The sequence below is a fragment of the Sorex araneus genome, chromosome 3 (assembly GCF_027595985.1).
Source record: "Sorex araneus isolate mSorAra2 chromosome 3, mSorAra2.pri, whole genome shotgun sequence".
Lineage (NCBI taxonomy): Eukaryota > Metazoa > Chordata > Mammalia > Eulipotyphla > Soricidae > Sorex > Sorex araneus.
In genome coordinates this window covers 88,703,490-88,773,181 of record NC_073304.1, presented here as the reverse complement: position 1 = coordinate 88,773,181, position 69,692 = coordinate 88,703,490, and the positions used below count along the sequence as shown (strand labels likewise).

The 69,692-nt window shown below is 46.8% G+C and overlaps 4 protein-coding genes across 4 annotated transcripts in view; 2 read left to right on the top strand and 2 right to left on the bottom strand.

The window, feature by feature from the left end:
• The window catches only part of PDIA3 (protein disulfide isomerase family A member 3), a 22,917-nt gene extending 15,574 nt beyond the window's left edge, over positions 1-7,343 (bottom strand). The window contains exon 1 of the mRNA XM_004609615.3: positions 7,028-7,343. Coding sequence (XP_004609672.2) covers positions 7,028-7,194 — 167 coding nt within the window. The 5' untranslated portion in view covers positions 7,195-7,343. The remainder of the gene's footprint in view (positions 1-7,027) is intronic.
• A 164-nt stretch (positions 7,344-7,507) lies between these two features.
• On the top strand, positions 7,508-34,096 carry CATSPER2 (cation channel sperm associated 2). Its single transcript, XM_055132733.1, has 13 exons — positions 7,508-7,605; positions 8,196-8,354; positions 9,175-9,348; positions 9,729-9,797; positions 17,445-17,617; positions 19,209-19,364; positions 19,832-19,956; positions 22,264-22,442; positions 22,652-22,751; positions 25,708-25,764; positions 31,046-31,242; positions 33,425-33,592; positions 33,977-34,096. The coding sequence occupies exons 2-13, from the start codon at positions 8,198-8,200 to the stop codon at positions 34,006-34,008; spliced, it is 1,587 nt and encodes a 528-aa protein (XP_054988708.1). The 5' UTR covers positions 7,508-7,605; positions 8,196-8,197; the 3' UTR covers positions 34,009-34,096.
• A 4,886-nt stretch (positions 34,097-38,982) lies between these two features.
• On the top strand, positions 38,983-61,815 carry STRC (stereocilin). Its single transcript, XM_004609790.2, has 29 exons — positions 38,983-39,040; positions 39,805-40,590; positions 40,682-40,706; positions 41,734-42,988; positions 44,075-44,137; positions 44,229-44,339; positions 44,541-44,707; positions 44,882-45,068; positions 45,216-45,331; positions 45,580-45,712; positions 46,081-46,263; positions 46,491-46,529; positions 46,712-46,879; positions 47,111-47,176; positions 47,862-47,990; positions 48,288-48,346; positions 49,849-49,972; positions 50,071-50,183; positions 54,677-54,812; positions 55,120-55,316; positions 55,498-55,588; positions 55,771-55,927; positions 57,130-57,299; positions 58,165-58,320; positions 60,541-60,683; positions 60,865-61,013; positions 61,228-61,325; positions 61,414-61,561; positions 61,730-61,815. Exons 1-29 carry the CDS (start codon positions 38,983-38,985, stop codon positions 61,813-61,815), a joined length of 5,313 nt encoding a protein of 1,770 aa, XP_004609847.2.
• Positions 61,816-62,085: 270 nt separating this feature from the next.
• On the bottom strand, positions 62,086-69,374 carry LOC101540387 (creatine kinase U-type, mitochondrial). Its single transcript, XM_004609614.3, has 10 exons — positions 69,140-69,374; positions 67,995-68,282; positions 67,159-67,357; positions 66,861-66,956; positions 66,272-66,493; positions 65,726-65,811; positions 65,495-65,618; positions 63,246-63,380; positions 62,911-63,036; positions 62,086-62,334 (listed from the first exon to the last, which is right to left on the bottom strand). Exons 2-10 carry the CDS (start codon positions 68,141-68,143, stop codon positions 62,218-62,220), a joined length of 1,254 nt encoding a protein of 417 aa, XP_004609671.1. The 5' UTR covers positions 68,144-68,282; positions 69,140-69,374; the 3' UTR covers positions 62,086-62,217.
• Between the last annotated feature and the right edge of the window lie 318 nt (positions 69,375-69,692).

The window sequence follows — 69,692 nt, the reverse complement described above, 5'->3', positions numbered from 1 at the left end:
GTTTGGGTGCCACCATGTGTTTTGGGGCCCTCCGCAGTGGTGCTCTGGGGCTACTCCTGGCTCTATGCTCAGCAGTTACTTCTGGTGGTGGTTGGGGAAACTCATGCCAAACAAGCGCCTTATTCCCTGTATCTACTCTCTGGCTCAATTTTCTTTAGAATCTCTCAGAAGGTAACGATACAATTTCTAGCCTGAGGTTGACTCTATAGGACTAGCTTCGTCCAGAGCAAAATGTTTCCCAATTATAAGAACTACGAAAAGGTCCAAGAGATAGTTCGAGGTATGGAGCACACATTTTACAAGCACAAAGCCTGAGTTTGATCCCTAGGACCACAGGGTCCCCTGGGCACCAACACTGTAGTAGTCTAAGCACTGCTAGGTGTGGTCCCCAAACCAAAAGTGCAACTAAGTCCTAGAATGGGACTCAAGCCCTTTTGACCCTTTAATGATAAGATGAAACAATGATAGTAATAAGGCCAATTTTGATAGCTCTCCCCAAAGGCAGTTACATCTTTTTCTTTTGGAATCAAGCACTGCAGTTTTTTGGTATTTTGTTTTGTTTAGAGTCAGGGCAGGATAGTAGTGTTTGGACTACCCCCAGCAATGTTCAGGCTTTACTCATGTAGGATGTCAGGGATCATCCTGGTGGTGGTCGGGGGACCATATGGGATGCCGGGGATCAAACCTGGGTCACCAAGTGCCTTACCCACTGTACTCTAGTCCCCGCACTGTAGTTCTTATATAGTGACTGAACCCTTGAAAGATCCCTGGCCAGGTGGAAGCAGTAGTACAACAGGTAGGGTGTTTGCCTTGCATGCGGTTGACCCAGGTTCAATCCTGGCATCCCATATGGTCCCCCCTGAGAACCACCAAGAGCAATTCCTGAGTGCAGAGCCAGAAGTGACCCCCCCCCCAGCATTGCTGGATGTGACCCCCCAAAAAGAGATAAAGATCCCAGGCCTGATATTTACTCTTTTTTTTTTAATGGCTTTGGGGCCACACCTAGCAGTGCCATGGTTTACCATGGGCTCTGCATTCAAGGGACAACTACATGGGATGCTGGGTATAATGTGCTTAGCTTGCATGCAGGCGACAAATATGGGTCGCCTGCATGCAAGCTAAGCACATTATACACAGTATTATCTCTCTCCATCTCCTGATAATAAGCTCTTCATCAAGAGGTCAGAGTGATAGTAGAGTGGGTAGAGTGCATTGCACATGGCTAATGAAGTGATCCCTGGCACCGCACCCCCGACAATTCTCCATCAAGTACATTTTCTCTATTCCTTCTTTTAGGAGAAACACTGTGCATCCTACATGGCATCCTACATGGTACCAGGGATTCAAATTGAGGCCAGTCACATGCAAGGAAACAGTACTTTCTCTTTGGTCCCTTCTCCATTTTTTTGATTCTTTTACCAGAAACCCAAGAAGCTCAGATGATACTTGTTTAATACACTCTGGCACCTATCTTCTAAAACTGAATATGGGATTCAAAAAAAAAAAATCCTCATGGTCCCCCGTGCACCACCAGGAGTGATCCCTGAGCTCAAAACCAGAAGACCTGGCTGTAGCCCTGAATCAAAACCAAAAACTAAAATAAAGGTATTGTGAGTGGGGAAAGTTTTAAGCATGATCGAGTAATTTTTGAAGGTTTTCTTCTTTTCCAGTTGAGTTTTAACACAAGAACATTGGAATAATATATTTAAGATGGTGGCCTGATTTTTAGCAAACCAACCACATGTTTCACCTGGCTGTAAGAACGAAGACAAAAAATGCCACATGGAGTTATTTTCCCAGAGAACGATCAGAAACACCTGCTGCCTCCAGACCTAACAGTCCCATGGGTTAACTGTATAAGCAGCTGCAGCAGTGGGGGGAAACTTTGTGTTTTTTGTTTTGGGGCACACCCAGCAATGCTCAGGGGTTACTCCTGGCTCTGTGCTCAGGAACCATTCCTGGTGGTGCTAGGGGGACCATACGGGATGCCTGGGATCAAACCCAGATTGGCTGTGTGCAAGCAAATGCCCTACCTGCTATACTCTCACTCCAGCTACCCCGGGAGCTGGTGCTATCATCAACAGTTAGCACCAGCTGTCTAATATCTCTTGGAAAACCAACAGGTTGCTAAAGAATCGTTTGCGAGATGGTGAATTCTAAGACTTCCCACAGATATTAAAATATAAATAAAAAAAATAAGACCAAAGAAATAACTCAATGGCTAGAGCACATGCTCTGCACATAGGACCCAAATTTGACCCTTGGCACCACAGTTCCTAAGGACAGAACCAGGCACCAAAAGCCAAAAAAAAAAAAAAAAAAAAAAAAAAAAAGGGGAAAAGGACAAAAGGGAAAGAACCGACAGGTTCAGTTCAGCTGCAGTGTACTTGTCTTGCAAGTATAAGGCCTGGGTTCAAGTCTCGCATCACAAAAATAAAAAATTAAGAGAATACAGGAGGGCATTTTAGAGCCTAGGTTTTTTACTTATATAGTGTATAAACATATATACACAAAATATATTTTGTGTGTGTAATTCCACACCCAGTAAGTCCAGCTGCTCAGGCCTTACTTACTACAGGCTCTACATTCGGGGATCACTCTTGGTAAGCTAGGGTGACCATATGGGGTGCAAGATCAAATCCAGGTTAACCACATGCAAAGTTAAGTGCTCTACCCACTATATTGTCCAAGAGCCCAGATTCTTAAACTGTGGGTGGTGACCCTATATGGGGTTGGGTAAAGGATATGGAAGCCAGAGAAATATTGGCAATAGTAAAAAGGTTTCTGAACACACAACAACCAACATTTAATTTAAAATCAAACATAACAGCAGCACTTTTCCACACTGTTTCTCAGGCATAAAGGGGTGGTAAGTGAAAAGTTAAAAAAGCTCTGTTTTAGATGTGGATCACTTAGATATAGATCATTACTATTAGTAATGATTCATTCAGAGAACTGTGAAGCATTATATATATATATATATATATTTTTCTTTTTGGGTCACACCTGGCGATGCACAGGGGTTACTCCTGGCGGTGCTCAGGGGACCATATGGGATGCTGGGAATCGAACCCGGGTCGGCCACGTGCAAGGCAAACAAACGCCCTACCTGCTGTGCTATCACCCCAGCCCCTGTTTTGTTTTGTTTTTGTTTACTAATATTTTATCACTCAACAATATATACGACTGAAAAGAAAAGAGGAAAACAGAAAAATAAAGCCATCTGGGACCTAAGAGATAGCAGAACAGCTTGTTTGCTCACATGTGGCCAAGCTGGGATACATCTCCAGCAAGGACAGGAGTGATCTCTGAGCACAAAGCTCTGAGTAAGCCCTGAGCACCACTGGGTGTGCCCCCCTCCCCCAAAAAGAATAAAGCCATCTGGGGTCAGAGAGATAGTACAGTGCGGAAGACCCTGCACAATGTCAAACTTGGTTTCATCCCCAGCACTATATATGGTCCACTGAAGCCCCACCAGGAATCTGAGCACAAAGCCACGTGGACCACAAACAAAGTAAAAAATGTATGGCTTTACTGACACCTCAGGCAGTCACCTATCCATGCATCCTGAGCACTGCTTAGAAGCCCCCATCCAAAAAGTAAAAAAGCGCCTCAATAATCTTAAAACAACTCAAAAGAGAATTGCATAGTTATGCTAAATAAGTAGGTTTTGATCCAGATGCATATAAATAATATCTATCCATGGAGCATTAAAAAAAAAAAATCATGCACCACACAGCCTGGGGAGATATCTCAAGGGACTGTAGCACATGCTTTGCATGAAGGAGCTCCAAACTCATCCCTGGTACCACATAATATCCCATGTCCCAAAAACAAAACCCCACAAAAATTTAAACACTGCATGTCTGAGTCCAATAGTGAGTCTTACTATAAAAGAAGTCCCAGTAACAAGAGCACAGGAGTTTGTGTGTCTGAGTAGCAAGGCTGGGATGAAACTCAATTATAATACTGGTAGTATCTATATGATCATCAAAGGCAGAGAGAGAATGTATCATTAATGGAGTACCAGTGAGGCTGGAGTAAAGTTTTCCAAATTCACCAGGTTCTCTATCTGAGTCTGAGGATGATCATTAAGATTAAGCACTTTTTATCATGTTAAGTGAAATGAGTCAGTAAGAGAGGGACAGGCATAGGAAGATTGCACTCATCTGTGGAACTTAAAGTAACAGAATGGGAGACTAACACCCAAGAGTAATAGAGATAAGGACCAGGAAAGAGGTCTGCTCCATGGCTTGGAATCCGGCCTCACATGCTGGAGGAAAAGGCAGCTAAGATAGAGAAGGGAACACCAAGTAAAGGATGTTGGGAGGACCCGCTTGAGTTGAAAGATGCATGCCAAAAGTAGACTACAGACCGAACATGAAGGCCGCTCAATACCTCTATCGCAAACCACAATATCCAAAAAGAGAGAGGGAGCAAAAGGGAATGCCCCGCCACAGAGGCGGGGCGGGGTGGAGGTGGTGGGTGGGATGCTGGAACCACTGGTGGTGGAAAATGGGCACTGGTGGAAGGATGGGTACTCAATCGCTGTATGACTGAAACGCAAGCACAAAAGTTTGTAAGCCTGTAAGTGTACCTCACAATGATTCACTTAAAAAAAAAAAGAGGGGCTGGAGTGATAGCATAGTGGGCAGGGTGTTTGCCTCGCACGCGGCAGACCCGGGTTCGAATCCCAGCATCCCATATGGTCCCCTGAGCACCGCCAGGAGTAATTCCTGAGTGCAGAGCCAGGAGTAACCCCTGTGCATCGCCAGGTGTGACCCAAAAACAAAACAAAACAAAACAAAAAGATTAAGCACTTTTCTCTCACCCATATGTAAATAACCCTATTAACCAAGAAGTTAATAATGAAGCTTAACATATATTAATCTAACAATTATTTCATGCCTATAATGTGCCAATGCTATTTTAGTTCGTAGTAGAAAAACTGATAGTTTTTTTCCTCCTACAGGAATATACCAAACTAGCAGGAGTGATAGTAACATTAGGTCCCAGTATAAGGAAAGCACCAGTCACTTGTCCTGAAGAAATTTTTGAGCATTTGTGTTGAAGAGATAATTGGGGGGAAAATATATAGGATAAATATATTAAACTGTCCCTAGTCCTTTTCCATATTCTAGAATATTGTATCAAATATTATTTAAGACTTCTTTCCTAGAAGTATAAAAGGGCAGAATACAAATCTACAAACATCTAAATGTTGAGGACTTAAAGTTTAACAATTATCAATAAAATTTCAGAAATTACAAACATTTTGATAGTTTGACAAAGTTTATGAATAAAATCTTGTTTCCCTGGAGAAAATTCTCCAGAGAAGCACTTTAATCCTTACAAATTACAAAGATGATTAATTCCATAATGAAAATAAAAGTCTACAAAGTCAACTGCAAAGTAATCTTTCACTTTCTGTTGCAAAATGAAAGAGAAAAAAATACCCTGAAGCCAATGAGGAAAAATACCTGCTCCTGACCTGCACAAAAAGAACATTAAGAGTCAGAAAACAGTCCCAACTGAGGCATTAATAAAAATAGCTGAATGAGTAGAAATAAGGACTTTTCCAACCGAACTCCAGATCCTTGATTCCAAATTACTCACTCAGAAAACTGATCCTTCCTGCTAGCATTGTGAAGAATAGCCTTACCTTCTAGACCAATTAAAAGCAGACAGCACAGCAGAGATCCACCCAATTTGGGGGATAGTTTGGTGCATGCTGGGATACGTCGTATTTTTAAGGAAGCAGAGGCAACAAATTTAAAGTAGGAAAACACATCAATAGAAAAAAAAACATACATCTCCATAGTTATTCCGCAGTGATATGCCCTCAAATCTAACACCAAGATTGTACCTTTGGTAAGATTTGTTTCTAAGAGAATGTAGACCACCTACGAGGCCAAGAATGCCCTAGACACAAAATCTGGAAACAATTTGTTGCCTTCCGTTTGCAGCAGTCATCACTGCAGGATTTCTAATGTAACCCTCTACAAGTCAGATGAACCTTTAACAGCGTGGAAGCCCACTGAAGTGAGAAAGTAACAGTAACTCCATTTTACTGAAACTTTGAATACAAAATGGTTTTAAATTAAGGGTCATCAAGGCAAGAGAAAATTAAGCTCTGTAATTACCATGGATACACAGAGCTATCCCAAGGTTAAGAGTAAGAAACTTTGGTTTACTGGGCAAGCTATTCCCCCAACCCAGGTTGCTACTTCTAGTTCTAGCCTAAGGAATTTACACACCCTCATTTAGTTAAATCGCCCTAAAGCATTCCTACGATATTGGTTGCTTTCTCAGTGGAGTCTTGGGGGAGGGGGCCGCATTTTTAAAGAATTCCTAAACGTGACAATGCAGACAGATTCCGACGTTATTATTCTTGTTCAAATGTTCTTTTTATAGGGTTCTGCTAGTGCTTGAAAAATCAGTAGAGGGAAAAGTGCAACATGCGATGGACAATACAACTGCATGCTTCAAGAAAGCACTTATGCCTAACTCTGCAGCCACCGGGTGACCTTGGCTAGAAACCAATGGTTTCAAGGCGTGGGACCAGAAGAAAGGAAGTATGCCCTGGTGGCCCAGGGTCCCCCGCACTTGGGGGAAAACGTTGGCTTGGAAAAAGGCCTTGGGATGCCTCTCGCGTAGAATGGAGAACATTAACACTGACTCACCGAGAAACTAATGATACCAATAGAACGGAGGTGGGGTGGGGGTGGGGTGGTTAAACCCTCTGTGCAAATAAAAAGTGCCGCAACAGCACGGATGTAAAGGATGTGGCCCTGCGGGAGGGAGGCCTCCAGCTTTTCCTACTCGGGCCTCGCTCCCGGGAAACCAGCACCGACTTTTGCGCTCAAACCAAGGCTTCCCGGGGGTGGATTTATTCCCCGGCCGCAGCGGAGCCCTTGGAACGGTGGCGGGCGCCGGCGCTGCGCAGGCCCAACCGTTCCGGGGCCTTCGCCCCCGGCCCGGCCCAACCCGACCCTCCCTCCCCCGCCCTGGCTTCAGTGGGCCTCACCAGGGAGCGAAAAACTCGACCAGCATGAGGCCCGCGGAGCCCGTGTCCGAGACGCGACTCTCGAAGTTGTCGTCCGTGAGTTCCAGCACGTCGGAAGCAGCAACGAGGCGGGCCGCGGCGAAAAGCAGGGCCACGCCGGGGAACAGCGCTAGGCGGCGGAGGCGCATGGCGGCGAGGTGCGGTGGGGTAGGGGCGGCCAGGAGGGTCGGGGCTCGGCGGGGACTGCAGAAGCCGGGCCAGCGACCACGCAACCCACGGCCTGCGCTCGCGCGTCTGGCCCAGGCGGACCTGCAGCCGGAGGTGCCCGCCCCCAGGGCTCGGGCCGCAGTGTGGCAGCCGCCCATTGGCTGCACGGCGCCTGCGTCGCGGGGGGCGGGACCAAGTGGTAACCGACGAGTGGCCGAGAGCGCGGGGCGGGACCAAGGCCGAGAGCCGGAACTGGGGAGCGGGCGGGGCGAAGCGGGGCGGAGCTGGGAATGAGGCTCGGCGAGGCTGGGGGTCGACTCGTGCTGCGTGGCTAGAGGCGAGCTCGGGGGGCGCCAGACTCGGTGGCCGAGTGAAGTTGGGCCGAGAGCGCAGTTAAGAGAACCTGAGCCGAAGTGAGGCCAAAGAAGCGGAAGTTGAGAGAAGGAGCCAGCATCCCGGAGAGCGTTGTTGTTGGGGTGGACACCCTTAAGATGGGATTCGTTGGGGTTTTGGGGTTTTTTTGTTGTTGTTTTGGGTCGGGGGTTGGCTGTTGTATTTTTGTTCATTTTCCTTTTAAAATTTGCTCTGTCTTTTGAAGGCAACCCTAGCCCTCCCACCCGCTGACCTGACTGCATTGACTGTTGCCTTTTGTCCAGCCCATGGACTGTTGTCCTTGTAACTGTAGCTTTTCATTAGAAGTTTGCCACACAAGGATGCTGGTCCCTTATCGACTGTGCAATATCGCCCCATTTGTTTCAAAAATCTTGGGTTTAGGCTTAAGATTTGCCGTACTTGTGGCCGATCTAATCCAATTCCCCGGCACCACCCCAAACATCGCTGAGTGAGGCGCAACACCCACCCCCAAATATTGGATTTTGATACAATGTGTTTGTTTTAAGGCCAAAGAGAGTGAAGGAAATTAACCTGTGGAGTGAGTAATTTTAAGAATAAACTGATGCTTCTTTTTCCTTTTCTTTAACAGACATGGCCACTCACTACCAAACAGAACAAAAAGCGGACCAATATCATCTGTTGCGAGCTGAGGCCATTCGATCACGTCTCATTGATACTTTCTCTCTCATTGAGCATCTGCAAGGCTTAAGCCAAGCTGTGCCACGTCACACTGTCCGAGAGATACTTGGTTAGCTGCCTATTTCTTCCTAGGATAAATTTAAGATACCTTGGCAGGTCTGGAGATACAGTACTGAGTTTGCCTAATCCCCTGTAACACTTCGTATAATGGTCTCCCCAGCCACTTAGGAATTAGAAATTCCTAAGCACAGTTGTGTGCAGCCCAAACACTCCCCTAACCCCCCAAAAGACTCACCTGTACACCTTCAAAGGAAGTCAGTTTTAAGAGTGGAAAATTTGGGGAAGATTGGTTTATTTATTGCTTGGGGGTGACAACAAACTTGGTACATCAAAGGTTTTACAGTAGAATTCTGGGGCCCAACCAATAATATAGAAGGTAGGGCAATTGCCTTGCATGTAGCCAATCTGGGTTTGATCCCCAGCAAATCTGGGGCAACATATTTGGCCCCCCAAGACTACCAGAAGTAAATGCAGAGCTAGGAGTAAGCCCAGAGCAGTGCCAGGTGTCACCCAAAAAACAAAAAATTTTAATCTAGGAGATAGAACCCATGTCACTCACTTTTCAATCTAGGATAGGTACCAGCTGACTTAGAAATTTCTGCGGACACTTAATACTTTTTCAAGTGTTAAGTGGTCATACCTGCTGCCTTTATTCTTGGGCATGGACAGTTTGGGTCATAAGCAATGCAGTTTGTCAATCGAAGCTAATATTGGAGTGATAAAAATAGTTGCAAGACAAGAAGCCCCTACACTAGAACCCTTTTAAGCAACCATTATCCCTACCCCCAGCCCTATCTGTCTTTCATACTTACCCATCCCCAGACTTCTCTTTATGTGTATCCATGAGCCTTTTAACATTTTTGTTGTAGATCCTTCTCGTCAGAAGAAAATTATGCTGGGAGATCAACATCAACTTGTGCGATTCTCCATAAGACCTCATCATGTGGAGCGGATTTCATATAGCCGGCGACTTTTGAGCAGGCTTAAAGTTCGCTGCAGTAAACGGGCTTCTCTTTCCTTGTGGGCTGGATGGGTCCTTGAGTGTATCCTTTCATGCATCCATTTTCTTTTTCCCATTTTTTGGGGGGAGGGACCCACACTCAGCAGTGCTCAGGGGTTTACTCCTGGTTCTGCATTCAGAAATCACTCCTGGTGGTGCTGAAGGGACCATATGGGATGCTGGGGATCGAACCCGAGTCAGGCACTTGCAATCACCTTACTCTCTATCCTATTTTCCTGGGCCCGTGTGCCATTCTTTTCATCCCATGCTTTTACTATATCTCTCCCGTCATTATCTGCCAACTAATACACTTTTTCCCTCCTCAGTTCCATTTTCTTTTACATTTTCACTGATTCTTGTTCTTATTGTTTAAGTTGCATAAATCATGAAAGAATTCTTTGTTTCCTTAAGAGGAGAAAACAGCTCCTCCCTTCACAAACTTCATTGTCTTCCTCATTTTTTTGAATACGATTGTACTGATGGCTGAAATAGGTGAGAAATGATATTAAATGTAAGTAGAAAGTAGGTTGGACTCATTTTTCCCCTTTAACTTGATTATTCTGTTTTACACTGTCTTGAATTATGATATGGACATCTATATTAAGTCACTGAGAATATAATTTATGGAACTGCTGAAACCTCAAAGCATACGGAGGGCTCTTGAAACTCTGGTAGATAAAAGGTAGCTGGCTTTTAGAGATCAGGTTTAATTAGACTCACAAGGAACTGGAAATGGAGAGACCAGTCATATTTCTACTGTTAGTCAAATACTTGTTTGAATTAACCTTCTCTATTAGAGGTCCTAGTACCTATCAGAGATGCCTATGCAGTTTTTATTTTTATAAATATGTTTAGAAAGATTAAGAATAATATGTACAGTTAGGTACAACTAATATACTAAATAAGGCCAGGGATGTAGCTCAGAGGTAGAGCATATACTTTACAAATATTAGAGCCTGGGTCTCAGCCCTAACACCCTCACCCCTCCCTACCAAAAAAAGAATAAGAAATTATCCAGAAAAATGACTTAAAAAGTAAGTGACTTGGGGCCAGAGCAATAGTACACCAGGTAGGACATTTGCCTTGCATGCAGCCAACCTGGGTTCAGTCACTGGCATCCATATAGTCTCTTAAGTTCTGCCAGAAATGGAGAGCCAGGAGTAACCCCTGAACATTGCCAGGGCCCCAAAACAAAAAATAAAGAATAAATGACTATAAAACAAATTATATAAAGTGTATTGAAAACAAAAGCTTGGAGCTGGAGCAAGAGTACAGCAGGTAGGGCATTTGCCTTGCACGCGGCTGACCCAGGTTTGATCCCCAGCATCCCATATGGTACCCTGAACACTGCCAGGAGTGATTCCTGAGTGCATAAGCCAGGAGTAACCCCTGTGCATCACAGGGTGTGACCCAAAAAGAAAAAAAAAACACAAAAAAAACCAAAAGCTTGTCTGAAGAGTCCACAAGCTCATTTCCTGTCTCAGACTTCTTAGAAACAGTGAAAGAATGGTAGTTCCCTCTAGTTCTGTCTTCAGTATTTTGAGGCAGTTACCCTTTAAATGCAGTCCTTTAGGGGCTAGAGAGATAGTATAGCAAGTAAGGTACTTGCCTTGCAAGCAGCTGACCTGGGTTTGATTCCCAGCATCCCATATGGTCCCCCAAGCACTGCCAGGAATGATTCTTGAGTGCAGAGCCAGGAGAAAGTCCTGAGCATCACCATGTATGGCACAGAAACAAAATATTGCAGTTTTTGATTATAGTCAGATCAGTCTTAGATATAATATTAAAAGTATTTTTAATACACAACAATATATTATTACACTCAGTGATACTCAGGGTGAACTCCTGGCTCTGCTCTCAGAGATCACTCTTGATGGGGCTCAAGTGACTGTGGGGTGCCAGGGATCAAATGTAGATCGACTGCACACAAGGCAAGTGCCCTACCCACTTTACTATCTCTCCAGCCCCCAAAATAGTAAGTACTTTTGGCAAATATAAAGTAATCATTTGGGAGAGAAAATAATTTTTCCTTTAAAGTTTGGGTCAGCGGAGCCAGAGTAATAGAACAGCAGGTAGGGTGTTTGCCTTACATCCACCTAACCCAGATTCAATCCTTGGCATCTCATATGTTTCCCTGAGCACCTCCAGAGGTAACCCCTGAGCATTGCCAGATGTGACACAAAAAGAAAAAAAAACAACTTGGGTTAGAGATAGTACAGGGGTTAAGGCCCTTGTTTCACATGCAGCCAACTCGTGTTTGATCCCCAGCACTCCGTATGATCCCTGGAGCCCCATCAGGAGTGAGCCTGAGCAAAGAGCCAGGCACAAGCCAAGAATATCACATATCACTGGGTGTGGCCCCAAAACTAAACAAAACAAAAGTTCATATGATGCCTGAATGAGATTTACATCATAATAGGATCTACTGAGAAGATGAAGGCCACCAAAATTTTGAACCTTTAACAAAAAGTTGAAAATTAAATAATTGGAAACAATAAAACTAGCTGTTTAATAATAAAAGCTATTGAGTTATATCCATTCTAATATTTGCTACTTATAGTCTTGAGGTAAATGCTATTTTCATCACTTTACAGATGCAAAACATCTAGAAACTGACAGCCTAATTTCAAACAGGTTATCTGGTATGCGGGTTCCAGGACTAAATCTCCATGCTGCATGGCGGCAGAGGCATCAGGATGTTCCCTCCCTGGCTCCCCGATCTCTCATTGGCCTGGGTGTCACGTCTACAATGTGCCTCTGGGTGCCATCTTAGTGCACCAACAGCCGTGGGCCAGAAACATCCAATTGAATCCCAAAATGGATTAGTGCCCTACAAGAAATGTCTCTGGAACCCAACCATTTACAATCTAGGATTACAGAAGAGTGTGGCTGTGGCACCCAAGATATTCAAAATGAGCAATGAACAATAAATGATCTAGCATCTGCCCCCAGCAGGCGGGCTTGAATGGTGGTTGGAAAATTTGAGCAAAACAATGCCCAAAAGAAGAGAGAATATTGGGAAAATTGCCTCCCATGGAGGCAGGGTGAGGATTGGGATTCAAGGTGGGGAGGGATATACTGGGGACACTGGTGATGGAAGGTGTGCACTGGTGGAGGGATGGGTGTTCAATCATTGTACAACTGAGTCTCAAACATATAAGCTTTGTAACTGAATCTCATGGTGATTCAATTTAAAAAAAGAAGAAAAAAGTAATATGTAGTTCATGCTCAATTCAATCTGTTTAACCAATAGTTGGCTAAATAGCAGTACTCCTACATTAAAAAAAAGATTATCTGGTCCTTATGCCTACTTTCAATTTTGATTTTTAGTTACTACATCAAACTCCCCCCAGCCCATAACTGAACTAGAAAAAGATAGGTAACATTATAAAGTGGGTGTTTTTTCTGTTCAAATAGACCAAAAATTTGACAGTGTATATTGAAAAGATAAGAGTGTCTCTAGAGGGGGCTGGAATGATAGTACAGTGGGTAGGGCATTTGCCTTGCACTTGGCCAACCCAGGTTCAATCTCCGGCATCCTATATGGTCCCCCAAGTACCGCACCAATATTTCCTGAGTGCAGAGCCAGGAGTAACCCCTGGACATTGCTGGGTGTGACCCAAAAAGCAAAACAAAAACAGTGTCTCTAGAATCTATATGCTAGATGTAGATGAAAACAATAAAATAAGACGACGATGTAGGTACAGACAGTATAGCACTCCTTATGTTCTTAGGATTTTACAAGGCTGTTAAAAAACAGTCTTATTTTCATATTATTTTGCTGTAATCTCACTTTTAAAGCTAAGTGCTTATCTTTCACAATGGAATTGCAAGCACTATTTGAACCTATGAATACAAGTTATAATTTCCCAACATTAGCTATTGTCTTCAGGGAACATACATGCAAATTGCAGAGTATTACACTTTTCACTAACATTGGACTTTTTCTTGATGCCAGTGGTAACTTACCTTATATTTTATGGGGTGATCTATTGTTGTTGTTGTTTTTCTAGACTAGGAAGTAACAATAAATGACAGTTCTACCTTGCTTGATTGGGCTGTAGTGATAGCACAGCGGTTGGGCGTTCGCCTTTCACGCAGCCGACCCGAGTTCAATTCCTCCACCCCTCTCGGAGTGCCCAGCAAGCTACCGAGAGTATGGAGCCCACACGGCAGAGCCTGGCAAGCTACCCGTGCGTATTGGATATGCCAAAAAACAGTAACAATAAGTCTCTCTATGAGAGACGTTACTGGTGCCCGCTCGAACAAATCGATGAGCAACGGGATGACAGTGACAGTGACCTTGCTTGATCAAACTGCGAACTTTCTGTCCCCAAGAGAAGAATGCTCAAGCATAAGATCTTTACTTTTTCTTTCTTGTGGGGGTGGAGGGAGGGGAGCACCCAGTGATGCTGCTCATGGGTTATTCCTGGCTCTGCCTTCAGGGATCATCCTGGCAGGTCTCAGGGGACAATATAGGGCTCCAGGGATCAAACACCAGTCAGTTGCATATGAGGCAACCTCCCCACTGTACTATCTCTCCAGCCCCTGATCTTCACTATATATGTGCTATACTCACCAAGATTCCTGGGTAGATTTTACTTGGATTCTCTGTTTCCACTAAGATCTCTTTGCCTTGCTTTTACTAGAAGAATTAGGGATTTTTAAAGAGATGTTGGGGAAAGAACCCAGGACTTCATGAATGTGGAGCTTGCGCTCAACCAGTGAGCTACATCCCAGACTCCAGGAATTCCAAGAATTTGGATCAGGGAGACAGTTCAAGTGGTAAGGCACATGCTTAACAACTACAAAGCCTTCAGTTCTGGCTGGCGCCGCCCCACTACAGTGCCCCCCCGCGGTGCGGCCAATTCCAAGTATTTTTAAGGTTATCTTTTCAGGGTCAGGGTGATAGCATAGAGGGCTAGACTCCATGGTTTATATGCTGAAGGCCTAGTTCAATCTAGAGCAATGCATGGTCCTCAGAGCACTGCCAGGAGAGGCTCAGAGCAGTAAGTGGAAAGTAACCCTTGAGCATCTACAGGTGTAGGTTCCCAAAACAAAACCCCAAAAGTTACCTTTCAATTTCCAGATAGTACATACACATTTTTGTCAATTAATTTAGAATTGGAAGCAATTGATTTTGAACATTTTGTTCTGGTAAGACAATTTCTGCTTTGTTAATTTACATGGATTTAGCTCCTATAAAAGCATCCCTTCCCCCTAAGAGTGAAAATGCTTTTTCTTCCACAATTTGGGCTCACCAAATTTTTTTTATATATGCTCTTTTTTTCTTCTTTTTTTCTTTTTGGTCATACCTGGCAATGCTCAGAGGTTATGCCTGGCTCTGTGCTCTGAATTACTCCTGACAGTGCTTGGGGGACCATATGGGAGGCCAGGGGATCAAACCCAGGTAAGCCACTAACAAGGTTAACGCCGTACCCGTTGTGCTATCATTCTAATCCCAATATACTCTCCTCTAAGACCTTCCTTTCAGACTGCTTTATCATTATCTTCAAACCCTGTTTTTCTTTTTCTTTTTTTGGGGGGGGATGGTAGAGAGATCATACCAGTAGTAATCTGGGGCTGCTCCTGGATCTGTGTTCAGGGGTCATTCCTGACCATGCTTGGATGATCACAGGTACCAAAGGTCGAACTCAGGCCTTCCATATACAAAGCATGTGCTCCAGCTCCTCAAGCTATCTCTATGGCCCAAAGACCTGCTTTAAAGGCCAAACTAAATAAAAATTACAGTACTCTATTTTCCAGCTGTAAATGTGGTCCTCAGTTCCTTTTACTAATATAACCTCATTCTTCTTAGATCCCAGACTACTTTTTATTGAAAAAAAATATTGAATTTTATTGCTTTTGTTTATGGGTTTGTTAGGGGGCCACACCTGGCACTGCTCAGTGCTTGCTCCTAAGGCTGTGCTCAGGGATCACTTCTACTGATGCTTGAGGAACCATGTGCAGTTCCCGGGATTAAAATGGGATTGGCCACGTGCAAGGCAATAACCTTAATCTCTGTACTATCTCTATAGCCCCTGAATTTTATTGAATCTAAGTTGTCATCTATAGTAAAATTCTCCTTTTATATACAGCTAAGAAAGAAAAATCATCTGTTAAACTGGTACATTTCATTGATTTTTAACAATGATCCTGAGTGAGAGAGAGCTTAATGGGCTGGAGTACATGCTTTACATGCAGGAGACCAGATTTGATTCCCACCACTGCATAATTTCTTGAGCACTTCCAGGAGTGACCCCTGTGCATAGAGCCAGGAATAAGCCCAAAGTACTACTGGGTGTGGCCCCCAAACAAAAATCTAACAAAATTTAGTTGTTTTTTGCAAGTTATTTTTGGTTTTTTTTTTTTTGGGGGGGGGACAGGTTGGGCCACACTGGCTGTGCTCAGGGCTTATTCCTGACTCTGTGCTCAGGGATCACTCCTGACTCTGTTCTGGGGACCATATGAGGCACTGGAATCAAACCAGGGTTGGCTGCATTCAAGGCAATCCTCTTATAACCCTTATATTATCTCCGTAATCCAAGCACACAATTCTTTAAAAATAACAATAAATAAGAGAAGTGAAAGATAAAAGCATTGAGTTAAATTTTAAAAATACATTTTGTAGAGGCTGGAGTGATAGTACAGATGGTAAGGCACTTATCTTGCAAGTCCTGACCTGGTTTTGATCCCCAGCATCCATATGGTTCCCTGAGCACCACCAGGAGTGATTTCTGATTGCACAGCCAGGAGTAAACCCTGAGCATCATTGGGAGCGTGCCTCCCCCCAAGAAAAAAAAAAAAGCTAATATATAAATAACAAAAATGTTGGGGTGGGGCACACCTGGTGATGCTCAAGGCTTACTCCTGGCTTCTGGTGTGCTCAGGGGACCATGTGGAGTACTGGGGATGAAACCCAGGTCAGCCATATTCAAAGCAAATGCCCTACCCACTGTATTAACTCTCAGGCCCTAAATAACAACAAATTTAATAGAGCTCAAGAGAGGAAGTAAATATTTTGTTTGAAGACCAAAGTCATTTTAAGGCAGAGAAGAAAAAACTTTAAAAGCTAACAACCAAGTAATTTCTTATTATAGCTTAGTATATTCCATGAGCTCGACTTCTTGTTTAATATATATCTTTAAGACACATCATATATCATGGACCTATATTTTTACTTTATTGTTATTTTTTTTGGTCTTTTTAGGTCACATCCAGTGATGCTCAGGGGGTACTCCTTGCTCTGAACTCAGGGATTACTCCTGGTTGTGCTCAGGGGACCATATGGGATGCCGGGAATGGAACCCAGGTCGGCCCTGTGCAAGACAAAAGCCCTACCTGGTGTATTATTGCTTCTGCCCCCAAGGACCTGTATTTTTATTCTATTCTCAAAGTCTATTACTTTCTTATAATTTGGGACAGAGATAGTAATATAATTTTTTTTTCTTTTTGTCCTGGCTCTGCACTCAGGAATTACTCCTGGCAGTGCTTAGGGGACCATATGGGATGCTGGGGATTGAACCCAGGCCGGCCGCGTGCAAGGCAAACACCCTCCCCGATCCAGCTCTTTTTTTTTTTTTGGTAGGGGGGCACACCCAACAATGCTCAGGGTTTACTCCTGACTCTGTGCTCAGAAACCACTCCTGGTTGGGATTGGGGGACCATATGCGGTTCCGAGGATTGAACCTGTGATTGAACCTGTGACAGCTTCATGCAAAGCAAAGGCCTTGCCTGCTATATTATGGCTCCAGACACCTTTAGTAGTACAGGAAGCAAGGCTGGTGGTGGGTAAGAGCAATCCAGTGATGACTCTGACTCCAGAGTGCAAAGGCAGCCTGAGATGAGTCACGATTTGCTCAACCCTGTCCTATCCTATATACATAGGATGAAAGTGTTAAGAGGAGACACTAAAGAATAGGACAAAGTGTTTTTGTTTCTGTTTTGTCAGTGCCAGGAATAGAACCCAGGGCCTCACACACACAATATTATTCTCTACCTCTGAGCTTCAGCAGCAGCCCGGAAACTCCAAGTGGAATAGCAGTGGGCACAATTGTGGTTTACAGTGGTTTCTGATTAGTCTGTCATTTGTTTTCCTACTCCCTTAAACTTAGTTAATCCTTTACTCTGCTCTCACAGAACTGCTGGAAGACCCCGATGAAGCATTGTGGCAAGTCAAACTGGCTCTGGAGTCAGCATCTTGGTTCATCTTGCTTGCTTTCCTTTTGGAGATCATTATTATGTGGACGTTCAGCTTTACCCTCTTCTGGAAGAATACCTGGAATGTCTTTGACTTTGTTGTCACTGTGTTGGTAAGGATAGATATCCTAAGGGTTAGTTTAGTGGATTGAGGAATGTGCCCTCAAATAATAAGAAAAGTTAATATAAGCTTTAGATCACAGGAAGAAACAAAAGAAATGTGCCTAACTTTCCCATTTTGATTTTTTTGGTTTTAACTTAAAAGTTAATTGTGGGCCTGGCATGTGGCTCAGCAGCTAAGCATTTACCCTGCAGGCATTGCATGCATGAGACATGGGTTCCATCTCTGGCATTGCAAACAAAAAAAGAATAGAGTATTATGGGCTGGAGACATAGATCAGTGGACTTCTGCGCATGCTTTGCCTATAAGAAGTTGGAGTTTGATCCCTGACACTGCATATTTCCTGCGTACTGCCAGGCGTAACAGTGTGCCAGGTGCAGAGCCTGAGTACAGCTGAGAGTAGACTCTGCCCACTGCCAGGTATGGCTAGAGTGAGGAAAAGTTAGTTAATTCTTTGTTGTTAGTTTGTTTTTTGTCTTTTTGAGTCACACCAGGCAATGCTCAAGGGTTACTCTTGGTTCTGCACTCAGGAATTATTCCTGGCAGTGCGTGGAGCCATATGGGATCCCGGGAATCTAACCTGGGTCAGCCTCGTGCAAGGTGAACACTCTACCTGCTGTACTGTTGCTCCAGCCCCTAAAGCCAATTAATCTTGCAAGAATTGTTGATACTAATGCCATGGAAGACTCTAACCACAGCATTGACTACCAACAATAATTCCTACCAGTTTCTCGGCACTTACAAGGTGCCAGGCATGTTCTAAGTGTTTCATACATGTTTTCTCATTTGAGCTCCAGAGCAGTCCAATAAGCATTGTATTTATTACCCCTTCTTTTTACTTTTCCCCCTTTGGTTTTGGGGCCACACCTGCTGTGCTTAGGGCTAACTCATGGCTCTGTGTCAAGAATCACTCCTTGGTAGGCTAGGGGTACCGGGGTACTGGGGAATTTTGAGTTGGCCTTATGCAAGGCAAGTGCCCTACCCACTGTACTAACTCCCTGGCCCTATTTATCACTTCTTATATCTGAGCAAGGAGTTTATGTAACTTATAGAAAGCCTGGATATGCTTTTCACCCAGTGGGGAAGCCTGTGCTCACCCTTAAATATCTCTCTCTCTCTCTCCCTCCTTCCCTTGCCCCCCTCTCTCTCCCTCCCTCCCTTTCTCTCTCTCTCTCTCTTTCCTACCATTTCTCATAAGAACATTTCTTTCAATAAACCATTTCTTCACCAAAAGAAAAAAAGAAAAGAAGAAGTTTGAATAGGAAACAATTTCCATAGAAAGCTTACTAGGATATAAGCCCCATGAAAGTAGATAGAGGGGCCTGGAGCAATAGGACAGCAGGCAAGGTGCTTGCTTCGCACACAGCTGATGCAGGTTAGATCCCTAGCACCCCATAGGGTCCTCTCAATTCCACCAGGAAAGATCCCTGAGCACAGAGCAAGGAATAAGCCTTGAGCACTGCCAGATGTGGTTTCACTTCTCCCCCCCAAAAAGAAGGAACTATGAAGAAAATAAAAACAGTGTGGGTTTCTTTGGAGTATCTTTTACTCTCTCTTACTCACAAACTGTGTATTTCCCCCAGGCTGTGCTTCCTGAGGTGATTGTGTTTGAAGAGGTAACAGGTCAGCCTGTGTGGCTGCAGTTGCTGAGGATCTGCCGGGTGCTAAGGTCCCTCAAGTTCCTTGCAAAGTTCCCTCAAATTCGAGTCATTATTTTGGCCCTTGTCCGGGCCCTTAAGGTGATTTGATTTTTACTGCTAACTGGGTAGACAAAGTAGGTAAATGTGGGGGTTTGATATAAAGCAAGAGTAGGTGGGTGAGGGCAGGAGCGATAGCACAGCGGGTAGGGCATTTGCCTTGCACGCGGCCGACCCGGGTTCGATCCCCGGCATCTCATATGGTCCCCCAAGCACTGCCAGGAGTAGTTCCTGAGTGCAGAGCCAGGAGTAATCCCCTGAGCATCACTGGGTGTGACCCAAAAAGCAAAAAAAAAAAAAAAAGAAGAAAAGAAAAAGTAGGTGGGTGAGAGAAAGCAGTAAGAAGCTCTCTAAAATGTGATTGCATAAGGACATATCAAGGACAAACTTATATGGTCTATAGATCTAGGCTCAGGAAGATGTGAGCGTTTGGTGGGGGTTAACCTGATGGGCTAGACTGGGGCGTCAGCTTAGTTTGGCCCTTCTCTGACTTCTGGTCATGCCTCTAGAGCATGACCTTCCTCTTGATGTTGCTACTCATGTTCTTCTACATTTTTGCTGTGGCTGGCGTCTACGTCTTCGAGAATTACACCCGTTCAACTCTTACGAACCTGAAGTATCACACTTATTTCTCGTAAGCAGGGTTTGGGGAAACCTGGATGAGGGAGAGAAATTGGGCAAGAGACTAGGAAGCTAGTTCAATGGCTAGTAATACAAAAATAGTATATTGTAAGAAACTGAAATATAACACAAAAGCGAGGAAAGAGAAAACAAAATAAGTGGTTTTAAGCCCTGATTTTGAAGATAGGCAACTTTTTTTTTTTTTTTTTTGCCTTTTGCCTTTTGGGTCACAATCAGCAATGTTCAGGCCTTAATCCTGGCTCTCCACTCAGGAATTACTCCTGGTGGTGATCAGGGATATGGGATGCTGAGAATTGAAACTGGTTTGGCCAAGTGCAAGGCAAATTACCTACCTGCGGTCCTATTGCTGCAGCCTTGAGGATAGGCAACTATTACAGGTTTGCTCTGGGATTTACAAATTCAAACACACCCTCTTTGACTGTGTTTAAGTAGCAGGATTCTAGTAATTAAGATTTATTCTATACATAAATTACCTCTTTTGAAAAATTAGAATACTTGTAGTACTAACTTGTAAGAATGTGAGAGGAAATAAGTTAATGGATATTAGCATTGAGCACAGATTTTTAACACATTCTAAGTGATAAAATCTTTTTTTTAAATTCATTTTTAATTTTATTGAATCACTGTGAGATAGTTATAAGCTTTCGTGTTTGGGTTATAATCACACAATGATCAAACACCCATCCCTCCACTGTTTCATGTATACACAAGGAAAATACACTCTATAATTTCTTTTTTTTTAATTGAAGCACTGTGAGACCCTGAAAGCTGTTCATGATTAGGTTTCAGTCATACAGTGTTCCAATACCCATCCCTCCACGAGTGTACATTTTCCAGCACCGACCCTATTTTCCTTCCCATCACCCCCTACTCCACTCCCAGCTGGCGACACTCTATAGTCTCTTATAAAATAACTAGTAAGGGGCTGGAGTGATAGCACAGCAGGTAGGGCGTTTGCCTTGCACTCGGCCAACCCGGGTTCGATTCCCAGCATCCCATATGGTCTCCTGAGCACCGCCAGGAGTGATTCCTGAGTGCATGAGCCAGGAGTAACCCCTGAGCATCGCCGGGTGTGACCCAAAAAAGCAAAAAAAAAATAAATAAATAACAAGTAAGAAGTGGATGTAGGAGATGTAGAGGGGAAAGTCCTTTAAAAGGTCCTTTTGTTCAGTAACCTTCACTTTAGAACATCAAAGAGAAACCATTTTCCCTCATTCTAAGTGATCAGTAAATGTTATCATAACTGTCAAGTGTGTCATTGGTTTTACCCCAATCTCTATACAGGGATTATACCTGTACATTAATTCAAAAATAAAACCATTGGTAGTGGGATTGGTGTTTGAATATTAAATGTAATAAAATATTGTGAACTAATAAAATAAAAAAAATTTAAGAATTTGGGGCTGGAGCAATAGCATAGCGGGGAAGGCATTTGCCATGCACGAGGCCAACCCAGGTTTGAATCCCAGCATCCCATATGGTCCCCTGAGCACTGACAGGGGGATTCCTGAGTGCAAAGCCAGGAGTAACCCCTGTGCATCGCCGGGTGTGACCCCAAAAGAAAAAAATTTAAAAATTAAAAAAACAAACCCTAATAAGTTCTTTGTCTACATTACACTGACTACTGAGCTAGAACCCAAATTTGAAAGCACCTCAGTTCTCTTCAACTAACGTTTTTTGTTTATTTTTATTATTGTGGGGCCAGAGAAAGTACAGTGCTTGCCCTGGATGCAGTGAATCCAGTTTGCCTCCAGCACCACACATTGTCTCCTGAGTACTGCTGGGAATAAGCCCTGATCACTGCCAGGTGTGGCCCCTAAAACAAACAAACATAGTTGGTGACTCATTTTTTTTCCAATTTAGTCACTACCTATGTAGTGCTGATTTTGGGTGGAATAGTAGGAGATATTCATAGATTTTTATCATAGAACCAAATAAAACCAACCTAAAATTGAAGAATGATTAGCTGAAAAAATGAATATTGTAGAAAAGGATTCCAAATCAGAAGAAATTACAAAGAAATATTTTTATATTACTTTAAGTGTAAGAATGGGGCTGGAACGATAGCACAACGGGTAGGGCGTTTGCTTTGCATGCGGCCAACCCGGGTTTGATTCCCAGCATCCCATAGGGTCCCCCAAGCACCGCCAGGAGCAATTTCTGAGTGCAGACCCAGGAGTAACCCCTGTGCATTGCCGGGTGTGACCCAATAGGGGAAAAAAAAAAGAATTAGAATGCTATTGTTTCTGAGAGGTTCAGATCTCTTCTCTCCATAGACATACTTCCTTTTTCTTTATAGGAATGTGCTGAACTCGCTAGTGACAGTGTTCATTCTTTTCACTTTGGATCATTGGTATGCATTTCTTCAAGATACCTGGAAAGTCCCTGAAGTCAGCCGCTTTTTCTCCAGCATCTATGTCATCCTTTGGTTATTACTTGGTTCCATTATCTTTCGAAATATCATTGTGGCAATGATGGGTAAGCATCTATAGAAGAGGCGAGAGTTGGTGGGAGGGATGACTGCAAAGAAATGAGTGTGAAAGCTAAGATTGCTGATTATGGATAGAGAGATTTAGCAGGGAAGTTTGGGGCTTGAATGGATATTTCACTTGGTTTCTCCCCACCCAAGCCATCTCCTCAGGTCTAGTCATCACCATCTCCTAACTCCTAATGGCCCTTTGGGGCAGTTACTAACTTCCAGAATATCAGGAATGAGCTGAACGAGGAGATGGAACATCTGGAGGTCCAACAGAAAGCTGACTTATTCAAGCAGCAGATTATTCAGAGGTCAGATGCCCAAGTTCTAACCCAACTTTAGTTCTCTTGCATTCCCTGGCCACATTTCCAGTTTTATTTTTAAAATTTTAATTATTTTATTTTATTTTATGAATGGGGTAATATCAGTTTACAGCATTGTATGTTTCAGGAATGCTTTTTCACACCTTTTCAAAAGCAAGTTGTCAAAGTTCCCCCCATCAAAGTGCAGAAATCTCCACCACCATCCACTGAGCCCCTCCCCACCCTCCCCCCACATTGCCCGCCCCCCTCCTCTTTCCTGCCCACCATTCCCCCTCCGCCCTGCCACTATTGTCACCTCCAGCAGCCTCAGCTCCAAGGTTTGAATTCAAGGGTTGGTTTGGATTGGTTTTACCTGTTCTGTTGCCTTGTTTCTGTATAGTTTGCGTGATATAAAGGAAAATACTTGAATTTTGGGTATTGGCCTTTCTATTTTCTTTGGCCCCTGAGCACTGCCAGGTACAGTTCCCCCTGCCACCGCCAATAAATGTCTTCTCTCTCATACTGTATCTCTGGCACTAATAAAGTTTTTAGCTGTGTTGCTCCCTGAGAGTCACACCTCAACTTGTGGTGCTCACACACTTGACCACGTTGCTGAGTTTTATACTCATTTAGTCATGACGTTTGCCTGGGCTAACAGTCTTAGTTGAGGCATACAACTAATGGTGCTGGCGCTCACAGGGCGTTGCTGCAGAGCTCCGGACATGCTATTCAGAGGTTTCACTTCCTGGCTGTTGCTCACATATCTTTTTAGTTGTGATGCTTATCAGGGCTCACACCCTTTTTTGTGGCGCCTTACACATGAGAATGTGGGTGCACCTGCAAATTACCCATGTCTCTGGGGATCACAACTGAGCCACTAGGCTCACACAGCAGAATCCCCAGAATCATGCGTGGTGCATATGGGATACTGGAGATTTGATCACTCGACCATATGCTTACAAAGCAGTCATTGTAAACCCCTTACGCTGTGGGATTTGAGTCCCCAGAGACATCGATGAAGCCACTATCATGAATTGTTCTGCATGTTTCCTCTATATATAGTTTCACATCTTACAGCCAAGTCTTTTACCCATTTTGAATTATTTTTTATATATGGTGTGAGATAGTGTCCTAGTTTCTTTTTTTCTTTTTTTTGCTTTTTGGGTCACACCCAGTGATGCTCAGGGGTTACTCCTGGCTTTGCACTCAGGAATTACTCCTGGCGATGCTTGGGGGACCATATGGGATGCCGGGGATCGAACCTGGGTCGGGCGCGTGCAAGGCAAATGCCCTACCCGCTGTGCTATCGCTCCGGCCCCAGTGTCCTAGTTTCATTCTTTTGCAAGTGTGTCCAGTTTTCCAGCACCATTTGATATTTTCACTTTTCCATTGTATATCTTGACTCCTTTGTCATAAATTAAATGACCATATATGTATGAATTTATTTCTAGGTCCCAATTCTATTCCATTGATTCATGTGTCTGTTCTTATTTCAACATCATACTGCTTTTATCACTATGGTTTTGTAGTATAGTTTAAAGTCAGAGAATATGCTGTCTCACCCTTTTTCCTTCCCTCGTAATTGCTTTAATTATTCAAGGTCTTTGTGGTTCCATATGAATTTCAGTGATGTCTATTTTATTTTCTTGAAGAATTTTGATAAAATTGTGTTGAATCTGTAAATTACGTTGGATGGGATGGTCATCTTTTTAAAATTATTATTACCAAATCACTGTGAGATACAGTTACAAAGCTTTCCTGATTGAGTTTCAGTCATACAATGACCGAAAACCCATCCCTCCATCAGTGTACATTTCCTACCACTGATGTGTCCCCAGTACTTCTCCTGTAACCCCCACCCCACCCCCTGCCTCTATGGCAGATAGTTTCCTTCTTTCTCTCTCTACTTTTGGGCATTATGGTTTGCAATACAGATATTAAAAGGCCGTCATGTTTGGGCCTTTATCTGCTTTCAGCACACATCTCCCATCCTGAATGATCCCTCCAACCATCATTGACTTAGTGATCCTTTCTCTATCCCAGCTGCCTTCTCTCCCAGCTCTTGAGGCAGGCTTAGGATGGTCATCTTAACAATGTATTTCTGGACCAGAGAGATAGAAAAAGCACAGTAGGCCACTTGCCTTGCATGTGGCCCACCTAGTTTGATCCCTGACATCCAATCTGGTCCCCAAGCTTGTCAGGAATAGTTCCTGAGTACAGAGTCAGGAGTAACTCCTGAGCATTGCCAGTCATGGCCCCCAAACAAAACAAAACAAAACAAAACCCCCAAAACAATGTTACTTTTTCTAATCTATAGGTATGGAATATCTTTATTTTAAAAATATTTTGAAGGGGCTGGAGAGACAGTACAGCGAGTAAGGAGCTTGCCTTGTATGTGTCTAACTCGGTTCATTTCCCAGCACCTCATATGGTCCCCTGATCCCTGCCAGCAGTGATCCCCGAGTGCAGAGTCAGGAGTAAGCCCTGAGCACAGCTAAGTGAGGCCCCCAAACCAAAAATTTAAAATTAAAAAATGAAAATAGTTTGGGTTATTATTGTTGGGGCCACTGCCTGCAGTGCTCACATCCACCAGTGGGTCTTGGGTGGTGATGGTTGGAAAGGGGGTTGATGTAATGCTAGTGCTGGGAATTATACCTGGGCCTCACACATGCAAGGCCTCTCAAGCCTATTGTTGCCCTCTTTTCACTTGGGGAATGGTATTTCCTATTTCAGCTCCTTAATATTGACCCCACTATCCCCTTTAATTAATTTATTTTGAGGGTTTAGTATCATCAGTCTAGTTCTTTATCCTTTGTTAGAGTTTCCCCACTGTTTTCACCCTTTCACCACAGTTTGTTCTTCTACTCCGTTTTCTTAATTTTCTGATATTTCTTTCCCTCTTCTTACCTCACTACTGCTTCAATGTAAGTAACTATCTTTATGCTTTTCATTTTTTGCTTTACAGGAGACAAAATCTGATCCCTGATGGGCTGAGATCAATTACCAGCAAATTGGATACCAGGTTTGGACTGTTAATATGTGAACTAGGGTGGACATACATGAAGAAGAGGGTAGAAAACTAAAGATAATTCATTCAGTAGTTTTTACACTGAGTTAAATGGTGTGTATGTGTGTGTGTGTTTTCCTAATCCCCCGGGGACTGTAAACTTGACCTTATTTGGAAAAAAGGGCCTGGAATAAAGTTAAATATTTTTTTCCTCCAGTGAATCAGGGTAGTTTTTATTTAACTTACTTAGGAAGATGTGAGGGCAGAGAAAGAGAAGTAGTACATGTTCAAAAGAGGAGGACATGGGCTTCTCCAGAATAGATACAGCAAAAAGAGATACATCTTCTCACAAGCAAGTATGTGTTCATAGGAGAACTTGGGCTTGAAGAGCCAGTTAAGGATCTTGAGATGTGATCATCCTAGAGTATCCACATGTCCTTTTAAAGGACAGAAGAGAAGATTTAGAGTTTGAAAACTGGAGAAGGCTATGTGAAGATGGAGATAAGATAGGAGTAGTGCAGTCAGAGCCAAAGGCAGCTCATGAACATATGCTCACTGCCAGAAGCTCGAAGAAACCCAGAACCTTCTAGAGCTCCAAGAGGCCATACATTGCTACTGACACTGTGATTTCAGACTCTGGCTTACAGAACTCTTAAGAAAATAAATTTCTCTTATTTTATGCTTCCAAGTTTGTGATCACTTGTTAGAATAATCACAGAAAACTAATATAAATACTGTCTCTGAAACAGATGCTGGTCTAGATCTTAAATGTTCTAGCAATGAATAAAAGAGACAGAAACCCAGGTCTCATGTAGCTTATGTACTTATAAGGGGAAAGCGAAGGACATTTAAAATAATATGATAACATATAATAGACATTATGGAAAAGAAGATTGAGTAAGTTCAAATGTATTATAGAGTAGGGAGGGATTGCAAATGGGTTGCAATTTTAAACACGGTATTCAGGATGGCCTCATTATAAAGACAACATATGAGCTAAAGGGACTAGAGGTTAACAGAGGTTAAGGTACTTGCCTTGCATACTAGTGACCTTGGTATGACCATTGGTGATGCATATGGTCCTCTGAGCACCGCTAGCAGTGACCTCCTGGAACTTATAGGTGTGGCCCAAACCCCACTCCCAAAGGGATTTGAAGAATGTGAGTGGATTTCTTTGTGAATATCTGCAGAAAGTGTTTCTAACAGTCAACAGAGAAGCTAGTATAAAGGTAGTGAGACAGAAGCATTTATATTGTATTTGAGAGGCAGCAAGGAAACCATTATGACTAGAGCAAAGTGAGCTGGGAGAAGACAGATAGGAAATGAGGTCAGAGTGATAGTGGTAACCTGATCTGGTACTTCTGTGACGGCCATTCTAGAGACTTAGGCTCTAACTCTGGGTGAAATGGAGAGCAGAACAGAGAAGTGACATGAAGTGACTTTCATTTAAGAAGAATTACTCTAAGGCCAGTGAGGTGACTCTGTAGCGAAGCATATATCTCACACACTTGTTTGAGGCCTTGAATTTTATTTCCAGTACACATCACACACACACACACACGGATTGCTCTGGGTGCTGTGTAGATGACAGACTGTAGATGAGTAAGGGAAGAAGCAGAGAGAAATGATCAGGCTACGCTGCTATCCAGACAAAACAAGATAGTGATTCATGCCTGAGTGGTACCAGCAATACAGTGGGGGATTTTATATATATATATATATATATATATATATATATGTATATATATATATACACACACATACATATTATATCTTTATATCTGTATCACTGTCATCGCGTTGCTCATAGATTTGCTTGAGCGGGCACCAGTAACATCTCCATTATGAGACTTGTTGCTTTTTGTTGTTGTTGTTGTTTTGCTTTTTGTGTCATACCCAGCAATGCTCAGGGTTTATTCCTGGCTTTGCACTCAGGAATTTTTCCTGGTGGTGCTAGGGGATGCCAGGGATCGAACCCGGGTCTGCCACATGCAAGGTAAACGCCCTACCCACTGTACTATTGCTCTAGCCCCCTCCATTGTGAGACTTGTTTTTGCTGTTTTTGGCATAGTGAATATGCCACGGATAGCTGGCCAGGCTCTGCTGTGCGGGCAGGATACTCTCGGTAGCCTGCCGGGCTCTCCAAGAGGGGTGGAGAAATCGAACCCAGTTTGGCTGCGTGCAAGGCAAACACCCTGCCTGCTGTGCTATTGCTCCAGCCCATGTATTATATATATATATATATATATATACATATATTATATATATGTATATCAACTGACTTTCTTTTCCTTTCTTTTGATCTTTGGGCCATTTCAGTGGTGCTTATGGAACCATGCAGTACTGTGGAGTCCTGTATCCAAAGCATGTACCCAATCCACTAAACTGTTTAAGCTCGAGGCTGGAGCAATAGCACAGTGGGTAGGGCATTTGCCTTGCATGCGGCCGACCCAGGTTCGATTCCCAGCATTCCATATGGTCCCCCGAGCACAGCCAGGAGTAATTCCTGAGTGCATGAGCCAGGAGTAGCCCCTGTGCATCGCCGGGTGTGACCCAAAATCCAAAAAAAAAAAAAAAAAAAAAAAAAGGGGCTGGAGCGATAGCACAGCGGGTAGGGCGTTTGCCTTGCACGCGGCCGACCCGGGTTCGAATCCCAGCATCCCATATGGTCCCCTGAGCACCGCCAGGAGTAATTCCTGAGTGTAGAGCCAGGAGTAACCCCTGTGCATCGCCGGGTGTGACCCAAAAAGCAAAAAAAAAAAAAAAAAAAAAACTGTTTCAGCTCACTGAGCCATCTCTTTGCCCAATAGTGGAATGATTTTCAGCAATAAATGTATGAAAATTTGCAATTCACAACAAAATGGAAAGAACTTAATCGGAAGAAAATGATATGCAAAGTAAAGGCTTTCTTGATAAATTGGGTACATGTTTTGGATGACTCCACAACAGTAAGGGAAATATATTAATTAAAAAAATTAATTAAGTGGATGGGCATGAAAAGTTTCATGCTGAGTGAAATGAGTCAGAAAGAGAGAGACAGACATAGAAAGATTGCACTCATCTATGGTATATAGAATAACAGAGTGGGAGACTAACACCCAAGAACTGTAGAAATAAGTACCAGGAGGTTGACTCCATGGCTTCGAGGCTGGCCTCACGTTCCGGGGAAAGGTCAACTCAGAGAAGCGATCACCAACTACATTGTAGTCGAAGGCCATGTGGGGGAAGGGAGTTGCGGGCTGAATGAGGGCTAGAGACTGAGCACAGCGGCCACTCAACACCTTTATTGCAAACCACAACAGCTAATTAGAGAGAGAAAACAGAAGGGAATGCCTTGCCACAGTGGCAGGGTGGGGTGGGGGGGAGATGGGATTGGGGAGGGTGGGAGGGACACTGGGTTTACGGGTGGTGGAGAATGGGCACTGGTGAAGGGATGGGTTCCAAACTTTGTATGAGGGAAGTATAAGCACAAAAGTGTATAAATCTGTAACTGTAAAAAAAAAAAAAAAAAAAGAATATAAAATAAGTTAATTAACAAAAATAGGATGGGAGAAAAGGAGAAACAATACATTAGTTTACTTGGTTTGATAGAATACATATAGTATAAAATATAAATAATTTAAATATTTTTTAATCCTTTGAAATACATTTAAAAGTATTTCATTAGACATCTAATGTAAAAAAGTATCTTGTTCTAAATGAAATTGATGAATAAAAACACATGAAAATTAAAAAAAAATTAATTAAAAAAACAGTAAGGGAAATAAAACAATTGGGTTTACATTAAATGTGAAAAACTTTGTATAGCAAAGAAAATATAAACAGGCTGAACAGGCAACCTACTCTAGAGGTCCAGGTTCAATCTCTGGCACCACCTTCTCCCTAAGCACCACCAGTTGTCACCCCCAAACAAAAACAAACAAGATCAGAGTGGTAGTACAGGAGTTAGGGCACTTTGCTTGGATGTGACTGGCCCCAGTAAGGGGTTAATATCTAGGGTTCACCAAGAAGTCATGCATCTTGGACTGGAGAGATAGTGCAAGTGGGTAGGGTGCTTGCCTTGCATGTTCCTGACCTGGGTTCAATTCCCTGGCATCCCAGGTGGTCCCTTGAGCATGCTAGAAGTGACTCGAGTGCAGAACCAGTTGTAATCCCTGAGTACTTCCAGGTGTGGCCCCAAGACAACACAACAACAATAAACAAAACAGATTTCACGCAATGTAATGACAATAACAACCAAAAGCACCAATCAGAAAAGGGCAGAATATTTTAATAAGAATACTTATAGCTGTGAACAGAATATGAAAAATGCTCATTAACAGTGATCATGCAGGAAATGCATTTAAGACCACAATGAGCTAACACCTGTAAGAATAACTAACACCTGTAAGAATAACTTACTTCAGTAACAGCAGTAATAACAAGTGCTGAGAGGTTGTGGAGAAAAACGACCTCATGCACTGTTGGTGAGAATGCAAACTAGGGCAGTCATTTGGGGAAATGTGTAGAGTTTCCTCAAGAAATTAAAGATATGGGACCAGAGCCATAGTACAGTGGGTGAGATACTTGCTTTACACATGACCAACCCAAATGCAATCCTTGGCACAGTATACACTATCTTCCTCTCTCCCTCCCCTCTCCCTCATCAAAAATAAATCTTTCAGAGGCTGGAGAGACAGTTCAGCAGTAGGGCACTTGCATTGCACTCAGCCAACCCAGGTTTGATCCTCGGCTTCCCATATGATCCCATGAACCTCGCCAGGAGTGATCTCTGAACACAGAGCTAGGAGTAAGCCTGAGCACTACAGAATGTGGCCCACCCTCCAAAAAGTCCAGTAGACATTTAGGTGGTGATGAATTGAAAACATTTGTATCTTCAAATCTGAATTGAGGAGTAAATTCTGAATGACAGGTTTCAGTTTGCGTGCAGGCAGGCATTTAAACTCAGAGATGAGTCCATCAAAGGATGACTGTAGCTGGGAAAGATTAGCAGACCTAAACTGAGATGGAACTGAGAGAAAGGCAAAAGCTAGAGTTATATTGCAATTGACACAGGACCACAGAGTGGGGAGTGGCAGTTTGGAAAAATAACTAGGATTATGGAATGTGGAAGTCTCAGTAAAACAGCCCAAAAGTTGTATGGGAGCAAGGGATGATTGAGGAGTTTGCTCAGACTTTGCAAGTAGTTTGGTTTGTATTGTCTTCAGTCTCAGTTCTGGGGGATGATGAGTAAAGGAAGAACTAGTTATAACTTGTAATTGCAGTTGAAGCAATCAGATTTCCCTTTCATTCATAGAACCAGTCAACAAGAGGGGACTTTATCCGTAGCAGAGGGGAAAATGTACACAGACAGTGACAATAAAGATAGTTCCAGTTCTATGTCAGCCTCAAAAGAAATCAAGCAAAATGGAAAAAGGTCTGCATCTTCAACTGTCTCAGGATCTTTCCGTTCTGCCACTTCCTATGATGACTCCATACAATTTGACACTCCTGGTAAGCAGAGGTTTTATTTTACTTGTTTGTTTATTTTGGGGGGTTTGGGTCATACCCAGTGATCTTTAGGGGTTACTCCTGACTCTGCACTCAGGAATTACTTCTGGTGGTGTTCTGGGGGTCGAACCTTGGTCAAGAGCATCCAAGGCAAATACCTCACCTGCTGTACTATCTCTTTAGTCCCAGTTTTGTTCTACTTGAATGCAAACAGACTTCTCTTTATAAGCTATCGCAGTCAAATCCAGGACCTCACATATGCAGCCAGATGCGGTACCACTGAGCCACATCCCTGTCTAAGAATAAATCAGTCTTTATTCTTCAGATTATAGAATTTTTTCAAACTTCTATTATTGAGGTAATATGGTTCACAGTAATCTTCATATTTATGCTTTTAGTGTACAAAAGCTACTAAAATACCAAATCCCCCCAACACTGAAAAAAAAATACGTATCTATTTCCCACTCTGATTTTCTTCCCTTTTGGTGGGGGAGAGCAGTGCTCAAGAAGTCTGGGGTCCTCTCCTGGCAAACTTGACCATCCTGCAGTCCCAACAGGGCTTAGAGGACCAGAGGTACTGGGCATCAAACCGGCACCCTAGCTCCCTGTGCTCTCTCTCTCTCTCTCTGGTTCTTAGTACTTTCTTTCACTTCTTCATTTCCCCTGTACTTCTGCTTCACTTTGGGTAAGTGCATCTGTGGTTCTTTCTGCTTACTGTGAAAAGTGGTCTTGTATACCAGGCAAATTTCACCGGGGTATCCTAGATGGAGCAGGTACAGTCTCCCCACCTACTCCAGATGGAATCCCTGTGACCAAGAGCTTCCACAAGCAAGGCCCAGTTATGTGGGTTCCAGGACTGAATCCCCAGTCCGAATGGTGGCAGAGGACTTGGGCTGTCCCTCCCCGAATCCCCGCCTACCCTGCAAACTGTCTGTCATACCCACAATTTGCCTCTGGGCAACATCTTAGCACACCAACAGCCCTGGCCCAGAGACACAGCAGCAAGTCCCAGAACACACTACAGCGGTGGAGATCTCTCCGGGCCCCATACCAAGCCAGTTTCACTGGGACACCCCAGATGGAGCAGGTGCACTCTCCACGCTACTCCAGATGGAATCCTTATGACCAAGAGCTTCCACAAGCAACACCTCCCCTCCAACCCCCCAACCCCCCCCACTCTCCCCGCCCCTCTCCCCATATGTGGGTTCCAGGACTATAGCAGCAGAGGACCCAGGCTGCCCCTCCCAGGGTCCCTGCCCACCCAGTAGACTGGCTGTCATGCCCATAATTTGCCTTTGGTTGCCATCTTAGCACACCAACAGTCCTGGCCCAGAGACTCCAAATTGAATCCCACAATGGATTAGTGCCATGCAGAGATGTCTCTGGAACCCAACCACTTACAATCTAGAAACAATCTAGAAATTTACATGTACAGTCGTGGCTGTGTGAGCTCTCATGATATTCAAAATGAGCAACGGAAAATGAATTATCTAGTGTGTGCCCCTGGCAGGTAGGCTTGAATGGTGGTGGGAAATTTCGAGCATAATGCCCCAAATTAGAGAGAGAGTATTGGGGAAATTATCTGCCATAGAGGCAGGGATAGAGAGGAATAGAGAGGCAGGGATAGAGACTGGGATGTGGATGGTGGAAAATGTGCACTGGTGGAGGGATGGATGGTCCATCGTATGGCTGAATCTCAAACATGGAAGCTTTGTAACTATCTCACAGTGATAAAATTTTTAAAAGTAATGTGGAGTTCATGCCCAATTCAATCAGCTTAATCAATGGATGAACAAATAGCAGTACTCTTACATTATTTAAAAACAATAAGTGATCTGTTGTACTGGAACCTTTCCTCCCTGTATTCTACTCTTCTTTCATTTCTTTTTTTTTTTTTTTTTTTTTGCTTTTTGGGTCACACCTGGCGATGCACAGGGGTTACTCCTGGCTCTGCACTCAGGAATTACCCCTGGCAGTGCTCAGGGGACCATATGGGATGCTGGGATTCGAACCCGGGTTGGCCGCGTGCAAGGCAAACGCCCTACCCGCTGTGCTATCACTCCAGCCCCTCTTCTTTCATTTCTGTCCACCCCACTCCAACCCCTCATTTCCCTAACAGGATTTATCAACTTTCTCTCAACTTCACAAATATGTCTCTGTATTTAAATAGCATTCCTTTCTGTAGGTTATTTAGATTGGGAGACTCACGTTCACCAGAATCTGCCTGGGCTGATGGAGATGGATCAGGAAGAATCCATTGTGTGGCCTAGGGACTCACTTTTTCGATATTTTGAGCTGCTAGAAAAACTTCAATATAACCTAGAGGAGCGTAAGAAGTTGCAAGACTTTGCAGGTATGGATTTAGGGAGTCATGGGACCAGGAATAAAGTACACTGGTGTGGCTTTCATACCTGGGGGACAGGAGAGAGACTCTCCAATGTTTAGGCATTTCAACCAACCCTTGAATTTCCACTATAAATGACAAATCTGTTTCAGAAGAAACAGTGTAATATGTAGTGCATTTGCCTTGCATGCAGCCGACCCATTTGATATGATCACCTCGTAGGATCCCCTAAACCTCACCAAGGACTATAAACAGATATGGCATTTAACAGATTTAAAGATTAATAAGGGTGTGTGTTGTGACCTCAATCCCAGAAATGTGAAGTCTTCCCCAAATGTTTGCCCATTTGAAATGTTCTGAGCTCTCCAGCCCTCACAGTCTGTTTCTTTACAGTGCAGGCACTAATGAGCTTTGAAGACAAATAAATCCTACGATGGATGGCTTCCATATCGCTAGCAAAGATAATGAAGGGGATAGTTGGAAGCGGAGAATTCAGAGTACAAAATGTCTAATAAATGCTGCTAATAATTGCTGAGTTGTCTGTTTTTGAGATACAAGGGATGCTGATGGTACAAGATCTGGTAGGAAATGTGGCTCCTTTGTTTGTGGAATCTGTCCTATTTACCCCTTCCAAGGCCTCTGAGTCTTTTTTGAGAGGGGTGCTCTCCATTGGTACTGGGGGCGGGAGGGGCGGGCATCAAGGCTATATCCAGCAATGCTCTGGAGGCTATGTGGTGCCAGGGATTAAGTCCAGAGCACATGTCAGGCATGGACTCCAGCCCTTTGAGCCATCTCCCTGGCTCCCTTTTTGACTTTGTCACGATAGTTCCTGCCCTTCCTGCTCAAAGTATAGGATAATGACAAGCAAATTGGCTTCACCTGTCAGTTTCCTTCTGGGCCACTCCAGGGGTTACTCCTGGCTCTGCACTCTGATAAAAGTCTGAGGTCCACCTTCTTCACTGCTGGTGGGAATGCCGACTGGTTCAGCCCTTCTGGAAAACAATTTGGACGACTCTCAAAAAATTAGATATTGAATTCCCATTTGACCCAGCAATACCACTGCTGGGAATATATCCCAGAGAGGCAAAAAAGTACAATCGAAACAACATCTGCACATGTATGTTCATCGCAGCACTGTTTACAATAGCCAGAATCTGGAAAAAACCCGAATGCCCCAGAACGGATGACTGGTTGAAGAAACTTTGGTACATCTATACAATGGAATACTATGCAGCTGTTAGAAAAAAGGAGGTCAAGAATTTTGTAGTCAAGTGGATGGGCATGAAAAGTTTCATGCTGAGTGAAATGAGTCAGAAAGAGAGAGACAGACATAGAAAGATTGCACTCATCTATGGTATATAGAATAACAGAGTGGGAGACTAACACTCAAGAACTGTAGAAATAAGTACCAGGAGGTTGACTCCATGGCTTCGAGGCTGGCCTCACGTTCCGGGGAAAGGTCAACTCAGAGAAGCGATCACCAACTACATTGTAGTCGAAGGCCATGTGGGGGAAGGGAGTTGCGGGCTGAATGAGGGCTAGAGACTGAGCACAGCGGCCACTCAACACCTTTATTGCGGACCACAACAGCTAATTAGAGAGAGAAAACAGAAGGGAATGCCTTGCCACAGTGGCAGGGTGGGGTGGGGGGGAGATGGGATTGGGGAGGGTGGGAGGGACACTGGGTTTACGGGTGGTGGAGAATGGGCACTGGTGAAGGGTTGGGTTCCAAACTTTGTATGAGGGAAGTATAAGCACAAAAGTGTATAAATCTGTAACTGTACCCTCACGATGATTCTCTAATTAAAAATAAATAAATTAAAAAAAAAAAAAAGTCTGAGGTCCAGCCTTTCCCTCTCCAGGGGGTTCAGGCCCTGGGGTTGGGGCTGGGGAAGACAAGGAGATGCCAGGGATTGTTAGTGTTTTAACCATTGAGAAATACTGTGTTTCAGTTGGCTAATGGTGACTTTCAATCCAGGCATAAAAGGCTATACCCACTGGCTATGAATATTGCTTCCCTGTGCAACTTTTAATTTATTCAGGTATCATTTTCACCTGCTTTTGGGCTTTTATTCCATTTCCTAGCCATTACTTAGACAAGGGCTTCTCAAATTTTTCCCAATCATGACCCCTCTTTGCCCAAGAAATTTTTATACATCAGATATATAAATTAGATGTATGAATATTTACTGATAATAAGTCATAAACTTTTTTTGCTTTTTGTGTCACACCCGGTGATGCACGGGGTCACTCCTGGCTTTGCACTCAGGAATTACTCCTGGCGTAATTACTCCTGGCTCGGGGGATCATATTGGGTGCTGGGAATCGAACCCGGGTCAGCCACATGCAAGGCAAACGGCTTAACCACTATACTACTGTTCCAGCCCATAAACATTTTTTTAAGTTGTGCATGGAGGGGCTGGAGAGATAATACTGTGGGTAAGACACTTACCTTGTATGTGGCAGACCCAGGTTCAATGCCTGGCACCCCAGCCCCTGCCAGGAGTGCTTCCTGAGGGCAGAGCTAGTTGTAAGCCACAAGAAACCCTGAGTATGATTGAAACCTTTATCACCACCACCCAAAAAAATCCCATTATCAATCAACATGTGAGGAATATATGTGCATTTATGTTTACATACTTATATACATATTATTTAATAAATGTTACAAGCGTTATTCACAAAGTAGATGGCCTCTATGCAGAATCTTTATGTAGCTTTGCTCAAAGTATGGTATAACGACCAGCAAATTAGCTTCAAGTTTCTTCTGTAAGTTTACTTTTTTCTTCTTCTTCTTTTTGGACCACACCAGAGGTTACTCTTGGCTCTGCACTCAGGAATTATTGTTGTTGGTGCATGGGGACCATATGGGATGCTGGGGATTGAACCTAGGTTAGCCGCGTGAAAAGCAAATACCTTACCTGTTGTGCTGTTGCTCTGGTCTCTCACCTGTAAGTTTCACAGCATCTCAGGACCTATTTTGAGCCTTGTAAGTCAAGTAACAAACATATCTTCACATTAAAGTTTCAAAACATGGTGTTATAGGCATTTGCTGACTATTCCTTCCTTAACCTTCTTTTTCTTTGTCAGTTTTTCATTTTTTGAGGGGGCCATACTTGGCAGTGCTCAGGGCTTACTCTTGGCTCTATGCTCAGGGATTACTCCAGGCGCGGCTCAGTGGACCATACATTTGTGGTGGCAGAGATCGAACCTGGTCAGCTGTGGGCAGAAAAGGACCCTACCCATTTCAATATCACTCCTGCCCAGGTCACTATTCTTTAGTCTATTCTGGTTATAAGAGCTGTCCTCATTCTTTCTTGACTTTGAGACGTTTAGAGTTGTGGTTGGGTATTTTATAGAATGTCCCTCAATCTATATTCATAAATGTTTCCTTATGATTATATTGAGATAATACATTTTTTTTTCTTTTTGGGTCACACCTGGCGATGCACAGGGGTTACTCCTGGCTCTGCACTTAGGAATTATCCCTGGCCGTGCTCAGGGGACCATATGGGATGCTGGGATTTGAACCCGGGTCGGCCGCGTGCAAGGCAAACGCCCTACCCGCTGTGCTATCTCTCCAGCCCCGAGATAATACATTTTTAGAAAATATTGAGGTGTAGGGGCCGGAGTGACAGTACAGCAGGTCTTGTCTTGCCTGTGGCCAACCAGGTGATCCCCAGCACAGTGATCCCCACCAGGAGTGATCCCTAAGTAATTGGAGTAAGTACTGACTACCACTGAGTATGACCCAAAATGGAAGGAAGGAAGGAAGGAAGGAAGGAAGGAAGGAAGGAAGGAAGGAAGGAAGGAAGGAAGGAAGGAAGGAAGGAAGGAAGGAAAGAAGGAAGGAAGGAAGGAAGGAAGGAAGGAAGGAAGGAAGGAAGGAAGGAAGGAAGGAAGGAAGGAAGGAAGGAAGGAAGGAAGGAAGGAAGGAAGGAAGGAAGGAAGGACACTAGCAGAGTGCATACCTCAGACATAGAAAGCCTTGGGTTCAATCCCCAGACGGACTTGTGACCCAAATAAAAATTGGATCTGGTCAGTGTTAAAGTATCTTCTCTCATTCTTTCTTCCTTCCATTTCTTCTTCTTTCTTTTCTCTTCCTTCCTTCCTTCCTTCCTTCCTTCCTTCCTTCCTTCCTTCCTTCCTTCCTTCCTTCCTTCCTTCCTTCCTTCCTTTTTTCCTTTCTCTTTCATTCATACTTTGTTTTGTTTTGGGACCATACACAGTGATGCTCAGGGATTACTCCAGGCCCTATACTCAGGAGTCACTCCTGGTGGTGCTTAGGGGCTATCTGGGGATTGAATCTGTGAGAGCTGCATGCAAGGCAAGTGCCCTACCAGCTAATACTATTGTTTTGGCCTCTATTTCTGTATCTGTATGATGGGAGGTTTAGGCCATGGATGTGGCTCATTGGCACAGTACAGGCCAGGCATGTGTGAGCATTAAGCACTATGCCTAGTACTGGAAAAGGGCAAAAAAGATGGAAGGTTTGGTCTACATGATCTCCAGAGTTCTATCTAGCTTTTAACCTGTGATTCTGGGTACTAAGCTATAAGCATATCTTCTCTTTGTTTTGTAATTATTCCATTTAAAATTATTTTGGTCACACTCAGCTGTGCTCAGGGGTCACTTGGGGGAACCGGGCCATGTCACGGATGGAACTCCCTTCTCTCTGCCACAGGCCTGCTCTGCATTGAGCTCTCTTTCTGACACTCCTCTTTTCCGAATGCCCCATCCTGACCTTAGTCTTCATTCCTCTTCTCTCTTTACAATTTATATTTCTTTTACTGGGCTTCTTTAGTGGTTTCAGGGCTCCCGAGGGCTCCCTGTGGGGGTGCTTGGAAGGCCGCATAGAGCCAGGGATTGCGCTGAAGTCCCATGCATGCCAGCATGTGCTCTAGCGTCTCTTCTCTGTTCCCATGACTGCCCAGTTCTTCTCTCCCAGATCCTCTTTCTTCTGGATTCCCTCAATCCCTACATGCTTTTCAAAACCGTTTTGAGCCCTATTGGTTGTTCTATTTTTTTTTCTGCATACACTCCACCCACACCCCAGTTACACCCCTGATCTCCAGTCGTGTGTCCAGGCCTACCTCTACCCCTCCCTATCCTGGCTCCTCAGTGAAACTCTCTCCTTGGGCTCCTCCAAGGGCCCCCTGGGATCCCCTATCATTCGCCCCTCTCACAGACGCACACCTTTCTCCCCAGCCAAAGGATCAGGTATTCAGTGGCTCAGGTGACAAACCTGCTGTCAGGTTACAGATATTGTTTCCTGAAAGACCACATTACGGTGTCAGTGGCGCCGCAGATGGCCAGCAGTGCTTCCCCTCACCTGGCGGTCCCCACAAAAGGTGAGAGGAACCAGAACTCCCCTCTAGGACCAGCGCTCACCTGGACATATGGCTCCGAGCCTCTGCCTCTGGCCCCTGCTGCTGCTGCTGCTGCTGTCTTGTGCAGGTGAGAGGAGCCAGGAGCAAGGCTGGGGGCAGAGGGTGGTCACCAGTAAGAGGCTTAAGAATATGCAAAGGGACAGAGGGGCCAGGGAAATGGCTCAAAGGGCTGGAACACATGCCAGCATGGGCAGTGGCCCTGGGTTCTGTCCTGGGTGCCACATGGTTTCCTGAGCACCACTGGGTAGAGTCCTGGAATCCTGCAGCACTGCTTGGGAAGTTCCCCCCACCCCCACCCCCATTCCCTCTTCCCGCAAATAAAAGGAATATAGAGATAAGCACCAAGGGCAGGCAACAAAGGGACAAGAAAAACTCAGGAACTAGAGCCAAGGGAGAAAATGGGAGTTAGGAATGCAGATCAAGGGCCAGAGTGATGCACCAAGCTGACCTGGGTTCGATCTCCAGCATCCCATAGGGTTCCCTGAGCACTGCCAGTAGTGATTCCTGAGTGCAGGGCCAGGAGTAACCCCTGAGCATTACCGGGTATGACCAAAATAGAAAAAGAAAAAAAAAAAAGAAGATCAAGGGCCAGAGAAAGAGCTTGGAGTGCAGGAGGCCTGGGATGGAGACCTAGCACCACATGGTCCAGCAACACCCCCACCCCCTCAGGCACTAGACTGGGGCTAGCCTCAGGGCACCAGCACTGTTGGGGGGGGGGAAGGGGGAAAGCAGACTATGGTATGCTGTGGGCCGGTGAAATGAAGTGGCTCACCATCTTTACCTTGCAGGCAGGGGCAGGGCTCTGGTGACCTCTGGTTTCTCTCCTTCCAGTTACATGGGCTCCTCCAGGGCCTCGGGCCCTGGACCCTTTCCTCTCCTTTCTGAAGTCAATGCTCTCCACCCTGGACCAGGTGCCTCAGGGGTCGCTCAGCCGTTCCAGCTTCTCTGCATTCCTGGCTAACATTTCCTCTTCCTTTGAGCCAGGGCGGATGGGGGAGGCACCCATGGGGGAGCCGCCGCCGCCACTCCAGCCCCCCGCCCTGCGCCTCCACGACTTCCTCGTGAAGCTGAAAGGCAGCCCCGACTGGGAGCCCATGCTCGGGCTGCTGGGGGATGTGCTGGCCCTGCTGGGGCAGGAGCAGACCCCCCGCGACTTCCTAGGCCACCAGGCAGGTGTGCTAGGTGGCCTCGCAGAAGTGCTATTGGGAGCCTTAGTTCCCGGAGGGCCTCCTACTCCCACCCGGCCCCCATGCAGCCGAGACGGGCCCCCTGACTGCGTCCTGCAGGCCGACTGGCTTCCTTCTCTGCTGCTGCTGTTGGAGGGAACGCGCTGGCAGGCGCTGGTGCATGTGCAGCCCAGCGGCGACCTCGCCAATGCCACCAACCTCCACGGGAGGGAGCCAGCTCCCCTTTTGCAGGGTCTGTTGGGTTTGCTTACCCCAGCGGGGGAGCTGGGCTCGGAGGAGGCGCTCTGGGGAGGTCTGCTGCGCACTGTTGGGGCCCCCCTCTATGCTGCCTTCCAGGAGGGGCTCCTCCGTGTCACTCACTCCCTGCAGGATGAGGTTTTTTCCATTCTGGGGCAACCAGAGCCCGATACCAACGGGCAGTGTCAGGGAGGTGAGTACTGCAGGGTTGCAGCAGGGCTGTGGCAGAGTGGGAAGGGGTAAGGTGAAGGGGGTAGTCTTCTTCCCTGCTCTCTCCCTCCTAGGCAACCTGCAGCAGCTGCTCTTATGGTGAGTAACTGAGAGTGCCTCCAACAGGGAAGGAAAAGGCTGAGCGCAGGCTTTGCGTGTGGGAGACCCTGGTTCAATTCTGAGAACCATATTGTCCCTAGACCACCACCAAAAGTAACACTGAGCACAGAGCTAAGAGTAGTCCTGAGCATCACCAGGTATACCTGACCACCCCAACCACCACCAAAAAAAAAATTAAGAGGAGAATAAGAGGAAGCTGACAGAGGGGCGTGATTTAGTAGTCTTGGAATGAGACCATCTGGGCTGGTGTCCCAGCTATGCCTCTTTTTGGCCACATGACCTTGAGCAGATTCCTTTCTCAGATAATGCCTCAGTTCCTCTCTCATAAAATATGGGTGCTGGTAGCTGCCATAGAGTTGTGATATAGAATTAAATGAGATGCTACTATGAGCATAATTCCCCTAGGACACACAGGAAAGCTAGCCAAGCAGGATGGGGTTTGGAAAGAAAGGACAAGGTTGGATTTCTAGGGCCAGAGAAGTGAAATAGTGTGTAAGGCAAGGCACTTGGCTTGCATGTGGCTAGTCCTGGCACAAATTTCAGGTACTGCATAGGGTCTCCCAGGTCCCGCCAGGAGTAAGCTCTGACCACCACCAGATGTAGCTCAAAAACAAGAAAGGGGGGGACACGGGGGGGGGGGAGAGGAGGCTAGATTCTTACACTTATAATTTCAGTGCAACAGTGTCAGGAGCCAGCCTGCTATATTCAGTTGCTGGACAGATTTCCTGATCTGGTCAACTGAGAGTTATATTTTATTCCTAAAAGTATAGAAGAAAGGTGAAAGAAGAAAGGGACGGGGGGCCAGAAGGGACTCTAATAGGCCTGGAGATCTAGCTCACCGTGCTCTCTCTGTGGCATTTAAATCAGTACACACGGCCAGGGGCCTCACTTTCGGAGAAGCCTGTGCTTGCCGTCCTATCTGCAGGGTTCGGGGCCAGGGTCAGAATGTGCAGCTGGAGGGAAGAGTAACTGACCAGACCCTGCCTGCTCCTCCCTCCACGCCCAGGGGTGTTCGGCACAACCTCTCCTGGGATGTCCAGGCACTGGGCTTTCTGTCTGGATCGCCGCCCCCGGCCCCTGCCCTTCTCCACTGCCTGAGTGCGGGCATGCCTCTGCCCAGGGCTGCCCAGCCCTCAGCCCACATCAGCCCTCGCCAGCGGCGCGCCATCTCAGTGGAGGCCCTCTGCGAGAACCACACGGGCCCAGCACCGCCCTACAGCATTTCCAACTTCTCCATCCACTTGCTGTGCCAGCATGCCAAGCCTGCCACCCCGCAGCCCCCTCCCAGCACCATCGCCGTCTGCCAGACAGCCGTGTGGTATGCAGTCTCCTGGGCCCCCGGCGCCCAGGGCTGGCTCCAGGCCTGCCACGACCAGTTTCCCGATGAGTTCCTGGAGGCCATCTGTAGCAACCTGTCCTTTTCAGCCCTGTCTGGCCCCAACCGCCGCCTGGTCAAACAGCTCTGTGCTGGCCTGCTTCCACCCCCTACCAGCTGCCCTGAGGGCCTGCCCCCCGTTCCCCTCACCCCAGAGATCTTCTGGGGCTGCTTCTTGGAGAATGAGACTCTATGGGCCGAGCGGCTGTGTGGGGAGACAAGCCTGCAGGCTGTGCCCCCTAGCAACCAGGCGTGGGTGCAGCACGTGTGTCAAGGCCCTACCCCACATGTCACCGCCTCCCCACCTTGCCACAGAGGACCCTGTGGGGAGCGTTGCCCGGAGGGGGGCAGCTTTCTCATGATGGTCTGTGCCAATGATACCATCTACGAGGCTCTCGTGCCCTTCTGGCCTTGGCTGGCAGGTCAGTGCAGGATAAGTCGTGGGGGCAATGATACTTGTTTCCTAGAAGGGCTCCTGGGCCCTCTTCTGCCCTCTCTGCCACCCCTGGGGCCCTCCCCGCTCTGCCTGACCCCAGGCCCCTTCCTACTTGGCATGCTTTCCCAGCTGCCACGCTGTCAGTCATCTGTGCCAGCCCTGGCCCACCCCACTCGCCTCCACTATCTCCTGCGCCTGCTGACCTTCCTTCTGGGTCCCGGGGCCGGAGGGGCAGAAGCCCAGGGGATGCTGGGGCAGGCCCTGCTGCTCTCCAGCCTCCCAGACAACTGCTCCTTCTGGGATGCCTTCCGCCCTGAGGGCCGCCGCAGCGTGCTTCGGACAGTCGGGGAGTACCTGGAGCAGGAAGAGCAGGGGACCCTGCTGGACTTTGAACCCTCTGGCAGCCTGCACTCAAGTCTAAGCAAAATGGAGCTGCTGTCCTGCTTCAGTGTGAGTGATACGCCAGCGTGGAACTTCCTGGAACAGAGGGAGGGGCCCATCTGGGGAATTCCCTGTGGCAGGAGAGATGGAGGAGAGTGCAGAGTGAGTGGTCCAGGCACAGTTTTGAAGTCAGGCTGACATTCATGTCTTAGTTCTGTGACGGATCTTGGAAAAACTATTTAGCCTTCATGATGTGTGGCTTTTCTCATCTGTAAATGGGGAGTCAGAGGGGATAATGGGACCACTGTCAGGGTGACTAAGGATTCTCTAGAGACTATACTGAGCATGGGACCCCATACATAAACATGCAAAAACGGTGATTTCACTATTCCTTTTGCCTCTGCCTCACTTCATTTCTGCTCCAGAAAGCAAAGGTATCAAGTTAGAGGATCCTAATTCTGCCACCACCCGCCTCCCCGCCAAGGAGCAAAAATGAAAGGATGGCAAAATAGGAAATGGGGAAGTAGGACAGATCTGAGAAACATTCAAAAGATTTGAATTGTAGGTTCGGCTATGTCACAAATTAGCGTGGGCTTAAGCAAGTTAACTTCATTTAACTTTCCTGGGCTTTAATTTCTCCTCTGAAGAAAGAAGGGGCTAAGGGCTAGAGCGGTAGCACTGCAGTTAGGTCCCCTGCGCAGGAGGAGTAATTTCTGAGTGCAGAGCAGGACTGATCCCTGTGCCTTGCCGGGTGTGACCCAAAAAGCAAAAAAAGAAAAAAAAAGAAAAAAGGGGCTAGAATTTGCAAATCCGTATTTCATTCATCTATAGCCTGTATTCTGTTTAAGGGTCTTTACTCAGTTCTGTAGGGCACAGGAAGATTGTTTACTCCCGTGTCAGGGCTGACCAAGTGCTGGGACCAGTGACATGGGATTAGACTGTCTCAGAGTCATTTGGGTCAGATCTACAAATATTTATGGAGCCAGCCACAGAGATGACATGGTCCCCGGCCTGAAGGAGTTTACTGTCTGAGAAGATACACACCCCAGCTTCAGCTGAAGAACATGTGTCCTGGCCAGCACAGTGGAGGGAGGCGGCAGCTGCGGGTGGGACAGAGGAGAAGCTCTCTTGGCCTCTTGTCTGTCTTGCCACCAGCCTGTGCTGTGGGATCTGCTCCAGAGGGAGAAGAGTGTGTGGGCCCTGCAGATTCTGATGCAGGTAATGCGAGAGGGGTCAGTGAGGGGACTGGAGGCTGGGGACCAACTGAGGGTCCTGCCCTGGCTCATGTGCTGTGCCCTCCTGCTCGCAGGCGTACCTGCACATGCCTCCAGAAAATCTCCAGCAGCTCGTGCTTTCAGCAGAAACAGAGGCTGCTCAGGGCTTCTTGACACTCATGCACCGTTCCTGGGCCCAGCTGCAGGTGGGTACCGAGGGGGCCAGAATGTGTGTGTGGGGTGTGTGTGTGCGGGGGGCTAAGGGGAAGGACAGGGAATCTAGGAATCCAGAGTGCCCTGTGCAGAGAGGACCTGCTCTAGTGCACAGAGGAACCTATGAGAAGAGGTGGGCAGGGTACTAAGCATCTCCAGAGCCTGCATTCATCGTTGGGCCCCCATGTCCCCAGGTCCCACCATCAGAGGAGCAAGCCCTGGGTCGCCTGACAGCTCTGCTGCTCCAGAGGTACCCTCGCCTCACCTCCCAGCTCTTCATTGACCTGTCACCACTCATCCCCTTCCTGGCCGTCTCTGACCTAATGCGCTTCCCACCATCCCTGTTGGCCAACGACAGCGTGTAAGGACCCCACACCACCCCTCCTGGCCCTGTCAGAACCAGTGTCCCCACCCATTCAACCCAGGGACAGTCTCCGTCCTGTCTGCCATAACCGCATTTCAGAGCCCCATTGCAGGGCCAGGGCACAGCTTGGAGCGGGGCTGAGGACCCATTAACACCCATTACTCCCTCCAGTCTGGCTGCCATCCGGGATTACAGCCCAGAAATGAGGCCTGAGCAGAAGGAGGCTCTGGCCAGGCGACTGCTAGCTCCGGAGCTGTTTGGGGAAGTGCCCGCCTGGCCCCAGGAGCTGCTGTGGGCAGTGCTGCCCCTGCTCCCCCACCTCCCTCTGGAGAACTTCCTACAGCTCAGCCCTCACCAGGTGTGAGAATCATGCCCTTGGCATCACCCCCCCACCACCACCACCATTTCTGCTGGGGATGGGAGTCCGTCAGAGGCATGTCTCCTGGTAAGGCCTCCCTCAGTGTTCCAGGGAGACCCCAACCTGCACTGACCCTCCCCCTCCCAGATCCAGGCCCTGGAAGACAGCTGGCCGGCGGCAGGTCTCGGGCCAGGACACGCCCGGCACGTGCTGCGCAGCCTGGTGAATCAGAGCGTGGAGGACGGGGAGGAGCAGGTGCGCAGGTGAGTGGGGCTGGAGGGCAGTGGTCCAGGGGGAGAGGAGGACCAGATGGCATGGTGGGTCGGGGTCCTAGGAAGGAAGCAGGGCAGCAAAGGAGTAGGCAGTGAGCCTAAGCACTGTAGGGTCCAGGGAAACATTATTCATGGTGCCCACGAGTCCCGATTCTCGGCCGACTCCATGTCCCCACATGATCCCTGCCTAGCACCAGCTTCAATGACCACCCCAAGGCCAGCCTTATGCCCTCCCTCAGGCTGGGGCCTCTCGCCTGTTTCTTGACCCCTGAGGAGCTGCAGAGCCTGGTACCGTTGAATGATCCCATGGGGCCGGTGGAACGGGGTCTGCTGGAATGTGCTGCGAACGGGACTCTCAGCCCACAAGGGCGGGTAAGACCCTTGGTGCAGGCCGCTCTGGCTGCAGGCATTCCCGGGCCTATGTGGACCACGTGCCCAGTCATCTCAGCCAAGCCTGACCATAAGGGGAACCCTGTCCTCCCTCTCCCCTGCCTCCCGAGACCTTCCCTCCTCATGTCATAGCCACTTTTACCTGTTAGTACCCCCCCCCCCCTTTATGGCCCTCCCCCAGTCTTGTCTGTGACACCACACGGACATCTCAAATCCAGGATGCTCCTTGTCCAGACTCAGTTCCAGGCTCAAGCTCTGGGCCTGGAAATCCTGATGTGGGATTGGAGAAGTTTAAAGGTCACCCCACCTCTAGTGTCTTCCCTCTAGTCCCAAACTTTCTTTACTTGCAGGTGGCATATGAACTTCTGGGGGTGCTGCGTTCATCTGGAGGCGCAGTGCTGAGCCCCCGAGAGCTGCGGGTCTGGGCACCCCTCTTCCCCCAGCTGGGTCTCCGCTTCCTGCAGGAGCTGTCCGAGCCGCAACTTAGAGCCCTACTTCCAGCCCTGCAGGGAACCAGCGTCACCCCTGCCCAGGTGGGCCACTTGCATCTTCTGCTCCCAGAACCCCGACTAGAGAATGACCTGCCAAAGCCTCCGTGGCTGTTTCAAAGAGGCACCCCTCGCTCCCCTTCCTCAGATCAGCAACTCTGAGCTGTGCTGGTCACTAGGGGTCTAGAGAGGTAGCTGGCAGTTTGGGGGCGGGGGAGGCAGGTCCTGGCTGCTGGGATCTGAACTCTGTTTCTTGTCCCACCTGGCCTTAGGCTGTTCTGCTTCTTGAACGGCTTCTCCCTCGACATGATGTGAGTAGCAACAACTTTTCCTCATCTTCCAGAGGCCTCTCACTCTTTTTGCCTGGCTCCCATGTCCATCCCTTCCTTCCCCTCAGCTCCCCTTCCCTGGCACCTCCTTGCCACACCCTGATGGCCGTCTTCCCACCACCCAGGCCTCATTCTTCAGGCGTCTTGCCTCTCTTGCTCCCCAGCTGTCCCTCGAGGAACTCTGCTCCTTGCACCCTCTGCTGCCAGGCCTCAGCTCCCAAACACTCCAGGCCATCCCTCGGAGAGTGTTGGTGGGGGCCTGTTCCTGCTTGGCCCCCGAACTGTCGCGCCTCTCAGCCTGCCAGACGGCTGCTCTGCTGCAGGCCTTCCGCGTAAGGCAACAGTGGGCCCAGATTGGGGAGGGGGGTGGCAGTTATGCAGGGACAGGGACCCAGGGACACAGGCTGTGGCTCAGGAAAGCATCTTCCCTCTAGGGAAAGCCTCCCCTCCCTCCCCATTTCCTGACACACAGTCACATGTATGCACATGCACACATGCATGAGTGCAAACACACACCCATATGCTCACACACATTCACAGACACACTGCTACTTTGCATGCAGGTGAAAGATGGAGCAAAAAAAGTGGGTACAGCAGGGGCTGGTGCAGCTGTGTGTATCCCTGGTCAGGTATGTGTGGGATCTGTCCGCTAAACTCTCCCCATGACCCAGGGCATTTTCTTAGGCCCCTGAAGCCTCTTCTTCTCCCCGGTGATCATGACAACCTAGGTTCCCTCAGTGCCCACTCAGGCATTAATCTGCCCTCTCTGGTCCAGGTGCAGGACAGTCGTCCTCATACCATCCTAGAATGTCAAAAGGGTCTAGAAATCTTTCAGGTCAACTCTTCCAGCCCAAGACTGGAGGGGAAGGACTTTATTTCAGCAGGAGCCTTAAAAAGCAGTGACAGGGGGCTGGAGTGATAGTACAGCAGTAGGGCGTTTGCCTTGCATGCGGCCGACCTGGGTTCAATCCCCGGCATTCCATATAGTCCCCTGAGCACCGCCAGGAGTAATTTCTGAGTGTGGAGCCAGGAGTAACCCCTGAGCATCGCAGGGTGTGACCCCCCTTACCCCCCCAAAAAAAAGCAGGAGTAATTTCTGAGTGTGGAGCCAGGAGTAACCCCTGAGCATCGCAGGGTGTGACCCCCCTTACCCCCCCAAAAAAAAAGCAGCGACATTTGACTATGACTGTGGGAGGGCTCTGGGCAGGTACTGAAGTGGAGACTTCTGCCAGCCCTATCCCTCTCCTAGCTTTGGTCCCTTCTTCTCTGAGGGCTGAGGCTTCTATCACTGCACTGCCACCCCCATCCCACCAGCAGCCCGTCCCCACCACCTGGCCAGAGTGCCTGCTGCCCCTGCTCCCGCTGAAGCTGCTGCAGGTGGACTCCGCGGCTCTCCTGGCTGACCGAAGGCGCTACCGGCAGCTGCTCTGGTCTGAGCAGCAGGTAACGGCCCCTGGGTGCCTCAGAACTCCACTCTGACTCTCTTCCTCCTCCCTCACCCTCCCTGGGCCCTAAGTAAGGCCATTTACCTAGGACCCTTTACAGTGTGACTTGTTTTACTCTTTCTTCCTTCTCATTCTTCCCCCATCCCACCCACCCCCATTTAGGCCAGCAGGAGGCTTGGCAGGGGCCCACAGGCTCAGAGACAGAACTGGATCCAAGGTGGTGGAACCCTTTCGGTTTGGGGGATGGTATCTGTTCTGGCTGCGAGGCAGTGTCCCCTCTTTCTTTCTCTCACAGTCGCAGTTTCTCTGGAAGAAGATGCAGGTGCCCACCAACCTGACCCTCAGGAATCTGCAGTGAGTAGAATGGAGCAGTGAGTTTAGTTCCACTCCTGGGTTGCGAGTGTTCACCCTGTACCAGGCACAGTGTGATCACTGTGGGGAATCTAGGGATGGACGCCACATGTCTCCAGCCTGGACTTGTTTTTTGGCTTTCTCTCTCCTTCTCCAATTGTTCTTTCGTCAGGAATGCCTGCTGCGTGCCCCCCACCCCCACCCCACTGTCCATCCTAACTGATCTAGAGGATTCAGAAGATCTGGGTTCAGGTCTCGGTCCCATCACCTGTTTGTGATCTTGGGCAAGTCAATTAGCCTAAGTTTCTGTTGTTTTTTTTCTCTTCTGTTGGATAAAAGTTTAAGATGACACCTGCATTATATATAGGTAGTTGTGAAGATTAAAAGAACTAAGACCAAAAAAATGTGCATAGTACAGTGCCTGGCCTAGTGTGAGTTCCCAATAGACATTTGCAGTTATTAGTTTAATTCAAGGTCACTTTCCTAGCCACTAGGTGAGCAGCACTAAACATCACTTTCTCTACACCCATGAGACCCAAAGACCCTACAATTCAAACACATGGCTTTAGGGTCAGAGACTTGTGTATGTGCTTTGAGTGTTAAAGGACACAACACCACATGGTCCACTGAGCACTGCCAGAAGCAGCCTCTGAGCATTGTGTTGAGTGTGTCCCCGCAACAAAAACAAATGTAGCACTGTCCTCCCATTGTTCATCAATTTGATCAAGCGGGCACCAGTAATGTCTCCATTGTGAGACTTGTTGTTACTGTTTTTGGCATATTGAATATGCCACGGGGAGCTTGCCAGGCTCTGCCGTGTGGGCAAGATACTCTTGGTAGCTTGCCAGGCTCTCTGAGAGGGATGGAGGAATCGAACCCAGGTCGGTCGCGTGCAAGGCAAAAACCCTACCCATTGTGCTATTGCTCCAAACTTTTAAAATGGGGTCAGAGAGACAGTACAAGGGTTAAGTCACTTGCCTTGCATGCAGCCTAATCTGATTCAATCTCTCGCACCACATATGGTCTCCTGAGCACCTCTGAGAGTGATCACTGAGTGAACTCTCAGGAGTAAACCTGAGCACAGCCAGAACCCTCCCCCACTCAAATAAAAGAAAATAAATAAGTGCATTATTTTAGTATTACTTGACCACATTTATAGTAGAACAATGCCGGGAATGTTTACCTCATTAAGTCTTCATGTTCCTTCTCTGATAAGCATTGATAATGTTGGGCTTGGGGTTTCATCTTGCGCATTGCATGTGCAAGGCCCTGGGGCTCAATCTATGGCACTTTATGGCCCTATAAGTATCACCAGGAGACCCCCCGCCCCCAAAAGTCCCAGCAATGTTGTTCTTGGGGGAGCCCATAATACTATCTATGGAAAAGCATTTCTAAAAGTGGAAATGACCAGAAGGGGATATCTGTACCTATGGTGTGTGTTAATATCAAGGAGCAGACAGGTTGTGGCATGTGTTGAATGAGCATCTACCCACTCATACCCACAGGGCTCTGGGAACCCTGGCAGGGGGCATGTCCTGTGAGTTTCTGCAGCAGATCAACTTGATGGCAGACTTTCTCGAAGTGGTTCATATGATCTATCAACTGCCCACTGGGGTTCGAGGAAGCCTGGTGAGAGCTGTGTGGGAGCAGGGATGGGACCCTGCATATAGAACCTCACCCCCATGCTCGTCTCTGGCCTGACCCCACCTCCCATTCTATTCCGCCAGAGGGCCTGTATCTGGGCAGAACTACAAAGGAGGCTGGCAATGCCAGAGCCAGAGCCAGCAACCCTGGGGCCAGAACTGAGCGGGCTGGACACCAAGCTCCTTCTGGACTTACCGTAAGTGCTATCACTGGAGATACTGGATCCTCAGGAAGCTCACCCTGGGATTTATCAGCCTGTTAAAAATGTCCCAGAAAACTCCAAACAATAATAGTGAGTTTTTTGTTGAAATATTGAATGTAATCAAAGTAAAGAGAAAGTAAAGTGAAATTTATCAGCTACACAGGCGGGGTGGGGGGGGGCTGGGGGGTGGGGGGAGGTTTACTGTGGTTCTTGGTGGTGGAATATGTGCACTGGTGAAGGGATGGGTGTTTGAGCATTGTGGAACTGAGACTTGAGCCTGAAAGCTTTGTAACTTTCCACATGGTGATTCAATAAAAAAATAATAATAATGGGGCTGGAGCAATAGCATAGCGGGTAGGGCGTTTGCCTTGCACGCGGCCAACCCAGGTTTGATTCCCAGCATCCCATATGGTCCCCTGAGCACCGCCAGGAGTAATTCCTGAGTGCAAAGCCAGGAGTAACCCCTGTGCATCACCGGGTGTGACCCAAAAAGCAATAATAATAATAATAATAATAATAATAATGATAAGATTTTTAAAAATTAAAATGTCCCAGGGGTGAGGGTTTTTCTGTCTGCTACTACCTGACATCAGTTATAACCTCCAAACAGAGGATTCTATTCAAAGTTGCTCTCTGTACTGATGGACAAACTCCCAGAACATGGGACAGCAGAGGGGAGAACACAGTGATAGATCTTCATGAACAATTTTAATATAACCTACATAATATTATTTAATTTATTTAGTGGGTGGCTACCAAGCAGTGCCCTGGGGACCTAGAGACCATATCCAGGGATTCTTGATTAACCTCTGATGGTTAAATTTTCGCATTAACTGTTGCTGCATACCACCAAGGCCATCCTGGTATTACTTGGGTTCAGGGTAACAATGGCAGTGCTTAGGGGGCCATACAATGCTAGGATTTGAACTTGGTCCCTGTGCATAGAGGGAATCCCTTAGTGCTGTGTTCTCTCCCTAGCCACTAGCCTGGTCACATTAATGAAGATGAAGTATTTCTGGCAACAGGGAGATGGAGCAATAGTACAGTGGGTAAGGTGTTTGCCTTCCACACAGCCATCCTGGATTCTATCTCAGGCATTCCATATGGTCCCCCTAGCCCTCTCTGGAGGTTAGAGCCAGTAGTAAGCCCTGAGCACAACTGATTGCGTCCCCCAAACAAAACAGACAAAACACACACACACACACACACACACACACACACACACACACATAAGCAAGGGTGGCAGTGGTCTAATTCTGCCCCAGACAATTGAAATCTTCATAGGGCACTATGCTCTCAGCATGTAGAACAGAATAGAATACATGAAAAGAAAAATGTGATAACTGCCTTCAAATACTCAAAGAGCTATCAAATATTTAGTTGGCAAGTATGCTTTCATTTGTTTGTTTATTTTTTGCAGTGCTGGAGATGGAACCCAGGTCTCTTGCATGCAAGATATATGCTTTGCCATTAAGCCACATCACCAGCCTGGTTTGCTTGTCAATGGTCCCATTTGGACTAGAACTATTAAATGGAAGTCAGGGTTTTTTTTTTCCACAATATAATAAAAAATATTAAGGTAGTAAATCCCCAACCATCAGAGCTAGTCAACTCTAGGTGGGATGGCCCTAGAGCAGAAATACTGTAGAAAAAATTCAAATCTGAGTTGCAGAGAAAGAGAAGGATAGTTAAACCTAAGTCTCCTGCCAACTCAGAGATCCAGAAGTTTTTGCTTCTCTCACTCATAGGCTTCTTCTTCCATCTCTACCCACTGTAATCAGAGTAGAAAAAAGCTAATCCTGGGGTTAGCTTTGATAAAAATGATAAAAATCAGTTGACTTACCTTTATTGTTGTTTTCTTTTTCTTTTTGAGCTGCTGTGGGTGGTTCTCAAAGCTTACTCCTGGCTCTGAACTCAGAGATCACCCCTGGTGGGACTTGGGGGAGCATACAGGGTGCCAAGGATCTAACCCCAGTTGGCTGCATGCAAAGCAGGCACCTTACTTGCTTTGGTATTATCACTCCAATCCAATTTACTGTTTTTTAAAGGCTCTTCCCATGGGTTTTGACTCTAGTACTATTGGACTTTTTTCCAGAATTTATAACACTAGAGTACAGGATGCCATGTTTGATTTCTAGGTAAAAGGACTTATAAAAATCCATTTTAGAGACCAGGGGTATCATTCAATAAGTTGGAGTGCATGCTTTGTTTTGATTTGTTTGTTGGTGACACCCAGCAATGCTCAGGGGTTACTCCTGACTCTGCACTCATGAATTACTCCTGGTGGTGCTCAGGGGACCACATGGGATGCCGAAGATCAAATCCAAGTTGGCTGTGTGCAAGGCAAATGCCCTACCCACTATACTATCGCTCTAGCCCTGGAATGCATGCTTTGCACCAGGACTCCTAGGTTTGATCCCTGGCACTGCAAGGTCCCCTGTACACCTTTGGATGCAACCCCTAAGTACTACTGGATGTGGTCCCCTAAAACAAACACGAGATCCATTGAAATGTATATTAATGCATATGTCATCAGGACATACCTGCTGGTGTGTAAGGACTATTTCTGGTTCTATGTTTAGAAGTGACCCCTGACAGTGCTTTGCTTTTGGGTGACTATATGTGATGCCAAGTGATTCTTGGCTATTCAGGGAACCATTATCATTCCTTCCTTCCTTCCTTCCTTCCTTCCTTCCTTCCTTCCTTCCTTCCTTCCTTCCTTCCTTCCTTCCTTCCTTCCTTCCTTCCTTCCTCTTCTTCTTCTTTCTTTCTTTTCTTTCTTTCTTTCTTTCTTTCTTTCTTTCTTTCTTTCTTTCTTTCTTTCTTTCTTCTTTCTTTCTTTCTTTCTTTCTTTCTTCCTCCCCTCCCTCCCTCCCTTCCTTCCTCCATCTTTCTTTCTTTCTTTCTTTCTTTCTTTCTTCTTTCTTTCTTTCTTTCTTTCTTTCTTTCTTTCTTTCTTTCTTTCTTTCTTTTCTTTCTTTCTTTCTTTCTTTCTTTCTTCCTCCCCCTCACCCCTCCCTCCCTCCCTCCCTCCCTCCCTTCCTTCCTTCCTTCCTTCCTTCCTTCCTTCCTTCCTTCCTTCCTTCCTTCCTTCCTTCCTTCCTCTTTCTTTCTTTCTTTCTTTCTTTCTTCTTTCTTTCTTTCTTTCTTTCTTTCTTTCTTTCTTTTCTTTCTTTCTTTCTTTCTTTCTTTCCTTCTTTCTTCCTCCCCCTCACCCACCCCTCCCTCCCTCCCTTCCTTCCTCCCTCCCTCCCTCCCTTCCTTCCTTCTTTCCTTCCTTCCTTCCTTCCTTCCTTCCTTCCTTCCTTCCTTCCTTCCTTCCTTCCTTCCTTCCTTCCTTCCTTCTCCTCCCTCCCTCCCTCCCTCCCTCACTTCCATCTTTCTTTCTTCTTTCTTTCTTTCTTTCTTTCTTTCTTTCTTTCTTTCTTTCTTTCTTTCTTTCTTTCTTTCTTTCTTTCTTTCTTTCTTTCTTTCTTCTTTCTTTCTTTTCCTTCCTTTCTCTTCCTTCCTTCCTTCCTTCCTTCCTTCCTTCCTTCCTTCCTTCATTCCTTCCTTCCTTCCTTCTTTCTTTTTTCCCTTTTCTTCAGTGCTGAGATTGAATCTAATGAGAAAACAAAACCTCTCAAAGATAGGTAAGTTACATAACTACAAACAGGAAAGAACCACTTTGCAGCAGTGGCGGAAAAGTAGCGTTGTAGGAAATGGGAACTGGGGGCAAACCCCGACCATTTGATCTCTGTGAATGTCTTTTAATCTATAACATGAGGACATTTAATATTTCTTTTGCTTTTGTTTTTTGTTTTGGGGCCATACACAGTTAGGACTTACTCCCTGCTCTGTGTTCTAAAGGGACTATATGGAGTGCCAGGGAGAGAACCAGGGTCAATGATGTGCAATTACGTGCAAGGCAAGTGCCTTAAGCCCTTTTCTATTTCTATAGCCAAATATGAGGATATTTTAAAGTAGTATTTAACAAAATAAATTATTTAGCATTGGCTTTGGGGGCAGGCATGAGTGATGGTGGTAAAACTCGAAATAATGGTAGTGGGAAGGTGTAGTGGTGGTGGGATTGGTGTAAAAATATTGAATGTAATCAGCTACTGTGAAAAACTCTTTGAAAATTTAAAAAAAGTAGTAATTGATATTTAAATTTGTGACTTTTAATTCTATTGGATAAGGTAGGATTGTTATTTCTTTTCAGGAAGACTAAAAATGTCTTTTCTTATTTTGGAGGGGTGACCAGGGATGAAATCCAGGGTTTCACAAAGCATAAACTTTACCATGGAGCTACATCCCTGGTCCCGAGAATTAGGTCACATCCTTTGTTCTCTTCCTTTGAGCACAGTGGTGGAAATTGGATTTAGGGACTTGTTCAGTTTGAGTTCCTGTTGGCCTGGTGTTGTCCTCTTTTCTGAGGAATGTGGCATTCTGTGTTTTCTCCCTCAGCCTGCTCAGCTCTGAGGATCCTTGCTATCAAACTGTTACAGGGTCCGGTTGATGGACAGATTGTCCAATGAATCTGTCATGTTGGTGGTGGAGCTGGTGCAAGGGGCTCCCGAGCAGCTGCTGAGCCTGACCCCACTGCACCGGACAGCCCTTGCAGAGAAGGTGTTACGAAACCTGGTGAGAACCCGCCCGATCAGACTGGGATTACCTAATATCTGTGAAATTCTTACCCTGGCTCTCAGCTCTCTGGGTCCTACACCTTGAAAATCTGTGTCAATGAATCTCACTGGATTCTACTTCCCAGTCTGCCTGTCTGCTCTTAACTGTATTTATTGTGTAACAAAAGGTTAACAATGACAGTCAACAGCATAAGGTATCAGATTGGGAGCTGGAGGGAGGGAAGGTCAAGGGTCTCGGTGTCTTGTTTAGAATCTGGTTCTCTGAGTTGAAGGTGTACTGTTCCAAGACTGATGCTCCCACCCAGGCACCAAAGGAGAGAGAAGTCTCACGGGAAGTGCTGGAGGCATTGGGCCCCTTAGTTGGATTCTTGGGCATCGAGAGCACAAGGCGGATCCCACTCCATATCCTCCTGGCCCATCTCAGCCAGTTGCAAGCCTTCTGCCTAGGGGAGCCATTTGCTACAGAGCTGGGCTGGCTGCTGTCCCAGGAAGCTGTTCTTGGGTATGGACCTCCAGGCGTTGGAGATTCTAACTCATCCTTCCCTCACCTTTTAATCACCATCGTTAGTGATGGCGTATTCATTGAGCTTGGGGTCACCTGAGCACTGAGCCCCTAATCTTAGCATATCTTCTTTCCCCTTCCTCTAAGCAACTCAGCCTTTGATCTTCTTCATGCCCCCCAGGAAACCAGAGTTGTGGAGCCAGGATGAAGTTGAGCAAGCTGGACGCCTATTATTCACTCTGTCTGCTGAGGCTCTTTCCTTGATTCCCAGGGTGAGGTGGGGGAAACGGAGGAAGTGAGAGCGGAGGGGACTGGTGAGCTGGCTCTGAGCAGCTAAGTAAGGACAAGGAGGTTGAGGGCAGCAGACATGCAGCCTGACTGGAGAGGGGGTTCTGTAATCAGAGCTGCAGCCACTTGCTCTGGTCTCCCCACTTTCCTCTGCCTTGTCCTGCAGGAGGCCTTGGGCCCTGAGACCTTGGAGCGTCTCCTAGAGAAGCAGCAGAGCTGGGAGCGAAGCCGAGTCGGACAGATGTGTGGGGGGCCCCAGCTCACTCCCAAGAAAACGGCCCTGGTTGCTGGAATTGTGCGACCTGCTTTGGATGATCTTCCAGGTGACCCCCCCCCCCCCCCCCGCCAAACATGCGTATGTCCAGCCACTTGCAGGGGAGAAGTGGGGTGTCCAATTGTGAAGTCTGGAGTCTGTGCTCACAGTCCACTGTGCCCTGCTCACTGCACTTGGTGTTTCTCACCTAGAAAGCCTGGAGGTTAGAGGCTTCAAGGCTTCTTTTAACTTGGGGAATTTAGGAACCATAGCCCTCCCTCCCTTTTTTTAAAGCTCAGGAGTCTCCTTTTTCTGTTCTCTTACCCCAGTTGACTTATCTCTAGGTCTGGCTAAGTGTGCAGCTGGGAAGATGCTGAGGCTGGAGGAAAAAGACACTGCGGGCTAAGAATCTGGGGCTAAGCTTGTTCTGCCATGAGTCCTTGGGCTGGACTGAGGAGATGGCTTGAGAGATCCTGGTTTGAATTCCTGGTACTACCTATGGTCCCCTGAGCATAGCCAGGAGCAGAGAGGCAGGAATAACTCCTGAATGCCACTGGGTGTGACCCAAAGAAACAAAACTAAACTAAACCAAACCAAAACAAAGCAAAACAAAAAAACAAATGAAGGAGCTGGAGAGTATGCTTGGATGCAGGAGCTGTAAGTTCTAGCCCTGTTACTACATAGTTTCCCTGAGCACTGCCAGGAGTGACCCCAGAGCACTGCCAACCACTGCCAACCACTGCCCCTCCACAGTCCCACTAGATGTGTCCCTAGGAACAAAGAAATTAAAAAGAACAGATATCATTCTAAATTCTTGGGCAGAACCCCATCAGGAGTCTCCTTTTCCTATCCTTTAGATAGTCTTCCATTTAAAAACTGAGGGGGTTGGAGTGATAGCACAGTGGGTAGGGGGTTTGCCTTGCACGCGGCTGACTCCGGTTCGATTCCCAGCATCCCATATGGTCCCCTGAGCACCACCAGGGGTAATTCCTGAGTGCAGAGCCAGGAGTGACCCCTGTGCATCGCCGGTTGTGACCCAAAATGCAAATATAAATAAATAAATAAATAAATAAAATAAATAAAAACTGAGGGTTTGTCATTTCTTCCTCTGATATTCAGACTCCTGTAAATCTTGCACTAATTTATCTATATCCCAGCAGCCCACACTGCCCCATCCTCCAAAGGTTGGAGGGATTACCCATCATCTGCAGATATTTCTCTTCAAAAACTTCAACATCGCACTCACCTCCTGGTCCCACTGTTCCCTTTCAGAACCTGTGCCAGATTGTGCGGATGTGCGGGGCACTTTCCCTGCAGCCTGGTCTGCAGCCCAGATTGCAGAGATGGAGCTCTCTGATTTTGAGGACTGCCTGGCATTGTTTTCGGTGGACACAGGACTTGGACCTGAGGAACTCCGGGCAGCGATGAACAAGGCAAAGCAGGTTAGGGCTAAAGACATGATTCGGGTTTGGAGATGGGGAAATAAGAAGAAATTGGATGGGTATGATATGGGACAGAGAACAGAGAGCTAGGGGAAAGTTGGGAAATAGAAGATAAGAAAAATGAAAGGGATTTAGGAGCCAGGGAGATAGTACAGCTGGTAGGGCGTTGGGCTTGCACATGGCCAACCCCGGTTCAATTCCAGCATCCCATATGGTTCCCCTAGCATCACCAGGAATAATTCCTGAACACAGAGCCAAGAATAATGCCTGATTATCACCAGGAGTGGCCCCAAAATGAAAAACAAACAAAACATGTATAAGAAGGATTGAAATCTGAGCAGGAAGTTAAATAGGACAAATGTTGAGAAAAGGAGGTTAGTGTGAGGGATGAAAGAACTAGAGCAAAGGTTACCAAACTTTTATGTGTATCAAATCATCTGGGAAGCTGGGATGAGGCTCAATGGTAGAGCACTGATTTTGCATGAGACCATGGGTAATAAAAGTAGTAATAAGGAGAGTAGAGTCATTTTTTATTTTTAATGCTAACAACAGAGCCACATACATACTAAACTGACTGAACCTCTGGGACAGGATCTGTCCACATTTTAGTAGGAACCAGGAAAGCACATTAAAGTGTAGGACTTGCATACTAGTCTGCCCTTCTTTCCTTTTATAGTCTTTGAATAATGTCTTAGTCAGAGGAACCCTCTCATTTAACAGGTGGAAAAGCAAACAAAAGACAGAAAGTGACTTTTTTGTTGTTGTTGTTAGTTACAAAGCTAAGGTCTTAGACAAAATTAACTCTCAACCTGCTGGCTCTTTCTCGGTGCCTTTTCCATTGACATTGTTCCTCTCTTTCCCCTAGTTGTGGGGTCCCCCCCGGGGATTCCGTCCTGAGCAGATCCTGCAGCTGGGTCGGCTTTTAATAGGTTTAGGAGAACGGGAGCTGCAGGAGTTGATGCTGGTGGACTGGGGAGTACTGAGCACGCTGGGGCAGATAGACGGCTGGAGCTCTGGCCAGGTAACCCCTTCTTCCATCTGACCACCTTCCAAACAATCATTCCACTTGGATGGGCACTGGGTCATTTAAAGGTCAAGGAATATTAAACTGTGACCCTGAGTGGTGTCTTTTTTTGGCCATCCTCAGCTATTGCTCAGAGCTTACTCCTGGCATTCATCTCAGGGATCACTCCTGACAGGCCCAGGGGACCATATGGGGTCCTAGGGACTGAACCTGGGTCAGTTGCATGCAAGACAAGTGCCTAAGCCACTGTACTATCTTTCTGGTCCCTTGGGATTATTTTTTGAAACTCATTTTTTTATTTAAAAATGATTGATAAACATTATAGTGTATGTTTAAGGTGATGATTTGATTTATATGTATTATGAAATGATTATCACAGAACAGGTTGCTCTAACTTCCATCTTCTCATAGAGAGGTGATAGAAAGAAAACAAGAATAGAAAGAAACAAGTTTTCTCCTGGTGATGAAAACTCTCAATATTTTCTTTTCTGTTTGTTTTTGTTTTGGGGCTATCTTCAGAATTTACTCCTGTCAGGATTTACTCTTTTAATACATTTCCTATATATCATACAGCAGTGTTAGCTACAGTCATATTGTATGTACTTATTAATCATATAACGGGAAGTTTCTGTCTTTAACTAGCTTCCTCCAGTTCTCCCTTGCCCCTACACCTTCCACCTCTGATCACTATAAATCTGGTTTCTCTTCCTGTGAGATTGGTTAGTTGTATTTTTGTCTCTTGGGGCTTTTTCATACTCTTTATAATGAGTGAGATTATGCAATACTTATTTGCTTTGACTAATTTCACTTAGTGGACTGGAGCGATAACACAGCGGGTAGGGCATTTGCCTTGCATGAGGCCGACCTGGGTTCAATTCCTCTGTCCCTCTCAGAGAGCCCAGCAAGCTACTGAGAGTATCCCGCCCACACAGCAGAGCCTGGCAAGCTACCTGTGGAGTATTCGATATACCAAAAACAGTAACAAGTCTCACAATGTAGACGTTACTGGTGCCCGCTCGAGCAAATCAATGAACAGTGGGACGACAGTGCTAATTTCATTTAGCATGATGCTTTAGGGCTCATCTATGTTGTCACAGTGGCAGAATTCTCTTTGTCTCTCTCATTTGAGGGGGCATACCTGGTGGTGTGTGAGAGGAACTACTGGCTCAATGCTGATTTTCTCTCCTATGGGACTCAGGGAACCATGCAGTACTGGGAATTGAACTTGGGCCTTTGGATGTGCTCAGCCTTTTGCACCACCTCCCTAGTCCTAGAAATTTTTTGTTTTTATGACTAAATAATATTTCATTGTATTTGCATACATATAGTAGAACTTCTTATAGAATAATAATTCTATTTTTTAGTATTTTGAGGTTCCTCAATACTGCTTTCCATAGTGGTTATATTACATTCACAACAACAGTATACAAAATGTTTTGCTCGTTCACGTTTTCTCAACATTCATATCAGCACTTTGTTATCTTTTTTAGAATGGCCAACAGGTATGAGGTGCTATTTTATTGTGGTTTCAATTTACACAACCATAATAACTAACGTCGCTGAGCATCTTTTAATGTATTTGTTGGTTGGTCATTCTTTTATCTGTTCTTCTTTATTTTGGTTTCTGGGAACCCAGGCACTCCATAGAAACCAAGGTCTCGGAGCTAGAGCTGTAGTACAGTGGGGAGGGCATTTGCCTTTCACACAGCCAAGCCGGGTTAGATCCCCAGCATCCCATATGGTCCCCCGAGCACTGCCAGAAGTAATTCTTGAGTTCAGAGCCAGGAAATAATCCCTGAGCACCACCTGATTGATCCAAAAGAAAAAAAAAAAGCCAAGTTCTCACACACGTAAGGCCATGTACTCTCCCACTTATATTCCTCCTTTTTTTTTTTTTTTTTGCAGTGCCAGGGAACAAACCCAGGACCTCATAACCTGTTGCCTTCTTTGTTTTCTTGATACCAATATTAGCAGCCTTGGGGATTCTTTTTAATACACTCTGAGGCCCTGGACACATAATTCTTCCTGCTCTTCCTGGAGGCCTCCTCTCTTGCTGTCCCCTCAGGTGGATGCTTAACTTTCCCCATGGCTCTTGGAGCTTGCAATTTTATTTATGAACGAGGATAATCTAGACACACTTGCTACTTTCCTGACCAGTTTCTTCCCATTAACCTGCCTCACTTCTCTCCCTGCTCTCTGCACACTCTGCCACCCCAGCTCCGGGTGGTGGTGTCCAGTTTCCTGCGGCAGAGTGGTCGGCACGTGAGCCACCTGGACTTCCTTCATTTGACTGCGCTGGGCTACACGCTCTGCGGACTGCGGCCAGAGGAGCTACAGCATATCAGCAGCTGGGAGTTTAGGTCATCTGTGGGGGAGGTGTGGGAGGTGGTGCCAAGGCAAAGGGGGGCTCACTGAGGAAAGGATTGTGAAGGGGTGGTGCCAAGGAGGAAGGGCACTCGCTTGAAGCCAGCTGTACCCACTCTACCTCCTTATGATCACAGGCCTCTCCCCGGGTTGAATGTCCCTTCTTTCCTTCTGCAGCCAAGCAGCCCTGTTCCTTGGCAACTTGCGTCTCCGGTGCTCTGAGGAGCAGCTGGAGGTTCTGGCCCAGCTCCTGGTGCTGCCTGGAGGTTTTGGCCCAGTTAGTGACTGGGGGCCCGAGATCTTCACTGAAATTGGCACAATCGCAGGTAGGGAGGCTGGACCACTGCCAGTGCTAATTGTCAGGGGCTGGCATCCATACCTTAGGTGAAATGCTCTGGAATTCTTCAGGTGGGAGTGGAGCAGGTATTTAGGTAAGAGGCCAGATGTGTGTTGGAGAGACTGAGAACTATATAGTGTGAAAAAGAAGGGAGCAGGCTAATCTAAAACAATGCTGAATGCGTTTCTCACTTGCTTCAACAGCTGGGATCCCTGACCTGGCTCTTTCAGCTCTACTGCGGGAACAGATCCAAGGCCTTACACCTCTTGCTGTTTCTGTCATTCCTGCTCCTAAATTTGCTGTAAGTATCACCATACTGGGGTAGCCACAAGCAAGCCAGCGCCTGAGGGGCTGCAGTGTGTGCCGATTCCAGCCACGCCCGCCCCCAGGTGGTGTTCAACCCTGCACAGCTATCCAGTCTCACCAGTGTCCAGGCAGCAGCAGTCACTCCTGAGCAAATGGCCTTTTTGAGTCCTGAGCAGCGGCGAGCAGTGGCATGGGCCCAACATGAGGGGAAGGAGAGCCCAGAACAGCTGGGTGAGCTACATAGCATGACCTCTTGAGCCAGAGTTCATGTAGAACCTAGAGGAAATCCTAGGGATTTTCCTAGGGAGATCCCTAGAGGAAAGGTCTCCAGGCAGATAGCTTCCAAATTTCAGGAGCTCCTGGGAAGGATGTGAGATTTCATTCCCTGTCTCCTGATAGGTCGAAGCACAGCCTGGGGCCTCCAATGGCCACGACCCTTTTGGGCCCTTGCATTGATCATCTGCTTCCTCAGCAACCTGCTATGAGTCTGTTGGAATGAATCTGCTCTAGATTGTTGGGAAGGAAACCTTAAGTCAAAATGAATAAAGTACAAATGGATGTGCATTCTAATAATTCTTCAGAAACTGGTGAGGGAGGGCTAAAATGCTTCCACCTACCTGAGAATCAATGTTCCTGGAAGGTCACTTCTGGAATTTCTTTCCATTACAAATAACTTAATTGCCTCTTTTTTTTCCCTTGGAGGCTGCTCCCACCTCCCCACCCTCCTTACCACTGTTAAAAATAACACTGACAGCTGGAGCATAGCAAGACATTTTTACTACGACAGAGGGAGTGATGGGAGGAAGGGGACATCCAGGGCCAAGGGAATGGGCCACAGAATGAATGAAAGTCCTAGGGGTCTTCACTCGTCTTCTGAGAGTGGAAAATTAATGCTTGCCATGGATAAGGGGGGGAGGAATGCGGATATCCTGGCCTCTCTCCAGACGCCGTTCACAGTCAATCAAATAGTTTACTCCATCGATGACCAGTTGCACTAGCTCCACCTGAAAGACACTAATTTTTGGTCTCTGTTTCTTATAACCTCAGTTTCCTTCTTTAGCACCGAGTTGTCTGCTCTGGGAATTCATTTCCAATTGCTTCCCCAGTTAACCTGAATTTTATTTCCAGTTCTATTATAATCCTGAGATTTGGGGCCAACGCAACAGTACTGCAGGTAGAGCATTTGCTTTGCATGTGGCTGACCTGGGTTTGATCTCCAGCATCCCATATGGTCTCCTGAGCACTGCAAGGAGTGATTCCTGAGTAATAACTAGGAATAACCTCTGAGCATTGCTGGATGTGGCCCCAAAACTAAAAGATCAAAAGCCAAAACAAAACAAAAATACAATCCAGAGATTTACTCACATCATACTTTAACTTCCACAGAGGCTGGAGTGATAGTAGAGTGGGCAGGGCACTTGCCTTGCATGTGGCTGACCCGGTTCTGTTCTGGCACTCCATTCGGCCCCCCAAACTCTGCCCAGAAGTGACCCCTGAGCAGTGCTGGGTGTGACCCAAAAACTAAAACCAAACCTCCACATATCTAGATCACTCTTTACCCTAAACCCCAAGGATCTCACCTCTGACTTGCCCAGCCGATCCAGATTAGAGATGTCAAAGACACTGCCAGTGGCTGCTGTGTCCACTCCTCCAGTACCACGTTTCTGGAGTCTTAGGTTCTCCAAAATCTTTGGGAAGCGGCTGTCCTAGAGAGATGATAGGGTTTGGGGGGAGGGTCAGTAGGGGTAAAGTGTGGTCAACTTTGAAGAGTCCTGAGCCTACTCGGAGGTTGTTCCCTCAGCCCTCCTGGCACAATATCCCTGACTGCTTTCCAAAGTGCCCACTCTCCTGTCCATACAGGGCCCCCAGCCACTGTCCTCACTCATGCCCCTTGAGCACCCCACAATTCCTTTACTTTGCTTAGAAGAGGCAGCTTGATGTGCACTCCTGCCCGAAGTCCAGTGCCCAGGTTAGATGGACAGGTCAAGATGTAGCCCAAACGCTCATTCCACATGAACTCCCAGCCACGCTCCTGGATCAGCCGCTCCACCTAAGTCCAACAAAAACTGTAAGTGAAAGTCCAGACTAGGTGACCCTCCCTTAGCCAGACCCACAGGAAATCTAAGTATATGTCTAGAACCAGAGATTTGGTGTATGGAAGAATGACACCATTCTTTTTTTTTTCCCCTCCAGTGGTTTGTTATTATCATGCTCATGGGTAATTTTGATGTTGCAAGCCCATAATGATGAGATTATGAAAAATAGCTTGTGTGTGAAAAAGAGAAACTTGAAGGAATGACATTGAGAATAATCTAGGGAAACGAACGGAGGTGGTAAGCTGAACGGAGAAAAGATTGATTACCCAAGGAGCTCAGTCAGCATGCACTGACTGTCTTTGCTTTGCTAAAGAGCCTAGAGCTCGGAAGATTTCTTTCAGACAGAAAATGAGGGTGTAGGCTTTGCAACAGGAAGAGGCAAGAGAGACCTTCTGTTAGCTGTGGAAAAAAGCACATGTGAGAGAGCAGAGAGGTAAAAACAGTTTAGATGAGCTGGACTCATAAGTCTGTGTGAGAAAGAAAGGGAGCATGGGAAACTGTTTTTGTTTCTCTTAAGCATCCTAATCACAAAGATGACTATGAGAGTTTAAGTCCAGGGCATCTGTGAGAGAGATGGACATGAAGACCACTGGCTAACATGAGGAAGGTAGACTGTATTCACAGTTTAGAAAAAAAAACGCATAGCACAGGGGGCTATCTTACAAGCTCAGTGTGAGGAAATCTTTTTACCTAAAAATAGCAGCTAACATTCTGGAGCACTTACTATGGGCCAGGTACATGCATGATCTCATTCAACCCCTACACCAGCCTAAAAAACAAGAAGTCTTATTATCCCGTTTTCACAGATGAGAAAACTGAGACATAATGAAGAAGTACTTCCCGACCCTTTTTCAGTCAGAATCTGTTGCCCATTACTTGTCACAAAGCACAGAAACGTCCCTGTTAGAATCTGAAAGCAAGAAGAGCTCCCTCTCTTTACAAGTCCAAAATAGAATGATAGAGGGTTTGTGAGGACTTATAACCTAGAATTAAATATGGAGACCATTTCCGTATATGCCGAAGGATTCAGTTCAACCCTGCATCTACAGCCACACATGTTCTGGAATGTTAAACCTTTCCATCTTTGACCTCCCCCAATTTCCCTCCCCATCTCAGTTTAAAGCACAAATATGATACATTAGAAAACAAAATTGACAGAATTCAGAGACAAGGCCTACTTTGTCTCAGACTGGACAGATTAGATTAGAACACATAAATACATCAATCTACCCAGGCTCCAACCTTTTCCTACACTCCATAGCCCAACATCCTAACTACACATCACAGGCACTCTCCCACCCTCAGTCATTTCTTTATTGTATTAGCTGCTTCATTTACTTCCTTATATTCCTGATATTCTTTTAGTTTTATGGTTTGGGCTCTGTGCTCAGGGATCACCCCTGGCGGGGTTCAGGGGACCACATGGGGTGGTGCTGGGAATTGAAACTAGGATGGCCACATGCAAGGCATGCTGAACTATCTCCCTGGCCCTAGATTTCTAATGTTCTTTCTAGGGTGACCATAAATCCTATTCCCTTCACCCTCTACCCAGAAAATCCCAATTTATAGCTATAGTCTTGAAGTGATTGATTATGGTCCCTTTCATTATTAAAAGTACCCTGGGTGGGGCTGGAGTGATAGCACAGCGGGTAGGGCGTTTGCCTTATATTCGTCCCAGGTTCGATTCCCAGCATCCCATATAGTCCCCTCAGCACTGTCAGGGGTAATTCCTGAGTGCAGAGCCAGGAGTAAACCCTATACATCGCCAGGTGTGACCCAAAAAGGAAAAAAAAAGTTCCCTGGTTTGGATCTGAGAGATAGTACAGCAGATAAGGTACTTATACAGCTGCCTTATATATATCCCTGGCAACCCATATGGTCCCTCCAACCCCTCCTAGAGTGATCCCTGAGCACAGAGTTAGGAATAAACCCTGAATATAGCCAGGTGTGACCCCAAAAACAGAGGTTTCCTGGGTGGGTTTATAAATTAAACCAGGTCAGTATATCCTGGTCTTTATTTTTCTCTCTTATAGCCTCCCACCTAGTTCCCTTATCACTCTTCTCCAACCTCTTTGAGGCCTCTGCAGAATCTTTCAAACACTCTCTTCATGTTGCCACCCTTTTCCATGGAGATGACCCGTGTATGATCCTCCTCATTCACCCAGATTAAGAAGCTCTTCTCATTGTTGTGCCTGAGGGCAGGTGAAAGAGAGAGAGTGAGACAGAGACAGTGATCACGAAGCAGTGTAAGAATTGGAGAATAAAAAAAAAAAGAGGGCATTTAAGAGAAGCCTCATACCAGATTCCACGAGCATCGGGCCAGTCTCGAGCCATTCCTGCTGCTGTCAGCAATGGGGAAACAGGTTTGTCAAAGAGAAAGTGGTCCTAAATAAAGTGAAAAGATGTGGGTTAAGACTCCTGGTAATGGGCCTGGAGAGACAGTACAGCAAGTAAGGTGCTTGACCGACCCAGGTTCAATTCCCAGCATTTCACATGGCCCTTCAGCACTGCCAAAGGTAACCCTTGAGCACAGTTGGTTGTGTCCTTTCCTCCCCCCACAAAAAATCCTGGCAGTATTCAAGGGTTGGGGAGATTACTCAAAGGCCTAGAGCACATACTCCGCATGGGGAAAGACCTTGGGTTCTATCCCCAGCACTGCTTGCTTCCCCGAGTACTGCCAGGTGTGAACCAAAATCTAAAACTAAATAATTAAAAATCAAAAAATCCTGGTAGTAACCTTTGGTCTTCTTAAAGCCCATCTAGCTCATCAGGCCAACCCTCCTCCTATCTTCCAACTCCCTCTACCCTCCACCCCCCATCAGATCCCTCTCAATAAGCTGCTCACATCAATAAGCTGCTGCTGTTCAGCCTCTGTCATCTCACTGAGCCGATAGTAACGTCCAGTTAGGTCACCCTTCAGGCCACTCAGGGCATCTACTACCACACGTTCCACCTCTCGCCGCTCTGCCCTCGTGCAGGCTGGAGGCAGACTGAGGCCCCGGATACTTCGGCCAGTTCTGACTCTCGAGGATAGTACATACCTCTCATCAAAGTAGCCAGAACGGATCTGGAGAATGAGAGAGGTTAATAAAGTCACAGAAACACCGTAAGTGGGAGCTGGGAGCCTTGGGGGAGGTCTCCTTAAAGACTAGAATTTTGCCGCATGCATTATAAGGAGGGCGCCAGTGGACAAGCAGTCCACTGTATGAGGCACTATGGCTCCCATCCCAAACCGACCACATTTGGGGCATAGCCACTTGCATTTGCCCTTCTCCTATACAAATCTGCACTTTACTTGGGATTCCATTCTTTCCTCATACCAAGATTAAAATCTGAGCTGGTAATTACCATGAGTCAGGAAGTTAAGCAGGTGAAAGCTGGGAAGAAACAATGTGTTGTTCATAAGGCAATCGGAAGGGGAACATGGAACTCACCTTGCTGGCATCCAGATCAGTGGTGTGTTTCATTGTCCGGGGGTCATATCCATTGTGTCTCTCTTGGATCACGGGGTCAAAGAGCTCTGCAAATACCTGAGGTGGATTTAGAGGGAGAAGGGGTGGTTAAGGAGAAAATGTGTTCCCAGGCATTAGTTGTGAATTGATTTCACTGGGTCAGAAAACACAAGTATGGATGGTCTGGTCTTAAGGGTGGGCGAGGGGTCTTTGGGGAGAAGGAGCTGGGATTACTGGGAAGGTGAGTTGGGCCACCAGGGAAACTCTGGGGGCCCCCTACCTCATAGGTCTCCTCATCTCCAGCTACCATGCCCACAGTCTTGATGAAGGGGTGGCCGGGGTTGTCCACGCCAGTCTGGATACACTGATCTAGCGTCCAACCAGTGGGTGTGGTCTTGTCGCAGAGCCGGGCATATAAGGCTGGGGTCAGGTGACTGGCCATGCAGTTGTTGTGCTTTCGGAGGTCTGGGTACTCAGCGCTAGGGAGGGGGGACCCAGTCACCATGGAGGGAGGGCACACCGGTCTAGACCCCGTGCTGTCAGCCTGCAGCTTTCCAGTTAGCCATGTCTGGCTTGCTCCTAGGGAGGAGGGGGGATTGGAGAAAGCCTAACCCTTGGTAATCTCGTTAGGGACTTTCTTTCGGGTCTATTCTTTCCCAGCTGGTCTAGCTTCCTCTGGCAGGCTGATTCAATTCCTCCTGATAAGCTCAGTTCTCTCCTTCCAGGAACACAACATTAGGGGTGGAGGAGGGGGAAAAAACCAAAAGAGGAGAAGTCGGAAAATGGGGGTGGATCGAAAGGAGATGGAGGAAGAGAGAAAAGGATAGACCCTGCTGTCTCAATCAGGGACCCGGCCAAAACGGATGCCTCCAGAACTCACAAGGGGAGAGCTGATCTTGGGGGCGGGGACTGCGGGTTACAGGTCCCCAGGAATGAATGCCTGTGCTTTCTGATTTGGGCCTCCATCCCCAACCCCCCTGAGGGTTCCAGACTGTATGGCGCCCCACTCCAGAGCCTTGGGGATTAGGGCCCTGTTGCCTGGGTCCTCATCTCCTCCTCCGTTCCCATCACCACCGGCCCTCCCCACTCCCCACCGCGCGCCCCAGACACGGATACCTCGGGGGATAGAGCCTCCGTCGTTCACTGGCAGCTCGTAAAGGTTCCGGGCGGAGCAGAAACCCAGCGGCTAGAGACCCAGCTCCGGCCAGAGCTAAGAGCCCGAGCCTCGGGCGGGCAGATAGCAGACGAGAAAATGGACCTGCCATGGCTTGAGGGTCCGGCTACGGAGTCCTGGGGGCAGGAGCTGGCGCAGGGCAGGAGCGGCGAGGGAGGATGTCACGGAGCCGACTGAGGTCGAGGCTGGGTGCGAGGCTGCAGCGCGAGTGGGAGCCGGCAGCAGGCAGGCTGCAGCAGAGGCGCAATGAGCTCGAGAGGCGGCTGGCAGACGGGCGGCGGAGGGGAGGGAGGCAGAGCCGCAGTCTCCAGGGGTGGGGCTCACGCTCGCCCCGCCTTCCCGCCTGCCACCAGGCTAGGTGTGCGGGGGCAGAGGTGGGCAGTGCTACGCAGGTAGGTGGGAGGGGGCGGAGATTCGCGTCCCCCCTGGCCGAGGGGGTGCGGGTCCCACAGGGACGCGGTCGCCCAGATTTCAGCACCAAGTGGAGGACAGCACCCAAGGGGACTGGAGAAGCCCGAACACCCTTCCCCCAAGCGTCTCTCTCGAATTGGAAACCCGATCCGTCACTCTGTGGGTGTGAAAGGGTGACATTGCCCAACCTCGTCTCCGCTACTGGCCTGCCCCAGCAACCTCTCCATCTTCCCAAGGGAGGCGGCGGCGGGGAAACCGCCCAACATACACAATCCGAACGGAAGACACGGAGAAAAACACCGAGTAACAGGCAGACGCGGAAAAGATACCCGCAGGTTCAAGGTCACCTTTACCCTGTAAGCCTGGAAGAAGACCCAGGCTCCACACTGCCAATACTGGGCTTCTCTTACAAGGTTGAAAAAAGTTCCCTAAAAGAAATCAGGGAAACTTTCACTCTCACCCCAGCCCAAGGCTGCTGTCTTCCCCTGCTTCATCTGGTCAAGTCTGAAACCCTGTATGTCTCATCTCCATGTCTCATCAATCACCCCCCACTATTTCCCCCTCTTCCCATTTCCCATGCCCTGCTGCACCTTTAATCTTTGACTTCACCTCATTTCCAGGCTCTGACCCTTTGCTGCTCACAGGAGTCCCTTGGTGTGTCTGAAATTTTTCTTACCTGTTGGATACACAGAGCCTGGTGCTGGAGTTGGGCAGAGGAGAAGTGTTAGTTTCCTTTCCCTCCTTCCCTTTCTCTCCCCTTTCTGTAGCTCCCAGTTCCTGGGCTGGAGGAGGATGTGAGGTGAAGCGAAGGGCGTGGTGAGATGATTGGGTGCAGGAATGGAACAGGCAGGCACAGGTTCCCAACCACATATGCTTTCTCTCTCGGTTGCCTAATGCTATTTACCCCAGATTGTAAGGGGTGTGCACAGGGATTCTCCACCTTCACCCAGTTCTCTCTCCTCAGAAGGTGCATGTTCAGATTTGAGAGGGCTTTGTTCCCACAGCTCCAACAGACTTGGGTGGGACTCCATCTTAGTCCTGGAAGGAAAGAGGAAATTGCTAGAGCCAAAATTGAGGTGAGATGGAAGGGGACTGAGATAGCACAGGAGTTAAGGCACTTGCCGTTTAAGTGACCTATTCTGGTTTGATCCCTGGCTCTACATATGGTCCCTGAGCACTGCCAGGGCTTATTCCCAACTTATTCCTGAAGCATAAAGTCAGAAATAGCT

What these genes read in the sequence shown, in the direction of transcription:
- CATSPER2 (XM_055132733.1), top strand. Translation starts at nt 8,198, where the DNA reads ATGGCCACTCACTACCAAACAGAACAAAAAGCGGACCAATATCATCTG. An exon ending in CCCTTGTCCGGGCCCTTAAG is followed by an intron (nt 19,365 to 19,831) that starts GTGATTTGATTT and finishes TCATGCCTCTAG; the next exon opens with AGCATGACCTTCCTCTTGAT. An exon ending in CATACAATTTGACACTCCTG is followed by an intron (nt 31,243 to 33,424) that starts GTAAGCAGAGGT and finishes TCCTTTCTGTAG; the next exon opens with GTTATTTAGATTGGGAGACT.
- LOC101540387 (XM_004609614.3), bottom strand. Translation starts at nt 68,143, where the DNA reads ATGGCAGGTCCATTTTCTCGTCTGCTATCTGCCCGCCCGAGGCTCGGG. An exon ending in CGGAGGCTCTATCCCCCGAG is followed by an intron (nt 67,358 to 67,994) that starts GTATCCGTGTCT and finishes CCCCCTCCCTAG; the next exon opens with CGCTGAGTACCCAGACCTCC. An exon ending in AACAGCAGCAGCTTATTGAT is followed by an intron (nt 65,812 to 66,271) that starts GTGAGCAGCTTA and finishes CACTTTATTTAG; the next exon opens with GACCACTTTCTCTTTGACAA.
- STRC (XM_004609790.2), top strand. Translation starts at nt 38,983, where the DNA reads ATGGCTCCGAGCCTCTGCCTCTGGCCCCTGCTGCTGCTGCTGCTGCTG. An exon ending in GTTCCTGGGCCCAGCTGCAG is followed by an intron (nt 44,340 to 44,540) that starts GTGGGTACCGAG and finishes CCATGTCCCCAG; the next exon opens with GTCCCACCATCAGAGGAGCA. An exon ending in CCAGCGTCACCCCTGCCCAG is followed by an intron (nt 46,264 to 46,490) that starts GTGGGCCACTTG and finishes ACCTGGCCTTAG; the next exon opens with GCTGTTCTGCTTCTTGAACG.